The sequence below is a fragment of the Argiope bruennichi genome, chromosome 4, assembly GCF_947563725.1.
Source record: "Argiope bruennichi chromosome 4, qqArgBrue1.1, whole genome shotgun sequence".
In the NCBI taxonomy this organism is placed as follows: domain Eukaryota; kingdom Metazoa; phylum Arthropoda; class Arachnida; order Araneae; family Araneidae; genus Argiope; species Argiope bruennichi.
The window spans coordinates 120,250,768-120,322,856 of NC_079154.1; the positions used below are offsets into that span (position 1 = coordinate 120,250,768).

Sequence of the window (72,089 nt, forward strand, 5' to 3'; positions counted from 1 at the left end):
AAAATGTGGCGATATTAAACTAGAACAGAGTTTTTTATAAAACATCAAGAATTAGACGGAAATTTGTTTTATTATTTTTTTTAACATCTTATTTTTAAAAAAATCAGATTTATTTCACTTTTTGATAAAATGGTCCAGGTGATGCAATATATTTCCAAAAATGTGTTAAAAATATTGTTAACAAACAGTTTATTTAATTTTTTAAAAATAGCTTCAGATGAATTCTTTTTCTTAGCAATTATTTACATAGGTGCTCGCATTTATTTTAATCAGCGACATCTGTTGGTAAATACGCGAAGTATCTTTATAAATGATAATGGTTTTGGGTTTTACCAATTTACTATTACTTTATTGTTATCATTTTGAAAGTTTTTCATTTAGTATTATTGAGTTATTCAGTGTATAAAGACCCCAATCATGGAACGCTCCAAATTGCATTTTCGACATTCATTGATTTTTTTTGTTTGATATGAAGAAATCTGCTGTCGAAGCCAACAGAACTTTTAGAAATTTATGGCGGTGCTGCTCCGTCATATTCCGATTGTATATATATATATATATGTGCGTGTGTGCGTGTGTCATGATATTTTAATTCTAATTTCAATGTAATTAATTTCCAATATTTTATCTTAATTTAGCCCATAGTAACTTCATTCTAAAAGTATTCTCTTATTTCGTAATCCAATTCCACTTTCAGTTCAATTAATTCCTGTAAAAATAATGCGCCATCAGTACTACGTATCAAATGAAAGTAATACTTTTGTTGCCCTTATCAGAGGTCAAAGCATATATTTCATCGGCGCGTGGCCGGAAATCCTATGTTATCTAAGACTAGTGATCATTTGTTTCGCCTTTCTTTCGTACTTCTGCTTTTGTGCCGCACTGTGTCTGCTTGTAAATAAATTGCTTTCCCGAGACGGATATTAAAGAGAGAATAAAACACAGTTAAAAATACAACGTCTCGTCCATGTCTTCAAACCTGCACTCTGCTTCAACCAAAATAATGTTACACACACACACACACACACACACACACACACACACACACACACACACACACACACACACACACACACACACACACACACACACACACACGTACACATCATTGATCTGGATCTGAGACGAACTTGAAAGATGAAATGTCTTCTTTGGGTGTCTTCTTTCACACCAAATTTGCAGATCTATTAAATTTTAGAGTCTACCCAAATGTATATGAATGAATATGATAACTGGAAAAGAATATTACAATGACAGAATGGATAAAAACATTATGTGAGGGGATTTACAGTTCTATCATCAAAGTTGTACACGTGTATCAACCCACGGTTTGACCGTCTCTTGGTCTCTACGTTCAAGTGTTTGTGAAGGTTCCCCAATACTGAAAATCTACGTCTGACTGTTTGAAAAATCGTACATGTGAATGCGATAACCCAACACCACTCCATGCAAAGAACTAGACGAATGAAATGTTGCTGGTTCGATGGATGAAATGATAAAATGTACATTTAGTATGTCGTTTTTTTGCTAAAATTTTAGATCTTAACAAATTTTGAGTGAAACCGATAAGCGGAAAGATTGCCTGTCTTGCATTGACGAATTTCTCACAGATATTTGTCCGTGTGCATGAACGTGGGAATTCAACAATGCTGTTAGCTAGATATGATTCTTACATCAGTGTTGTAAATCTGCTTTAGATATTAGATCAAATTTATCAAAGTACAGACTCTGTCTTTCTGTTTATAAATATGTATGTGAACGTGACAATCAAAATCGCAGACAACTGGGTCAAAGAAATTTGTTATCTTTCTTTCAAATCTATGCCTCATTGGAGCCACATAAGATATGAAGATGAGAAGCTTCCGGTATGGTGGTTGGTTCTCGTCACCCAGGGTGCATAAATGGTGTAAGGTCGTTTAAAAACCTCCATGGAAGGTCATCACGACCACGGTCTAACCTCCCAAAGGAAGGGTTACATCGTGGCCGGTGATGGCCCTTAGAGCTCAATCTCAGTTCCCGCCAGTGCTGTCGCGGCGGTCCAATCATTCAGATTTATCCGTATGCCTCAAGAAGGATCGGAATAGTCGACAAATTTGTAGATCTGAACAAAATGTTTATTAATGGAAAAAAAAAAGGTTTTTTTTTTTCTTTTTCTTTACATGTTCACGATACGAAGAAACTGAGCATATATTACAAAGTATTCAAATAGTATAAAAGAGAGTACCTTGTTCATCCCGTGAGTGCGATTAAGAAATTCGAAAAATTATCTCTCGCAGCGCTGTTGTCGCCTTTATTATGTGTCATTGCGAAACTTATCACAAAGCCCTTTTCTTTCGGAACGGTATCTTAACAGAGTTAGTTCCAGAATGTTTGGCGCCCTGTACGAAATTACCGTGATGCCCACTGCATACATTGTATATTGGTGCATATGCTTCACTTTCAATAAGGTGAAAGTACGCATTAAATACTTTCATCAAGTATTTAACGCGTAAAATACTAGGTGACCCTAAAAATAACGGGAAAGTGAAAATACTTATACAACAAAATGGACTTTATTGGGACTATCCAACTTTTAATCTTTTTAGCAGTGGCGAGTTTCTGACAAGGCAGATTAAACAGTTTTTTAGGGTCTCTAGACTGAGAAGGAATTGTTAACAAATTAATAAATTTGTAAAAAAAAATATGAATTCAGTTATGTATTTGGATAAAATTAACACTTTATCAAACGCAAGTAAGTTCATATAGTAGGTTTTATTATGCTTTCTTTTATTGACTAACACTAAACATTTGCTTCAATAATATATTGGACAACTGTGGATGTCAAGGCAGTTTGGAGTCAAACATAAGTAAAAACAAATACTTTTTACAAAGTTATTAAAATAAGAAAAATCCCCCCCCCGAAAAAAATCATTAAAAGTGTTTGAAATATGTGGTTAGATTGACTATTTTATTAAAGGAGACGCTTCATAATATGTACTGACTAGGACCGCAAAATATTTAAATCCGTCACTGCTTTCAGCCTTCTTCTTCAATATTTAAATAGACCCGAATTGCAATTCATAAAATCTGGTCATTGTGCTTACAATACATATTGAAATTCTGTGCTGAAAAAAATTCCCTTGCGTTTCCTCAGTGTCAGCACCCACACTTTATCTGGTCTTGACGGAAGGAAAAAGGAAACGTGACGCCTTTCAGAATCCGAATTTCCTTTTATTTCGCTGAAAAGTTCCGTGACCTATGCTTGGAAGAAAAAAAAATGTCTATTTCTGAGTGGCGCCAGACGACCCAGGACCGAGAGCCCACACCCAATTATGCGCCCAGCAATGTGAACTGAACAAGAAGAAACGTTTGCAGAATAATTCTATTTTATATCTTGACAGCCTGCTTTTCATTTTCGAACGTGCTTTTTTCCCCTTCAGTGTTATTGCGTTCCGTTGAAGATGCCTGCACCATGTCTCCAAAGTATTTATGTTGTGGTACTTCGAAGTAATCCGGCCAGTGGCGGATTTTCGATTAAGCAATTGCCTAGCGTTGCAGGTCTAAGAGAGGCCCCAAGTAGTCTATTGAATAAAAATGTTTTTAGTCTACTTGTAAAATAAATAAATTAGTAAAAATTACCATTTTTTATGAATTAAAAAATAACGATTTGTCAAATCTAATTTCTCAGGTTTCTATCTGATATGACATTTATTACTTTTTTTTTTTATTTAGTGCAATATTTACAAACATTGAGCAACTACTTGAATAATATTATGTACAAACGTAGATGCTCCCCAGCCATAAATCCAAATAAAATAAATAAATCATATGATTTTTCACAAAGTTGCTTAAATAAAAATAATTAATTTAAAATAAATCAGTTAACAAGTTGATTCAGAATGTGAATTTTAATTGAATAGATTATTAAAAGAGACATCTTATAATGCGCATTGCCTATGCTCGTAAAATGCCTATATTTGATACCAAATCTCAAACAAATCCAACAAATATTCTCGAGGTTATTAGTAAAAAAATTGACCAAAAATAAATCAATAATTAATCGATTAAAATATGAATTTTAATTCACTAGATTATGTGTATATGTATTTTCATATCATGAAACATTCCTATTCAAAAAACGTTTGCATTGAACAGTAAATTGCCGTTATCGCATGGAAGAAAATTTATTTTCATTTCTCAGTAAATGAAACACATTACATTTTTTTCTAACTCGTAAAATAAAATGATGTATCATTTCATGTCTCTGTACGATAAGTAAGCATTGTTGATAGGAATAGTATGTATTGATAAAGAAATGCAAGAATTAAATCCAAAACATCAAAATAAATTAATTTGTTTCTCTCTTGATCAGTAAGATATTAATTTTAAAACTAATATTAATATGTCTTTTAAACAATGAAGATATATATTAAAATTTATTTCTTTTAAAATGTTTCATTTCATGCTTTCAGCATGATGGCGATTCAGGCCCAAACGAAATTTAAACAAAATATTCATTGTTTTTTTTTTGTTGGAATTTTCTTTGTGGAAAAGAATCAAATTTCTACTAGAAATTTTCACTATGAAGTTTTTGTCATGTATAAAGCACAAATCGAATTCAACATATGCATTGTAACTTCACTGATGCTTTCAAAATACCACAGATATCAAATAAAAAAAAAATACTATTATCGACGTCCAGATAGTATTTAAATATTATAAATATGGAAACAATCCTTAATAGAAAATGTCAGATATCCTGTGTTTAGTTATGTTAATTAAGCTAGATGTGCATGATAAATTAATCAAAATTCTTACTCTGTGTAATTTTGCCACGATAAATCTATTCATAATATCAAAAAGAGGTGTTACCATAGGAAATTCCATAGGAAAAAGTTTTATACAATTTTAAATAAGTAGACAATTTCCTAAAAACATTTTAGGGACAGCATTTTTTTAATATACATTATTAGCTTTAAGGTATTTTTATTTTTCATATACATTGACTGACAGCAATATAATTTTCATTAAAACAGCCGAAGATATTATAGCACACGAATGGATATTTAAAAAAAATTATCTTTTGAACGATAGCAGTTAAATTGCTATGTAATTTTTCGTTTATTTTCAATAATGTTTAAAAATAGTTTTATGTTTATTTTATAATATATTTCACTGTTATAAAGAAATTCAAATCTTTCTCATTGGTGCCATAAATATTTTAATCTGGATTTAAATTCTTTTAATCCAGGTTAAAAGAATTTAAAAAGTTTAAGCAAGAAAGTTATTTTTATTAGTTGAAGTTCAATCGCTTTCGTTTAGACAAAACACATAGCACAAAGAACAGAAGTATGTAAGATTTATAAAATATTATATGTTACAGGTCTATCCAGATTTAATGTTTAAAAATGCTTTCACGAAGAAGTTAATAAAACTATAAAAAAACAACGAAGATATTTCGATAAATTTAAAATGTTCTCCGAACTCATTTGACGACTCAGTGAAAATTATTCAACAGCAATCTATTATTTTTTACTTTTATTGTTGTAACAAGAATGACATCTGAATCGATTGACACCAATATTTATAATCATTTTCAAGAAAAATGAAATTTACTGTCAAACTTGCAATCGACATTTGTCTCTTTATTGAGCCTGGATTTATGATGTCTGTGTCAATAATGGCAATTCACTTTCTCTGTAAGCTCGTCGAAGGTCATCCTTTTCCCATGCGAGTTCAACAACTCATTGACATCACTGCAATGAATTTTAAATGTCACTTCCCAGAAATTTTGAAAACGTTTCCATCTACAAAAGCGACCTGATACATTTCTGGCTCATTTTTCAAAAAAGAACAAGTTTTCATTTTATAGCTTTAATTTTTATTTTTTTTTATTTCTAAATTTAGCTGTCATATCACATTCTTAAACAGGAAATATTCGAAGTAGGCGGGAGGGGGGGGGATAAGGAACCAGTTCATATGATTTTAATCTTTTACTGAAATAAGTTTAGTTAAATTTCTATACTGTACACTAGCAGTACCCGCACAGCGTTGCCCGTGGCATAACGCTCAAGAGGAAACTTAAGTCTAGCCTCCACTCGATATGACATGGGCATGTCACGCAACATCAAATAAACATAAAAATATATTTAGAAACCATCAAAAATAACTACAAAACAACTTTTTATAGCACACATTCATAAATATTTAGACTGTTAAAAAGGTAAAAATATGATATGTTCATAGACAAAAAAATTCACTAAAAATATTACCATAGAAAAGTTGTTTTAAAATATCTCCAATATCAGTTAATTTTTTGGGGCATAATGAGTTTTGAATCGCTGTTTAAAATCAGACGTGAACAATGAAATGTATCGCATATACATACCACAGCTCTTGCTGTTTGAGATTGCAGTTTGAGATTTTCGCACATACGTATAAGCACAGTGTAAAGCACATATACTGCTCTACATAAGTGTAAAGCACAGATATTTCTGTTTTACCCATGCGCAAATCGTAGTAGGAAAGTAATTAAAATCACAATTATAAAACTCCTTTTTTTATTTTGATATGACTTCAATATACTAAAACCTTCCCCATTTAATGCCATACAAAACAGCACAAATATCTCCAATATCAGTTAAGTATTTCTAGAGTTCTTTTATTTCAAACATACCGGCGTATTCAGGAGACTTCATTTTATACTGTGTATAGATTATATAATTAAAATAAAGATTTTTCTTTTCTACATTAACACCATTCAAGCAAAACTAATCTTTATTTTTCATTCGTCTTTTAGACAATTCGTTTTTTCTGTTTCGTTCTCCTCTCTGTGCCTTAAATAGTAATACAACAGATTGCATCGCCAACAGAAAATCTTAATAAGAATGAATTATTGACCAATACATTACAAAATTAAATACTTGCTGATATTTGCCTCCGCCGGTTTATTTGGCGATTTTCATATCATGCCACTTACTATTTTAACTACGAAGCCAAATTTTCCCCAAAATGGTTTGTATTAAGGTTTCATTTGTTGGCGATTTATCACGGGCAACTTCAGATGGCGATGTTTCTATTTTTTTTGGCGATTTGTATGTAATATCAAAAGTACCCCAAATCATTTTAATTAGCTGCCATTTCGAGATGTATAGCAGGAAAGAGAGCTGGAAATCTTAATTTTTAGAAGTCATGTGAACCACGTTTTCAATACATATTGAAGGTCATTTAAATTTTCTATCTAAAGCCACAGCTGGCTGTTACGCTGGTGCCTTTTGTTTTTCTAAATAGATAAAAATTATAAAGTTAGACAATTTCCCAGTGTATTGTTAAGAGATAAAACTCCTTTGCTCTTTCTTTAGATAGCATATTTATGTAAATATACTTGAATTACACATTTTTCTGGAAAAAAAAATCAATATTCTAATTACAGAAAAAGTAAGAAACTGTCTGAATTTTTTTAAAGGTATTACATTCGGCAAATTTAGGTCGGAAAATGTTCCGTAATATTTGAGGTTCCATAAAATTTCGGTAAACTTGCACTTCCTCACTTTCAAAAAAGTCAATAGATGGCACTAGGATCGATCAAACTAAAGAAATCACTTTTTTTAAAGGATTTAATATGAAAGAGGAAACGAATACGTCAAGTGGAAATAACCATATATATTGAATAAATAAATACAAAACTGGAGACTTTAGAGCTTTGATCTGAATCCAGAAAATTGAGGTAGGAAGAAATGGAGCACACAAGGGAAAAAAAAAACATTTCAAAATATTAAAAATTAATAAAATAAAACATCAGAAAGAATAGGAAAAAATTGTTATTTTTTTAAGAAACTATGAAAAACTATTTTTTCTCGAACAGGAAGATATAAAGAAAGACAATTGATTAAAAAATGAGAAAGTAGAACATATACACACAGGCGCCTGATTAATATTTGTTGTTTAGGCTTTTATTATTTCTTTCCTTTAGATTTTTCCACACGTTTGTGATATCAGACTAACTAAATTTGTTTGGAACGAAGAAATTGCATCATTTATTTGCTGTCTCCCATTTCTCTATAATCCGAAGAGAAGTTTCTAATCTCAAGCTGACAACTTTTCAATTCCCGATTTAGCTCACATGCTTAACAAAAATAAATTTTTGGAACTTTGTATTAATAACTTAAAAATATACTTACTTCTGTTTTCATATTTTGTTTATAAAAAAGTTGCTATTATTGTCATTATTACTTATATTAAATCAAAATTGTTTTCATGCATTCCAAGAATTTTTATATATATATATATATATATATATATATATATATATATATATATATAATTTTTTTGTACCAGCTGTAAATCGGTTTATAATGAGGTGACATTTTGTTCAGCTCGCAACGAAATGCATGCTACGCAAAACAAATAAACAAAATTGATGACAAATTTGATTTCAAAATTCTTGGTGTCACTTTAAGTGATATGAATGATGCATCAAATTTTATCACTGGTAGCTTTTTGATGCAGCTCTGTAATGAATGATATATACCTGTTGAAAATTGTTTGAAAATTTTGAATCACATATAGACTTCTTTGAAAAAGCACAGTGGTGATAATAGCCTATTTTCAGTTTAGTCACGGAAGTAAAATGTAATTGCCTTATAAATAAAATACAGGGTATTTAGGGTTAACACGATATAAGAAATGATGGCATAATTTCATTCTAAGAATTTAAATTAAATATGTAGTATTTTTTAAAAATTATAAACGTATCTGAATGAAAAACATTTAGATATTTTGTTTCATTTGGAATCATTTGAAGCATTTCAACGGCTGAATTTTTTGTGAAAGATGAAAAATTGAAACAAAACCAACAAACTAATTTAATAAGAAATAAAATTTTTATTTCTTCTTACATTATTCATATTTGCAAAGCAAAAGCACATATCACATAGCAAAAACTACAAAACTACAGCACTGAAAAATAAAGGCAAAAATGTTATATCCAAGATTTGCTCAAAAGTTTTATTTAACTACTTTTACTGGTAAGAGAGATAAGTTCATTTTTCTGCAATTTTTTTTTTTTTTTTGAGATTTTTAGAATACTTTTACATTGAAAAATGAAAACATAAATGATACAATAATCATTGAGAAATGAAAAAACATTAAATGCACAAGCCTGAAGAATTGTACTGAAATTTCGTCATTTCTGCAACTATATTTGAAGAATGATATTGAAGAACAATACAACATGAGATGCCAAAGTCTCTAAAACTATAGTATTCGGCATCGGAACTGGGATAATTCAAAGTTTATAAATATAATTCTTTTTTTTTTCCTTTTCAAAATTCCAAACTAAGAAAACTGAATCTATAAATAAACAAACCAGGATAAAATGAAAAATTTTAAGTTTAAAGGTGCACCAATATAGTTAAAAAATTTAACAATAATTAAAATAAGGATCTCAATAAATAAATATCTTTAATTAACAAACTTTATAGATATATCAATAGAGTAGTGTCTATTGAATCTATCTATAATAATCTAGTATTTGAAGATTTTAATTGTCCCAATTAGTTTTGCTTTTTTTTATTAAATACATTGTACAATAGTAAAAGAAATAAATGAAGAACTTTGGACTATTATTCTCTTAAAGATCACCTAGAAAAGAAGATACCGACATATTTAACTAAAAAAGAAATCAATTTTAAAACAAACTTATTTTAAAATCTTGATTACGAATTCATCTAAATGAATTAGATGTATAGGCGACATTTAATATAATTGAAAAGTGTGAAGTTTTCAGATTAAAAACATTAAACTAGCCTAATTCCTATATACTATATAATCGTTTTCACAGTGTGAATCTGAGTTGAAAAGCCTTAGTTTAAGAGTGATAAAACGATAAAATTCAGGCACTAATCAAAAGGTAATAAATTTCTCTCATCTTCAAAAATTTTTACAAAACATTTCATTCATTTTTTGTCAATATTTTGAATTTGTATGAATAATTTAGTGTTTTTACTTTTAACTGATATCTTCTGACCATCTGATGAATAACTATATTTCAAATTTGCAATCCGTTTTGGTCGACAGCGCAAGCTTACATTTCTGCTTTCAAAATGTCGATTATCATTAGACATTGGAATTACACCACTTGCTTGTGAAACTGTTGTTTCGCTTGTGTTTTGGTCCGTTGAATCATCAATGGATTGAGTTTCACTTGTAAAATCATCTTCAGAATTCAGATTTTGATTTACAGAAGATGCTTCACTCGTCACCATTTCGTTATTTTCACTGTTGTTGTGATCTTTACGAAACTGGTTCCCTAATTTCAATTTAAGTCGAGAGAGAGGCTGAAAGATATCGACATCCAAGTTATTGTAACGCAGACTACAAACAAGAGGTTGGTTTCGAATGTGATAGACATCTGGCTGCGCTAGAACTATTTCATTTTGCTCTGAAATTGCTGTACTTTCTTCGCATATAGCCTTTTCAGCCGCTTTCTCTCCCATATCACTGTCCCAACGTCCGTGTGTGGAGTTATTAGATTCTGAGGTATACTGTTTAATGCCCGAAGAACGACGGCCTGGCGTTTTCTGCTTTTTTCGGTATTTTTTGCGATGAGATTTGTTTATATTCCAAGATTCCAAAGAATATGCAGCATCTTCAGACCTAGTACTAGAATACTCATCATTCCTGTGGAGTTCTGCTGTGGATAATCCTGCAGACTCTGATACAGACAATTCTGTAGATTTTGATGCAGACACTTCCATTGATTGCGAAGCAAAAGATTCTGGGGGCAATTTTCCTAATTCTGATTGACATAATTTTGAAACTTCTGATGGAGATAATTGTGCAGATACTGATAAAGGTAATTCCTCAGGTTCTGATGCAGAAGATTTTACAAGTTCTGCTGGTTCTGTTGCAGATAATTTTGCAAATTTGGATTCAAGTAAATCTGCTGATTGTGATGGAGCTGATTTTACAAATTCTAATGAAGGTAACTCTTTAGGTTTTGATATAGGAAATTCTGTTGGCTCCGACGGAGGCAACTTTGAATATTTTGATGCAGGTAACTTTTTAGGCTCTGATGGATGCATTTCTGAAATTTGTTGTAGAATTGAATTTGTAGGCTCTGATGTTGGTAATGATGATGCAGACACTTCCACTGATTTTGAAACAAAACATTCTGGGGGCAATTTTGTTAATTCTGATGGAGATAATTGTGCAGATACTGATGAAGGAAATTCCTCTAATGGAGATGGTTCAACAAGTTCTGCTGCAGGTAATTTTGCAAATTTTGATTCAAGCAAATCGGCCGACTCTGATGGAAGTGATTTTACAGATTTTGATGGAGGTAGCTCTGTAGGTTTAGATGCAGAAAATTCTGCAGTTTTTGATGGAAGTGATTTTGCAAGTTCTAGCTTAAGTAATTCCTCTGATTCTGATTGTGATAATTCTGCAGGTTTTAATGGAGGAAACTTTGAGTTTTTTGACGTAGGTAATTTTGCAGCCTCTGATGGATGCATTTTTTCAATTTCTGGAGTAATTAAGTCTGTAGTTTTTGATATACGTAATTCGCCAGGTTCTGATGAAGGCAACTGTACATGCTCTGTTGGAAAATTTTTTGTAGCATCTGGTTCTAATAGAGGTAATTCTACAGATTCAGATGGAGATAATTCAACTGGTTCTGATGATTTAGAGTATTCAGCACCTTCATTACCCGCTTCAGAGAATTGATCAGCAGCTTCTTCGAAATTTGTGCAATGTTCGATATAGCATCTGTTTTCATTGGATGAGAAACCTTGCTTTAAGTCAGCATTTTTATTTACTTGTGAAATATTGTTGTCTGAAATATTGTCGCAGAATCCTGAATCGTCAAAGTTATTTGATTGCTCACAATCTTTTCTGCTTTGTATATCCGATTGATTTAAATTGTCAGGGTTTAGTGTGCCATAAGATGATTCTGAATGGTATGTCTGCATTTCCTGAAAATCAAGCAACAAAATTATTGTAATGCATTAATCGCCAGAACATTTCTTCTAATATACATGATATTTCATAAATTCGAAACAAATTTAAAACACAATAACTTGCAAGTGAATGAAGATAGATAGATACCACTTTTGTAAAAAGGATGAAAAATAAAAAATGATTAAAACCAAAACTTATTGGTTTTTGAGATTCCATGTTGCATTTACCGATTCTCCATAATTGATACAACGATGCTCTACATATGGTAAAAACTTGTCAGAGTAACTGTCTAGAATTTAATTTACCGTTTTTCAATCTGGAACTCAACTGTCAAAAAGGAATTACACGTTTTTATGTTATTATGCAATATTTCTTTTGCTCAGGTCATCAAATGCTACATTTCCGGTGTTAAATGTTGAGTAAAAGTTTCTTATTTTAGAAAAGACATCATCAAACCAATTGCAAGTTTATATGAAAATTATGTGACCATTAAATTTTGATTTATGGCAAAAAAAAAAAGAAAAAAGAAAGAAAGATTTGTTTTTTTATCTTTCCATTTTTTTTCTATTTTTATCATCCATAACTTGCTAGTTATTGAGTTTTAAAGTGGTTTAACAGTTATGAAACATTATTATTTCAACTATAATCAATAAATGCAGAAGTTGATATTGCAGAGAAAGCCATAACTAACCATAATAAAGCTAAATGGTATAACGAATGTCTGTACGCTTTTTATATTTAAGGTAGATGACTTCGTTGAAAAGTCGATTTCCTTTTGCAAATTTATAAAATTTAATATTTTTAATGTTTGAACAATTTTCTTTATGAAATTATTAGAATTTAGTTTCTAAGTCTGTTTTTTTGGGAAATACTGATTTTCATATTTCCCTTTACATAAGTTTTGATGCCATTTTACATATTTCGATGCTATTTTCTCAAATTCTAATATTTGATAGAATTTTCTTACGAAAAACCTCATAAATTAAAAATGTAATGCAGATTTTTTGTTCAAACTGATATAATAATTTCTTAATTTGTTCTGCAGTTCCTGAACTAGATAATAAGTAATCTATTCATTTAGAAATATTTTATACTTGTTTTCGTACTTCACAATGTGAAAAATATTGAAATTATTAGTTATTTATTTTAAATTATTATCAATTTATTTATTATTATTTAAGTTATTTATCAGTCGAAACAGAATATTTAAAGAATGTATAATAATATAATTTACTTTTTTAGTTCAGGAGCTAGGTAATATATATCTTAAGTTATCTGCAAAAGTTTAAGCAAATCATTTGAAAAATATCTAAATTAGAGGATTTTTGCTTCATTTTTCTTTTTAGATAAAGAAAAAAAAAACTTTTTTCCCCCGATTTTTAAAATATTTTTGCCACTCAAATAATTATATTAAAAAATATAACTATTTTCGAAAATTTCTAAAAAAAAAAAAATAATCCCGTAACGTAGTGAAAACAACAAAGTGAATCATTATAATTATAATAATAATGCATTTAAAACATTAAAGGAAAATTTGGTGAATTTATTTTAATATTGCCTTCATATATTAACACAAATTATAGAAATTGCATTCATTTTATGTGTCGGTTTCAAATAATCAACTTTATTTAAATGGATAATGGAGCCATACTGAAGTTTTCAGCAACTACTTTGAAAAGAAACAATTTTTAAGCATGATCAGATGTCGAAAATTACATAAGAGCTGTCATCTATTTCTTTAAGTTTCCATACTATATCACTATAAGCTTAAATGTTCTTCAGGTCAGTATTGAAGGTTATTATTAGAATGGAATCTTAAAATCACAATCTCCGATCAGACCAATTTCACAATAAATTAATTTCCATAAAATAAATTTTAAAAAATTAAACCAAGATATCACATTATAAGAAATTATCTATAATTAACTCTTTCTAGGGCCCTAGGGAAGTATGCTTCCCACCAAATTTATCAATCTTTGTATGAAATTTTGTAGGTTGGTATAAGTCCTGACAATTTTTTTTAGAAAGACAGAAATTTAGATGCTTCAGTTCTTTATCTCAATCAAAATTATGTGTCATGATTTGTTACTTAATTATTAATAAACCAAATTAATTAATTAATCAAATTAAATTGATCTAATAAGCTAAATGAACCCCTTTTCTTATTCTAATTTCAAGCCTTAAAATATTTTAACATAACATGACTAGAAAAAAATGGCCCTTTAAAGGGTTAAATAAATAAAGAGGTATAAAAAATTAGATTTTTTAAATAATTAAAAAAAATTGTTTTAAGATTACTTTTTTATGCTGATGACAAAGTGTTAAAGAAATGGCGTAACGTTAAAGAGCCAGTGTGACAGAGTTGTTTACAGTCCTTTGTCAGGTGGGAAAGCGATAACTACAGGAAATTTTTTCAGTAAAAGATGGAAGTCTCTGGAAACAAAATAGGGTTGCAGTGGCCTGGAGGTAAGGTCTCGGCTTCGGAACCGGAAGGTTTCCTGGTTCGAGAAGCAATTCCACCGCAAAACCTTCATGTACGCAGGTCTAGTGCACGTTAAATCAGTCGGAGCCAAACATCTTCCCGATAGTGTGGTGTGATATGGAAGTTTGGAGAGGGGGATACCAGCTGAAGTGTCGTCCTCGTCATCTGCCAGAAGCTTAAAATTACGACGTTCGTTTCAAAATAGCCCTAGTGTTGTTTTAAAACAGGAAGTTAATAAAACTGAAAAACAAACTGAAATTTGAAGCAATGTCGGGGGCATAGAGTTAAAAAGTTCCAAGAAAGACTTCTGAAGCTATTTCTTTAAAGGAATTTGCTGTATGGGCGTTGTCGTGAACACTAATATTGAACATTCTGTATTTATTGTTCCGAATAGCTCATCGCAATTTTTCGAGTAATGTATAGCTTTCACAATGTAACCTCACAGTTGAAGGGAAAGGGTCATGCGAATTGACCTAAAAGCAAGCGATCAGGAAGTTTTTCAAATGCTTCGAACGATAAAATGTCTTGTGCCTTCTTTTAGCGATGTGAGAAGCTTTCTTTCTTTCGTATGTCTAATATCATCTCAACCCTCGTGATTAAAAATCCAATTACTAAAATAATATTTAATTTAGTAATATTGACATCACTTTTTGAAATAACATAGGATATTTGTGGAATGAAGTTCGTAATTTTGACCCGCTAATGGATGACGAGAACCGCAACTGAGCTGGCACTCTTACCTTCAAATTTCCGTATCACTTCATGGGAATGAAAGCAACAAAGAATGTTGCTTTAAAATATGTTTAAAATGCAATGAAATTAAAAAAATAATTGATGGAAATAAAATTAGCATTACTGAAAGTTTATTTTTTAAATTTTAAAGTGATGTAAAAATTGCTTTTATGCTATAATCTGCTTCGGAGTTATTGAAGGAAAACATTAAGATTTCAATCAATTTTTTAACTAAAAACCTAATAAAATTCTGAAAAATCCTTTTTTAAGTAATGGAACATAAACAAGGATATTTATATTCCTGTTTATAATATAACAAGGATATTTATATTCCTGTTTATAATATAACAAGGATATTTATATTCCTGCTTCATTTACACATCTGGTAGGTTAATTCAGAATTATTGCAATTATTTTATTTGTATAAATCTAACAATGATGAAATTTACATTATAAAAGTTTCGCGGTTAAAGAATGCTATGATTGGTTGACATAGGGTAAGATAAAGGATATAAGATATCGATTTTCAGCTATTAAATTATGATATATAACTTCATATATTTACCTGTATTTTTTCATATTCTTCAATACATGTGAATCCTTTTTGTCGTGAGGCCATTCTGTCATCGTTTGATAAAAGTTCAGAATCTGAAAATGCAGCTGTTCCATTTTCGAATTTGGATGTTGTGGTTTCTTTAATTCCATTCATCTCATCAAGAAAATTGCATGGAGAGTTATTTGTTATTTCTGTTTCTGATTGAGTTGTTTCATTGGTCTTAAATTTATTCGGTTCTTTTTCAAAGTTACAACCATCGAATTTATCTGCAAGTGCATTTTGATTATTTATATAACTTGAGTTAATATTTGATGTTGTTTCTGAGGACAGTGTTTTATTTTTCTCAGAAAGAAAAGGTTTATATTTTTCATGACTGAGATTTGGATCTTTTTGGACAGTATCGCAAGACTTACTAAATTCAATATCACAAGTTTCACTTTCTTGAGCATCATAGAATTCAATTTCTTCATCGCTGCACCGTCTATTTTCTTGAACATTGCAAAGGCCATTTCCTGGTTCATTTTCTTCAGAAACGTAAGGCACATTTCCTTCAGAGATATAAATTTCATTTTCTTTATCTTGACCAGTGCAGAGACTATTTTCTTCAATGTTGAAGGGTCCATTTTGCTTATAATCGGAAGATGAGTTATTTTCCTGTATGCAAGGTTTATTCTCTTCTGCACTGAAATTTTTAATTTGTTTGTCACTGAAATTTCTATTTAATTGACTAGGCCAAAATGTATTTTCTTTACTAGAAGAAGATTCATTTTCTTTAGAGTTAAACGTTCCAGTTGGCTTACTATCAAGAGGAAACTTGTCATTCTCATTAGACAGATTATTTAGTTTATCACCAGATATTTCATTGTTACTAGAAGTTTGATTTCCTTGTTCACAGCAAAATATATTTTCTTCATCTTTGAAAGATTCATCATTTTCATCTGCAGAAGTTTCTTTTTGTTTATTATCGGGAGATGCCTTTTCATCTTCATCATTAGGATTATATAGTACATTATTGCAAATTTCATTGTTAAAGGAAATTGGATTTCCCTGATCATTGCAAGGTATCTGCTCTTTACCATCACAGGAATCATGAACTTCAACATTAAAAGTTTCATTTTGTTTATTATCGGAAGATACCTTATGATTCTCATTATTAAAATTATTTAGTTCATAACTGCAAATTTCACTGTTATTGGAAATTTGATTTATCTGATCATTGCAAAGTATATATTCTTCATCTTTAAAAGATTCATCATTTTCATCTACAGAAGTTTCATTTTGTTTATTATCGGAAGATATCTTTTCATCCTCATCATTACGATTATATAGTTCATTATTACATATTTCACTGTTATTGGAAATTTGATTTCTCTGATCATTGCAAAGTATATTTTCTTCATCTTTAAAAGATTCATCATTTTTATCTGCAGAAGTTTCATTTTCTTTATTATCGGGACATACCTCCTCATTTTCATCATTAGGATTATTTAGCTCATTATTGCAAATTCTATTGTTACTGGAAATTTGATTTCCTTTTTCATTGCAAGGTACATTCTCTTTATCATCAGAAGAATCATGATGTTCAACATCAAAAGTTTCATTTTCTTTATTATCGGGACATCCCCTCTCATTTTCATCATTATTATTATTTAGCTCATTATTGCAAATTCCATTGTTACTGGAAATTTGATTTCCCTGTTCATTGCAAGGTACATTTTCTTTATCATCAGAAGAATCATGATGTTCAATAGTTTCAAAAGTTTTAATTTGTTTAATATCGGGAGACATCATCTCATTCTCACTATCAGGATTCTTTTCATCATCAATACAAATTTCATTGTTATTAAAAATTTTATTTCCTTGATCACAGTAAGGTATAATTTCTTTAGCGTCGCAAAATTCAGCCTCTTTATAATTAATAGTTTCATTTCTATTGTCATTAGGAAGTAATTTTTCTTTTCCACCGTGAAGATTATTTAGATCAGCATTGCAAGTTTCATTGCTACTGGAAATTAAATTTTCTTGATCACGGCAAGGTACATTTTCTTCATCATCATAAAATTCCTGATCTTCAATAGCAAATGTTTCATTTTGTTTATTATCGGTAGATTTCTTCTCATTCTCGTCATCAAGATTATTTAGATCATGATTGTAAGTTTCATTGCTACTAGAAATTTTATATTCCTGATCACTGCAAGGTACATTTTCAACATCACCATAAGATTCCTGATCTTCAATAGCAGAGGTTTCATTTTGTTTATTATCGGAAGATGTCTTCTCATTCTCATCATCAAGATTATTCACATCATCATTGTAAGTTTCATTGCTACTAGAAATTTTATATTCCTGATCACTGCAAGGTAAATTTTCTTCATCATCATAAGATTCCTGATCTTCAATAGCAGAGGTTTCATTTTGTTTATTATCGGAAGATGTCTTCTCATTCTCATCATCAAGATTATTTACATCATCATTGTAAGTTTCATTGCTACTAGACATTTTATATTCCTGATCACTGCAAGGTACATTTTCTTCATCATCATAAGATTCCTGATCTTCAATAGCAGAGGTTTCATTTTGTTTATTATCGGAAGATGTCTTCTCATTCTCATCATCAAGATTATTTACATCATCATTGTAAGTTTCATTGCTACTAGACATTTTATATTCCTGATCACTGCAAGGTACATTTTCACCATCACCATAAGATTTCTGATCTTCGATAGTAAAGGCTTCATTTTGTTTATTATCAGAAGATACCTTCTCATTTTCATCATTAGGATTTAAAGGATCATTGCAAATTTCAATGTTACTGGAAATTTGATTTCCTTGATGACTGCTGGATAAATTTTCTTCATCACAGCAAGTTCCATAGTCTTCAACAGCGCAATATTCATTTTGTTTTTCATCTTGGGATACTTTCCCTTTTACACTGCAAGGTTGATTTCCTTTAGAATTATAAAATTCATGTTCTGTATTGTTGAAGACTCTATTTTCTTGATGGTTGGAATAAATATTTTCGTTTTGACCGGAAATATTATTTTCATGACTAATTGGAAATCGATCTTGCTTATCAACGGTTGATTCATTTTCTTTTTTCCTACAACGCTCTTTTTCATCATCCTTGATTTGCTTCCTTTCATTACTTCTGCACAGTTTATCTTCTTTAACAGGCCAAAATTGATTTTCAACTTGAATAGAAGATTTATTATCTATTAAGATATATTTATCTTGTTGAGAATCACAAGATTCTTTAGCTATACCATCGGCGAGTTTATCTTTTTCAAGTTTGGAAGCCTTATATCCTGTGTAGAAGTTTTTCTGATTTTGGGCTGCCTGATTTTCAGATACTGTCTCAGAGGTGAATAATATTGCTTGTGAGACTGACCTAGGCTCAATTATCTGTAAAAAGAAGGAGATTTTTATTTTGAAACATTATTTCAAAATATGAGTTCTTAAACTTTTCGCTTTCGCTACACTTTTAGAATAGTAAACATTTTTTAAGATTCTATTTGCTATGTCTTCAAATTGGCAAAAATAAATTAACATTTCTGCTTTAATAAATATGATTGACAAAAGAATATTTAAGTTTAAATAAAAATTCTACAACTCTTATTAAAATGTTTTATTCAACCCGATTTAAACATAAAAATTGATGATTTGTATTAAAAAGTCAAAAAGATATAAGGAATAAAGATAAGGTAAATATATAAAAATAAGATGGATATAAATTATTTCTGATTCCAAACTAGCGCTCTACATTTCTGCTTGAGAACATCTATTGAATTTAACACTTTCAACGCTACCGACGAGATATCTCGTCTCTCAGATACTTCCAATTACAGGTTTCTGTGGGCTAAAATTTGTATCTTATGCCAGGTTAGATAGGTTGAACTTTCTTATATATATCTGAAGAATAGCTTTACTTTTTTCTTTTTTTTGTATAAAAACGTCAACAGCCGGTAGAATTGATATTGGAATTAATAACTTGTCTGTAACGTTGAAAGTGTTAAGAAGTTATAGGTTAGAGATAAAATAAGTTTTTATTCCGAGACCCCCCCCCCCCCCTCCCAAGAAAAAAAAAAGAAATTTGAGTTTTACTATGTTTGAACTAAATGTTAGATAAATTTAAAGTTAATGACTAAACGCCCAATATATTTCAATTGCGGAAGAAAAAAATCATTAATGAAATTCGACATGCAGCATCAAATCAAGCTATAAGTAATTGTCCTAAAATATCTCATATTGTTTATTTTTAACGAATTTCAATTGAAAATATTTTGCAACGAAATAGAAAATTATTTTTCAAAAACGTAAATAAAATCTTTACCTTTTAATTATATACATTTTTTGGCTTTGAATCATTTTAAAGTATTTAGATATTTACTTGCTTTGTACATTCACTTACAATATTAAAAAATGTAGAGAAATACTTTTCTAAAGGTAAAATTAAGTAATTTATCATACTAAACGGAGTGGAATTATGACAATAGAAATATAATAAGAAATGCATAAAATATTGTAAGATGAAATTATTAATAAAAGAAATAATAAATTTTAATGAAAAAAGTTTTTCTTCTCTTCATAATTATTTCTTAAAGGACTAAAGAATATCTAACAAAATGATTTTAATGAAAAAAAAATAGCATTTTTGAGTACGAGACCTGTTATGTTTTACATGCTCTTTTCTGTTAAGTAGATTTTAAAGATGCATGAGCTTCAAAGGGAATTGCTAATACTTTTCAGCATGGGTGAGAATTTCGCAATTTTTTTTTTTCATAAGCTTTTAAATTTTGACAATCTAAATTTTGAATAAAATTAAATTATTAATAAGCATTAATTAAATTATTAATAAGCATTAATTTTAAGCATTGAATACTTGAGTTTTGCATGATTTTTAAAACTTGTACATGATTATGCAATTAAATGGTGTTTATTCATGATTATCTGCTACACATGAAATGCGCTGTGTCAGCCCAGTTTAAATTTATTAAAAATTATGGGCAGTTATTTTTGACATTTGATTATGCCATCACCTTGAATGACCTTCAATAAAATAATTAAATTCCTCTAAAGGGAAATTATAGGCCCAATTCTGATAAGAATAAATTTCTTGGATTTTTGGATAAGAAAATTTCCTAGATAATTTGAAGAAGAATATTTTTTTAAATGTATAGATGTTAGTATCGATTAGGTAGTGATCACATTAGTTATTTTAATCCAGGTATAAGATTTGGTTTTTTGGGGAGGGGCAAATTGGACAATATAGCTTGCTTCTCCTATTTTTATAAAATTACTTCTCAGATTTTGCTTATCACATGTATTTCAGTATTTTAGAAATTATCCTGCTGACATGATAATTAAATTTATTTTTATAAACCAAAAGTTTTATCCTATATAAGCATTAAAATTTATTACTTATAGTATTCAAAAATTCCGGTACTAAATATAAAAATTCAAACTTACTGTTTCGTTACAACATGTGCTGTTTTCTGCTTTTTTTGACAATGACTTATTCTGATAAAATCTAAGTGTTTTATCTCTACTTGTCTGTTCTTTCTTTTTATTTTTTCCTAAAATTCCACTTTCTTCTTTAGAGTTCGTATTTATGAAAGTTTTATTATCAGAATTATGTGAGATTTCAGAAGAGTCATGATTTGCTTCCTTTTTCACTTCTTTGCTCACTTCAATTCTTTCTTCTTCTAATTTCGATTTTTGAATGCTGAAGTTTTCATCAGAAACTTTTTCTTTTTTTGAATCCTTTGTTGATAGTTTCATGGGTTCACATTTAAAAATATTGGATTTATTGTTCGAGAGGTTTTCATTTTCTTTACCATTTTGTCCTATGATCTGTTTGCTTAGATCTTTTATATGAAATTCTTGGCAATCACTATAACCAGCTTCTTTGATTCTATCATCACTCTGTAAACGACTTCCTTCGAAATTCTTATTTGAGGGATTTTCTTTTTCAGAATCAACTTTAAGCAAATCTGTAGAACCTAATGAGAAAATATTAGAATTATTATTTATATTATTTCCTTCCTTGACTATTGTAAAATTATTTTGATTATTTGATGCATCATTTTCTTGTTTCTGTGATTCAATGGATAAACGTCGCATCATCGAAAGCAAGGATGAACAAATATATTGGTCGTAATCTATAGATTTATGATCTTCAGTTGATACTTCTACTGAATTTGACATTTTATTTGAAGCAGCAGCAAATTTAACATCAGTGGAATCAATATTATCTTTTGAATCAGAAATAGGCATTGTCAGGGGTTCCAATTCATCATTATTCTCTGAAATTGTCTTCCGTTTTCTTTGTTTGTGTCTTGACCCTACTACAGTTTCACTTATTTCTTCTGAAGGCTTCCCACTATCTTCTAATGACTGTTGATAAACATTCTTTTGGGTAATATATTTTGTATCGTAATCATTACAGTTTAAAGAATCATTCTGAACTTTAAAACATTCAGTCATACCCAGAGATTCTACTTTCTTATCATGTTCATTCAACACTGTACCTTCATTGTTTACTTCAGGTTCAGAACCGAGATTAGAACTCTCCCTCGTAATTAACACAGATGATGATGGGCCATCAAGAGAAGTCGACAGTGTGTCTTTTTCGGGGTCAAAGTTCTTACCTTTGGTAACCTTAGAAGTAGTTTCTATTATACTTTGGCGTTTTTCTTTTTCTTTCATATGTCTTTCTCTATCAGAAGTTTCACCAAGCCTAATTTCTTTATTTCTAATTGAAACCTGTTTCACATATTCAGAAGCATTCTTTGATAATGGTATCTTTGAAATCCTCTTTGGATTTTTCAAATACTTTTTTGAAGATTTTTCTTCAACAGGTGGTGTTTTTTTAAGATTCAAAACCTTCGGTACGATTGGTAAGCTTTTATTTCCTTCAGTAGTTTCAGCCGTTATACTGGATGCTAAATTGGATTCTTTCAATACAGTCCCAACCTGAAGCATGCAATTGGCTAAATCATTCTTAGTTTGAAGAAGTGAAGGAATATCAAGATTTTTATCAGAAATCAATTGTACTTTTGTATTTGAATCCGCATTTGGATCATTAAAAAGTAAGAATTGGAGGATGTTTTGAAAATTTTCGGAATTAATACTGTCTGCTAAGCCATTGGATGTTTTTATTACGACGATGGCAAACAAGATGGAAGATTGAGATGATGTAACTTTTTTAATGTCATTTTCACAGCTAAAAATATTAAATACAGATTCTTTTATAAATTCGTACTGTTCGAGCAATTCATCCAACTTAGAATTGTCACGGAACCAAGTGAGAAATTTCTCCGTTTCGGCAGCAAGACAATAACTTTGATAATGCATTTCTTTTTGAACTTTTCTGATTTTTATATCTTGAATAATGGCATTGATGAATAACATGATCAAAGAAAAACTTTTCAAAACTTCATCCAGTTCTTCCATAAAAGAGAGAACTTTTAGAATCACGCACACTTGGACAGCAAATACTGTACCGTAAATGTTGAACCAAGACAGAAAGTTAAAAAATAGCAGTTGAAAAAAGAAACTCCACCGAGAAAGTCTAAGATAAGTTGTGTCTCTTGAAATCGTATACAATATATCAGGAGTAGCATTAATTTTAAATTCTCTTCTAGTTCTATTAAGTCTATGACTGATATCTTTCGACACCAAATTGATGATGGATACAAAATTGAAAATGGATTTTATGGATTTATTTGGCGTTGCAGAGAGAAGCCCTATGATAGTCGTCGATAAACTCATCACTGCAAGAAGGGAGCAAAAGAATATACCAGTTAAAAGACAATCTTTATTTTTGCTTCTTATGGACTCGAGGAAGCAGATTGCTACATAGGCTGTAACAAGAAATCGTTGAACAGCTGATGGTGACACTTGATTTGAAAAGAATTGATGACTTCCATTTAAAAAAGTAATATTCGACTGAATTTTCTGGCACCAATTATTGTATTCAGCAATAAAACAGCTTCGGAAAGTAGCATTGCTTCCGACAACTTTTACAACTTCCGAGAAAGTATTTCTGAGTCGTACTTCTTCTTTATTTTTACTTTCGATTTTCGCCTTTATCAGCAAACGAGCCATCTTTTTCAAAAATACCTAAAAAGTATGAAAGAATCAAGAATTTATGAACATTTTATTAATATTCGTCTTAAATTCTTATTATAACCTAAACAATTTTTCTTTATGTTAAGAGAAAGTCAATGTGCTCTTGCGATAAGGTTAGTCTTCAAAGAAAATTATATTTGACGAACTTCTTGTTGTGAAATATATTTGTAAATACACAGGGAGAAAACACGCATCTAAAGTAACAATATTATTATTTTCAATTAAAAGTTATACTTTCTATGAGAATAGGAAACACTGAGATTCATTCTTCACATGCGCTTCTTAATTACATTCACATTTCTAGAAAGAGAATCGCAAGACGCGAGGCATTTGGTGTGTCCCGGGGAAAGAAAAAAAAAAGATAAAAAGAAGGGCTGGGTTGGAACATACTTGAGATCAGTTATTGATGCGTTTTTCGATATGATAATTTGAACTATATTCAATACCTTTACTTCTATCTCAGTTACAGTATTTTAATATCTTTATAGATGTGAGATATCTAATAATTAGATGTAAAAAATTTAAAAAGAAACTGAAAACATCAAAAAGATTGAGAATTTTATTGGAACTCATGGCGGGAAGCGTCATGGAATGAAAGTTCAAGAAATGAAAGAACCTACGACGGAAATTACTGAAAACATGTATTACGCATAAATATTGCAGAAGCTTTAGTAATCTATAAGATTCAGAACGCTACAGATATCCGAAGTTTCAATTTTTGCACATGATGCACATGAGAAACCGACGGGGCATGGATTTGTGGATACAGCAGGAAACATTTTGATTTTCAGACACTGTATGCGTTTCATACATATTAACTTTAAATGCACCTCCCCCCCCCCAAAGAATGATGTCCACGCTACTTAAAATCGGTTAAAGTGGCCAGGCAACCTATTCACCATGCTTAATCATCATTTATCAAATGACATACTCAAAAGTACCCGAATACATCTTCTTTGGAGTGGAGCCGTCGCGTCATATTGGGGCAACATGCACAACCCCCGATAGAGGGGGTTGTGAAACATTTCGCGTCTCACATTTTGTGGCACGTAGTGAAGTAAGCTACTGTTTGTCCGCTAGGAGAATTCTTGTAACGAAGTATCTAGATGTATGGCTGTCTCTATATGAGCAAGTTTTGATAGATCCATTTTGAATAGAAGAAATCTATCGGAAGCCTGCTGGCGAGTTTATTCGTGATGCCGATTTGATTTGAGGCATCATCTTCTCGAAGTTGCTGCAATTGCACGTCTTTAGATTTGCATAGCTTGCCTACATTAATAAATTTTATTAACCTATTTTGATTTAAATTAATTGAATTTCATTATATGTTAATTTTTTTGTGCTTTTTTTATGGCGTTATTTTTAAAGGCTTTTTCAAGTTAAGAAAAAAAAAAAAAAGAGAGACTTTAAAATCATAATCACGCAATATTGCTCTTAATTTTGTAGAGTTTTGCTTCGATAATTACTGATATTAATTGAGAAAAAAAAACATCAAATTTTCCAATCTACTTTATGAAATGGCAATTCGTTAGAGAATGTTTTCTTTGTAATAATTGGGTTACTTTGTCAAGCTGGAGAAAGGAATACCTAATCATCTGAATTATTAACTGAAGTAAACTTTTACATCTTTTTCGGTAGAAATAATTTAGTGATATTTAAATGAAATAAGAAAAATCCAATTTTATTTCAATTTCTCTTTAAATCCGGAGTTTATGTAATGTCTAAACATGCAATTAATTTATTAAAAAAATCTGAACATTTTTATATATGAATTTTATGAAGTTCATCATGTTTTAGAAGGTGTTTTTGTAGTCAAATTAAGATGCAAGTAAAATTTAGGTATAACATTTTTTTAGGTATTCTTTTTTTTAAGTATAGTAGTGACTAGTTTTATATTTTAGAAAATACATCTTTCAGAGAAAGCAAATAGATGTAAATTTCGAAAAGGTTTCATGCATTTTACTTGATATTAAGATATAAAGAAACTTTAACAAAAATTCTGAAATAATTGCGATTAATTATATAATTGCTTGGTGTTCAACTAGATTAATTTCCCCTCGTTAGTATAAATGAAAAGAAAGTGATGAATTTTCTTTTGGCATGAACCCTTCCTAATGTATATTACGTTTCATATTTATTTATTTATTTATTTTTGCTTTATTGTTTAATCGTTAGAAATACAAATAATTCTTTAGTTTTTTTATATACGTAGGACAGGGAAATTTGATATTTTCAAGATTCCAGGTTCTCTAATAATTCGTTTTCAAAAATGAAATGCATTAATATCATATGGAGCTCATTTAATCCTAAGCATGCCAATAGAAGAAACTTCTACCATTACAAAATGGCATTCTCATATGCTAACTTGTTCTTTTAGCGACCGCCATAAATGAAGATATTTCGAGGTTAGAGTTCTCATGGTGGACATACAGTAGTTAGAGTTCCTAACTCCTACAGTAATTCCAAGTTCTATGTTATTATATTGTTGCAGACTGTTGCTTGGGGCTAAGGTCTCGGTTTCGAAACCATAGGTCTTCAAGTTCGAGACCCGATTCTACCGAAGAACCGTTGTGAAAACGGGTCTAGTGCATGTTAAATCTGTCGGGGTCAAACGTCCTCTCTCTGATATGGTGTGGCAGTTTGGAGAGGTTGTGTTAGTTTAGGTGTTGTTTTCATCATTTGCCCGAGGTTAAAAATTACTGGGTCCGTCCCAAAATAGTCATAGTATTGCTTTAAAACCTTTCGTTTATTTTAATATAATTAAAATAAACGAATATTTTAAAGTTGCATGCTTTTCCGACAGCGATTACTGCTGGAATGAAGGAAAATCAGAAATCTCCTCTTAGCTCTCTCCTGAACAGTGAAGTCAAAAAACTTTCTGGTCATCGATTCCTTTGGAATTCTCATTCTTTTGTTGTTTTCTAATTCTTTTTGAGCTTTTATACCTCTATTTATGAAACACCCTGTATTATGTAAATGCTGTAGTTTAGAGAAAAAAATGGTTCTTATTTTGAGCAACCAAAAATGGCTTTTCAACTTCTTCAAAAGGCAAACTGAACTCGCATTTTGACAGGAATATCGATCATTATGATTACTTAATTGCATATTAAATCAATAACTAGTTAGAATATATTACGGTTACATACATGTTTAAGTTTGTAGCAGGAGCCTAATTCAATGGCCTTTCTGACAGAAAAAAAATATTGTTAGACATTTTAATATATATTATCGTATGCATTTAAAAGTGTCCAATTCAGAAGAAAAGTAAAGTCAGCTGATATATTCTTTAATTTTGGAATGTCAGTTTTATAACAAAACACACAAACACAGTCATTTGAAGAGATAACTAATTAATCACATTAACCGTAGTAAATTAGACACACACACACAGTTATTCGAAGAGATAACTAATTAATCACATTAACCGTAGTAAATTAGCGACACACACACAGTTATTCCAACAGATAACTATTTAATCACATTAACCGTAGTAAATTAGACACACACACACGCGCGCGCGAGCATACACACACTTACACACACAGACACACACACACAGTTATTCTAAGAGATAACTAATTAATCACATTAACCGTAGTAAATTAGAGAGAGAGAGAGAGAGGAATATTTTTTAACAAAAAGATTCCGTTTTCGATGTATAAAATATTCCACATACTTTTAAGTATTGAATTAAATTAAATAATTGTTGCATCTTTAATCAATAAAAATCTCAGTGCTTTAAATTATCTTATACAAACATTAGAATTCTAAGCAAATTGGTATTTAAATTTTTGAGGAATATTTACGAATTTTCTTCCTTATTATATTCATTATGGCTTAATTTCTTATTTTCTATGTTTCTCGCTTTCACAAATCTGCTTTTACCTCCAGATATTTGTTTTTATAAAAAAAACAAATTGGTTTTTAAAAATTTGTTTTTTTAAATAAATTACATTCAATTTTATATTTAGTATTTAATATATATTTCATAATTCTTTACTATCGTTATTATTAAATATTATAATTTGTTTTTAAAAATTTTAGATAGCGACTTTCGTACTGTAGGAGAACTAGACGAAAGCAATAATTTAATTTATAATTACATTCTTGATTGGTGAACTGTCATCCTTCACCAGCACACAGTTATTAATTTATTTACAAAACTTTATTTTTTTAAATATGGGAACTTACAAGCATACAAAAAAAATTAAATCTCAGTGCTTTAAATTATCTTCTACTAAATTATCTTATACAAACTCTTCGGAAAACTTTCTCTTATCAATCCGAGCCTGCAATCCTCCAGCGTCGAAGCCAATATCTTACTACAAGTCGACCGTAGTCTTATTTTCTGAGGCAAAGAAATATTATTTAATACAAATGAGTTCGTTTGTATGAAATATTCATCGAATGAGGCACTCATTTATATAGAATTATTGTAAAGATACTAATTGATTTGGTATTTGATTTTATTGCTTTTTGATTAAAAATATTGAACCGCAGTAAAGTCCTCATCTGATTAAGTGGTTAAAAATTCAGAAAAAACAATGCATTCTTTTACATTTTTTAATGAATTTAAATTAATCAAAATTAATGCGAATTATAGACATTAATTTTAATATTCTGCTAATAACAAATTCAATGGAGCACAGAAAAAAAACACATCATGGTTCAGTTATATTAACGCTCCGTTTTAAAGCAACACTAGGGATATTTTGGGACGGACCTCGTAATTTTGAACCTCTGTCAGATGACGAGAACATATGAGCTAGCACCCATCTCTTAACATGCAGTAGTCCTGCATACAGGACGTTTCTCCGGCGGGGTCAGATCTCGAACCTGAAACCCTCCGGTTCCAAAGCCGAGACCTAACCACCACGTCACAGTGCCCCTTAATATATTACGATGTATTTCAAACACACACCAGTTCTCTAAGTTTCGGGAAAATTTATATTCAGATCAGAAATAAATGTAAGTAACCTTGCCTTTATCTCTCATGTCTATCGCTCGTTACAGATATACATTGACACACTCCAAGTTTTTGCATTCAAACAAAAGTTTCTTTCTTTCTTTAGATAAAAACAGAGAGAGAGAGAGAGAGAGAGAGAGAGAGAGAGAGAGAGAGAGAGAGAGAGATTTCACTCTCATGATCACAGTGTTATCACTTCAATAGAATTAAATTCATTTCTCTTGAACAATTCATTTTTTGATGTCTTTGAATGAGAGATAATGCTTGAAATCTTCTCTTATAATAAAAGAAAAGAGAAATCTGGAAATTATCTTATTAATTATCTGTTAGATTTGAATTTCTTAAAATGTCGGTGCCCTGAACCTCACACATAGCCACATGCTTAGTATCTCCGAATGTACAGGTAGTTAACACTTACAAGCGGCTGTATCTGGTAATAAGTTAATTTAGTTTAGGCATATCAAAGTCTTACTTTGAATCTGTACAAGGTCTATTTCGGGACGGTCTTTGCATTTGTGAATCAAGATCACAAAATGAGAGAAACACCTCATCCAATCTTTCCCAGTTCCTCAGCCACAGAACGTTTGATTCTCCATGTCAAATGTATTATGTATCATGTTCACATAAACGGCAGACCAGCTGTTTAATTAAGTTTCGAACTTGAAATCCTGAGGCCTCGAGACGGGCCACGGTGGTCAAGCGTAAAGCTGAATCCGGAAGGTTTAGGGTTCGAGACATGATTCTACTGTTGAATCGTTGTGTAAGCAGGGCTGGTGTATGCTAAATTTGTCGGGGCCAAACACCTTCCCTCTGGCGTGGTGTGGAAGTTCAGAGAGAGCAGCTCAAGTGAGTCGTCCTCGATATCTGACCGTGGCTCAAAATTACGAGGTCCGTTTTAAAATCAAAACATCAATATAACTAAACTAAACTAAACTATACCAAATCAGAAACCTCAAGCCACTCTTTCCCCTTTCGCATTCATCATGCGTCCACTCCAAATAGCACTCTAGATAAAAAGTTAAGTAATTTAGAAGGATGGGAAATTCAGCTTTCCACTCCTCGCCATGCCGATTTTGACATTTTTAAACATTGGTGATATATTTTGCAATGACATAATTCCAATGATGTGAAATGATTCATGTATCCCGAGCTTAAACCGCACACGCAACATCCATTTGAATTTTTCCTTTTTTTCAAAAAGAATTTCAATTACTTAATAAGAAGGAAGTATTAACATTAGAATGGTGAACTGAACCCGAGCATCCTGACACTACCTTAAAAAGTTCTCACTGATATTTGCGCAGGTTACACAATCGAAACAATGTATTACGCTGAGCATTTAGATGAAATTATTATATATATATATATATATATATATATACACACACACACACACACACACACTATTTTATATATATAAATGACGCTAAAAGGAATGCTAGCACAGAATCTATGGACACAGGGAGTATTAGATGCATTTCTTTTTTTTCTTCTGGATATAATATAACACTATGGCATTGAATGATATCTTAACAAAATAAATTTTCACTTATAAAATTGTCACTCATAAAATGTTTCACTCATAAAAATGTCATTGGCATTTCAATATCATAAGAGAGGTAACATGTTGAATACCGTGCAATTTAATACATAATTTTAACTATTATTTTTTGTACATTTGTCCTCTACAGATAATAGTCGTTCTAGACATTGATGTATAATGGATTAAAATATTAAGAACTTTCAGTTTTTAAACATTTGTTTTTTAAATAATTTTTATGACTGTTTTAATATGTCAATTTTGGGCTTCGATTTTTAAAAATTCCAAGTACTATAGTTCCCAGAAAAAAGGATGAAATGAGATCTGATTTAGAAATAAAAATATAAATTGTTTACAAATGCAAAGCATTATACATTTATATCATATATTTTATATGCTTTTTATAAAATTCTAAAATTGATTACATAATTTACACATTCAACAATTAAAATAAATAATTCTTTATCAAATACGAATTTTTTTTAAATTACAGATTAAATTTGAAATCTTCACATACAAAATAAATAAATAAAATTAATTTTTGAAATCTAGAAAATAAAACATATTTGTCTCAAGCCATTTGATGAAAATTTACACGCGTAACTAACTTCACGAGCAATCAAAACTATTAATTAGTACCATATTTGTTTCGCATGTTACTATTTATGTTTCAAAATTCAGATGCCTTTTATCATATTTTAATTTATACATAAAAAGTGATAAATTATTATATTCCAATATGAAAAACATCGCTATTAAACTAACCTGTTTATTAGAGGTGCACAAAGAAAAAAAAATTAAATAACTTAATTCAAATAATTTTTTTCTTCCATAACCTTTTTCCTGAAATAAAATATGTTTAAATTGCAGTTGCCAAAGGAGGTAATATATTCTCATATAGTGTACCAATTTTGTATTGGAATACAATGCACATTTTTTAGAAAAAAAAAAAAAAACATGGCGTCACGAAAAGCTATATAAAATAGATAGCAATGAAGTCACGTGAAAAAAGTAAATTACATTTTATTTTTATAAAATTTAATATTTATAAATTTTAATGAAAATGGCATAAAATTCGTTTTTAATCGAATTCAAGAATATTTTAAAGAAATAAGTTTATTAAATTAAAGTGATTAGCCGTTTTAGGTTAACTGAAGTAATTCAGGATTTTATCTTTTCTTCCATGTTTAAAAATATTTTTTCTTCACAGAAATTTTATTAATGATTAATTTTACTAATGAATTTTGTTAATAATCACTGAAATTTTTTTAGTGCTTATTTGAGATTTAATAAAATCTGAAGCATATTTAATTAAAAATATTTGTGAAAAATACTTCAATTCTAATTATTTTATGCAATTAATTTAAATTAATTAAACCGCAGGAAAAATAACAAAAAATATTGTTTATATTTGTATATTTCTATGTCTTCTTTTTAAAAGTTTTTAATAATTTAGGATCTTTTCTTACTTTTGATAGAAAACAATTTTCATTAAAAATTTTCAGAGGGACAAACCTGCAATTATTTTGCAACCAAAAACTTGCCTTGGGTTGAAATTTACAAAATCTGGTCACTTTAATTTAATGTGTAAAAAATATCGTTCTCCTATAAATATACAAAATCTGGTCACTTTAATTTAATGTGTAAAAATATCGTTCTCCTATAAATAAAAGCAGATAATAATTAAATTTTTTTAAAAATGGCACACAAATTGAGCTTACCTTTTTTTCTTACGATATCAAACTTAGCATCTAATGCAGACGTGTAACATTTTATATAAAACAAACGGAGGCCTCTATGCATTTGTTGTAATAAGAAGAAATTTCAGTTTTGGATTTCTCTTACTCAATTAGATACCCGGGGAACTCCCTCTTTTAAAAACAGGTTGAGAGCTGTCTGTTTTACGATAACATTATCTACTTTCGCTTTGCTGCGCATGGGTAGAAAACTTAAAAAAATTATAACACGCGCATGTTTATGCAAGAGATTAACTTTCGTTTCTTCGAAAAACCTCCTAAACTAAACTTTTTATTTCCCTAGTCATTTCAGAGAGACCATTTTCGACCGGAGATACATTTATTGTCTGGCATTGCTTTTTTAAATGATAGGTAAATTGATTTATAAACTATTTTATCGTCCGGATTAATGAACAATCCAAATTGGATTTTGTTTCGCTTTATCCTAATAGTCTGGATTTATCTATTGTTCATGACTTTGAATAAAATATGGTGAATTAAATTTATATTTAACTAAAATACACGGCATTATATAGGATGCAAACATTTTTATTTTTAAATATATACATATAATAAATATTCTTAATGAAAAAGTATATTTATTTAATATAAAACATAAATCACCCGCTATTTTGCAGTTACATAAACTCTTATTAAAACTATTTTAAATGTCATAACTTTTAAAAAAGTTGGAATGACAGTAAAACTCGATTTAAAAAAATAGCCGAGATAATTTTTTAATATATTAGTAAGTTTTAAAGAATTTTAAATTCAATTTTCGAGAAGGCAATCTGAAAGTTAATAAATACGATAACATATAATAAAATTAATATTGTTATTAATTGTAATTTAAAATTAGAAATTTAAAAGAAAAAAATCCATTTGTGAAATTAACATTTTTTAGAAATTCATATTGTAACTTTTCTATCTCCCCCTCTTTCACTCTAGGTCATAGCATGAAATGAATTAGTTCCTCTCTTACTGCATCTAGTTAATTCATGCGGTTCGCCTTAAAAATGAAAAGGTACATTAATATTTTGAGAGTCGTCTTTGTATGTTTACAGTGCTTTTCTTTTGCATACATTGCATTAAAAAAAAGTAGTAAAAAATAGAAATCAATCAGATGGAGAAATATTTTAAACGTTTTTTTTATCGAAGGAAAAAAAATTTTTTAATTTATCCTTGAAATAATTGTTTCAAACAATCGAAATAACAATTTTGATTTTATTATAACATGTAAAGTAAAAAAAAAAAAGAAATAACTAGTTTGCCATTACTTAAAAATGTAATTTTTTAAGATTTTACAGAATTGAATGCAGAATATTTTGGTTTAGAAATTTAAATGCCATATCATTCATGTTATTTTGTCCATGAAAAATAAATGTTATAGCATTATCATCAACGAATGTGCTAAATATATTTTAAAATTTATATTTTTTAATGATTTTAATTAAGTGTGTGGCAGATGTGGAAGAGCAGACTGTGGACTGAGTAAGTGTTTTCTTAAGCTTCGACTTTTGTACTCTTATCTGATCGAAATGAATGCTAAGTGAAATTTCCGCTTCAATTTTTAGTCATCGATTTATTTATCTTAAGTAATTGAGTAATTTATTTATCTTAAGTAGAGATTAAATTTGATATAATTTCGAAATAGGAAATTTGGAAATGACGTTTCCTTCCTGGTTATTTTAGAATAAACCGGAACTGTATTCTGACACAGTTGAGACATTTCAGAATTTTTTTTATCAAAGAAAAATCAATAGTTTGTAACTAAAAATCGTGCGTAAATTCTTTCTGAATATGAGAGCAATTTACAGTAATGTCATAATTGTAGACGGCGAGTTTAACTTAATTTTATTATACCAATGTTCCATTTCGAAGTAACATTAAGGCTGTTTTGAGTAGAGCTTCGTAATTTCTCATCATAAGAGCCTGATTAGGAGCCTTGAGCAGATGACGAGGAAGACACCCGAGTTCATTGAGTTTCAAATCAGTTGGTTAACAATATAATTTTTATGTATTAAAAATTCTACCGGCATTCGCGATATAGTGTGTTTGACTAATGTTTTTGGATAATTCTAACGAATATTTAAAATACGTGCAGGAGTGGAGTTCCTAAGTGATATTGATCCACAAAATTGTTCTTGTGCTTTTTATTTGATGCAGCAAAAAACTCTTGCAGTTGTTTTATTGAGACAGTTTCGATGATTTTCTCATAATCCAAATTTGGCAATGTGAATACCTAATAGAGAAGGTTTTCATGATCTGTAATACAAATTGGATTAAATAATTTGAATACTCGGTCTCGTGATCTTTCCTATTGCCAATGTGAAACTTCGGATAGTTTCTCTTTTATGCCAACTTGGCAGTATGAATTATACCTTTATAGTCATGACGCAGTGATTTGAAGATCTCAGTTTGTTAATGAAAGCTGTTTTGTATATTGGATTCAAACAGCAATTGGCAACAATTTTTTTAAAGGAGGAGTTTCGAGTCTGGTAAAATTTTATTGCAGCAATCGGAATGATAAATATATCTATTACAATTATTCTAATGTGTGTTACAGAAAATCTATTTCTGAGAATGTATCACTCATTATTAAATACAAGACATTTTCGAATTGTCCCATTTATATATTTGTATTTTAGAAACACACAAGATATTTTTAACGCTGATGTATTAAAAATGTACTTTTTGTTATATTTTACAAATGAAATGCAAATCTGGGATATGTAATTCGTTAATAATTAATTTCTGATAAGTGTGAGATTCTCCGCTATACTTTACTTGTTACTAGTAACACTGCCATTTTCATGACTCGGAATTCGTTTATTAGATTTCAGTTGCAGAATTCGGAATTCGTCAGTTGTAGAATTTATAGAAACCTTTTTTTTTTTGACAGTAGAATCTAAAACTGTTTTGAAGCAAGATAACATTTCTTATCTGATAAAATCATCAGCAATCATTCTGAAAGTTGATATTTTTATCCTGGTAAACAAAGAAAAAGCAAAACTTCCAGGACTGAAGGACTCGGTTGTAGAACTTTGAACATATATTTTGAACATGAATTTTTTGAATATCTTAACCAAAGAGAAAGTTCTCCTCTCTCTCTCTCTCTTTCTCTCTCTCTCTATATATATACACACACATTTTTGATTATACCAATGTCACAGTTTGAAAACAGACCAGGATTATTTGAAAACTGATATGAGATACATAGGAAAGCAGTTGGAGAACTGGAACGGCACCATGCTCTGTGTATCATTACATACGTTTTGTTTTCTACTGGTGTTCTAAAATTACAGATAATAAAACTTTTACCTAAGCAATTGCTGAAAGTTTACTTGAAACAGTAGAAATTCAGTAAATAGAAAAAAAATCTATCAAAAAATTTTAACTAAAGCATTTTAAAAGTATTGAAACATAGGAAATAAATTGAACATGGCTTAACTGATACTATAAATATAAATTGCAATTACAGTTAAGTGTTCCTTCGTAGCTGAAGAATCACCAACCGTCACTGTGGAGCAGCATAAGATTGTTGGAGCCTGAACTGAGATAGCATTTATTAATGTTAGGATGCATAGCTTTTCCAATAATCCCTAACTGACAACTCTGACCTGTCCGTACGCAGATGAATAAAACTAAATGACCGGTCCACCGTGACAGAAGCACAAGCGGGAACTGTGATTGAGTCCTATGGCCCATCACCCGCACGGTACAATCTTTACCTAAGATGTACTCCCCGTCATGGATGGCAGATAGATAACCACCACCTCTTTTTGTAGCCATCAGGGGGGTGAGAACCAATCACCATACCGGAAGCTTCTCATCCTCCTCATTTTTAAGGTCCACCTGTGGGAGTTTCCAACTTATAAATTTATTGTAATTATCGACGTGATTAAAAAGAAGTTTAATTCAGATTTGCAAACCAGAGTTAAAAGAAAAAGTCGGAATTTGGGACACTCAGTTTGCAATGGTTCAATAGCAGTTATAGGCACTTAACTATTTGCTAGTCTTTTAATGAAACAACGATTAAATTTGGGTATAATTTGCAAATCTTGTAGAACATGTCCAGTTTGTTCATATTGTTAGATTTAGTTGGAACTATCTAAGAACAAGTATTTTGTCATTAATTTTGCAATCCTTTCCTTAAAGATGCACTTAATAAAGATTTCATGAAACTTTTGAACAGAACTCGTGATAATTTTCGATATAAAACGACAATTTGACTCAACTATTCTATTGTAGAGAAAATTTACGAATTCTGATGAAGAGAAAGGTGACAACTATTCGCATAAAAATTGAGTCAAATTTTTTAAAAAATGAAAATTTTGTACAAGCAATAATTTATATTAGTTATCTATTATCATTGTAATGTCTCATTGAGAAATTCGATGCATTTTTAAAAGCTTTTCTTAAACTGACATGCTGCACGATTATAATCCAGAGATTAATTTTATTTATTCATTCTGTCGGATTCTGCGAATTCTACTTTAGTAATTTCCATTTTTTTTTAGCATTTTCCAAATTTTTCCAATTTTTTTTAGTTCTTTTGAGAGCAAAACATCGATAAAATTTATCTCAATCGTTACTATGAAACAATCTACGTTTCTGTTTGCTTAAATTTAGTTTTTGCTAAAAGTTAGGAAACCAGATAAGAATGCTAAATAAAAGTGTATGAGAGCTGCTCATTGATTCTGACTGGTAGTAATGTCTGACTGGTAGTAGTAATATTTTTCAAGTTTCTTTAAAGATATGTTAAATTGAGAAGATATGTTAAAATTGTAGAAGAAATATTGTGAAGGGAACATCAAAAACTCTCATGAAAAGAGAAAAAAGCGTGGAAGGCATTCAAATCTTTTTTTTTTCTTTTATGAAAAATGGTTTTAAAATTTCAAAATAGCACATTTGCAACTTGAACGGCTGAATTACCAGTTTTTATGAGCAATATTAATGGGAAAGACAATGGGAGGAGATTATTAAATTAACATGTGTAGTTCATAATTATTGAAACTGAAAACTTATTTTAATGGGTTAAATAAAAAATTATTTTGAATCTGAATGCAAAATTCCTTAGATAGAACTATAACATTTTTTACATGCATTTAGATAAAAATAAGCTTTGATAGTTTCATTATTGCCAAGTTTCATCCTGTTCAAGAAGTGACATTTCATGTTATTTATTATTATTGTACAATTGATCAATCGACCCAGAGGGATTGATATAGGACAAAAATATTGAATAAATTTATTTCAAAACACTGGAAACTATTACTGTCTAAATTTTTATGAGTCACTAGGCCTGTATAATTGTTTTTTCTGAAGGCGAAATATGTAAAACATTTCACATCATTGTAATCATTAGAACGACATTTGAAAGAAAATTAAGCAAATCCCAATATACCTAAACTACACTGAGACCAACCAAAATTTAAAATTACATTTGTAAATTACCCATAACCTGCTCTTCTCTATTCATAGTTTTTCATCACCATTTCGATACTTTAATTTATCCTCAATAAATCTTGTTTATGCCGTATTAAGAGAAACTAAAAGTTAAAGCACTTACTTTGGGAATAGTAACTGATTCTCTATAGATGATATTTACATCGTTTAGAATCCTATGACAAAAAAGAGAGCTAAGACGTTGAATGCACGAGGCTGATTCGTGGCAAATTTTGAAGGAGTGAAACTGATACGTAGGTGAGAAATTAATCAAAGTGTTGAAGTGAAACAAATAATGAATGCGAAAAAAAGGAGGGGATTGCAACATTATCATAGAGACTATATTGGATAATTGAATCTCTAGAAGAAGCATAAGCAAAATGCACGATAGTTTACAGAACTACTAAAATAAGCTTAAGCAAAAGGTATAAAACACTGTTTGAGGTAAGAAATTACATTCTTTTAAATAATCTTCTAAGATTTAATCAAAAACAAAGTACTAGGTAAGCTTGTAATTATGAATATCTTTACAACGATTCTAATTTTCCTACCAGTAAGAAAAACTAAACAGAGAAAGAAATTCTAACAGAAAAGCCATCCGAAAAGTTAAGAGTTATTAGATGTTGAATTCTATCAAAGACTGTATAAGCTTTGATTATTCAAGTGATATCTTTTGACAATTGTTTTGTGGTTTCGTTATAATAAGAAACTAAATGCAGATGTCTACATTATTTATTGAAATGTATGTTTTGAATTTATCGCTATAAAATATGGTTAAAGTTTTTGTCAGTTCTTTTTTTCTTTGCAAAAATTATTTTTTAAAAAAATATTGGATAAATAATTTAATTAAATGAGCAAAAATTAGAGTATACTAAAAATCGTTTGGTCGAACAAACGGCTTATCACTTTAAAATTACTGTTACTAAAACGACTTTAGATTAGTTGTTCCGTTAGTGAAATTTAATTAGTTCTTTTATATTTAACGGTACAACAGGAACATCATCATTTTTTTTAAAAAAATAAACCAAAAGGGTTGAAGGGGTTTAAAACAGCTCTTTTCGCAAAAATAGAATTATGAATTTTCTACTAGAATTTCCTAAGTAAATCCTATATGAAGCATTAAAGGTTAATTTATTTCTAATATTATTTTCTCTTTTTCTGCTCTTTATTCCAAATTACTTGGCATTCCTACCGGCCAAAAAATGTACTCTCTAACATAAAAAAATACAGAAAAAGATTTCTACAGTTATCTGCAAAATTGATGGAAATATATGCGATCAGAAGTCGGAACGTTTTAAGATTTGAAAAAGGGTTCATCCAAAAATTGAAAAATATATTCTCTGATATCCCCCCCCCCCCGCGCCCCGGAATGCGTTTTTCAGATTTTGTTTATTAATATTTTTATTTACGTTTTTCGGCGCTGAAATTTCACTTCACCCTTGCTTAACTCGGGAAACAAGCACAATAATGCCGGAGAATACATTCTCAATTTTTAGGAAGAACCATTTTTCATGTCACGGTAAACTCATAATTTCAATTGCAAATATCTCCACCAATTTTATGATACTGTGTTTTTATTATGGTATAGAGTTCCTTTTTCCTAATTAGACGTTTCGATCGATTTCCTTTATTTCTTGAGTTTTTTCTTTTGTAATTTCCCCATTTCGCTGCTAGGGGCGCTGTAACCTATCTCAACAGGTTCAATATAGTCACTTTGCTTTGCTACTTCCCTCTCTATAGGGGACGTCAATTTGAATTTAAAGGACTTTACCAATCACTCGATATATTTAAATATTGAATGAGGACCAATAAAATTCTCTGACTGCCGAGTTTCAATTATTATATTTTTGTGTTTTTTATAGTAATAGTTATAGAAGGGCAAAATCATCCGTGCCTAATAATTTAACTACGACACCAAAAAATTTATATTCTGCTACTAATAACGGAAAGGTATAAGATAGTTTCCAAAAACTCCAAAATTATACAATTTAGATATTTTGGGTTATATTCATGAGGCTAAAGGCTGCTAAAACTTTCTTTTTCTCTCTATCAGTAAAAAGGATTTTTTTTCTAATACTAGAATTTAACCGTTGTGGAAGTGAGACGCCACAAAATTCAACAAATTTGAGCTTTTATGTAAAGTTGAATTTTCTTTCATAGATACTTTTGAATCTATTATTGTTATATCACTAAAGTATACAATTACGTGATATAACAATAAAATGACTGCCAAATAGGATTCCGAAATTAACAAATTACTTATATATACAAAAGCTTTGAAATTCGGATTAAAAACAGGACCATACTATAAATGCAGATACTAAGAAAAAAATTGCAATAGAGTTTTCACTAACAATAACTTATTGAGATTACAGCTATGAAATTTTCTATCAAAATAAAAATCTTCTAACCTCTAGCTTCTAAATTCTTTTGTTTAAAATATGAAATATTTGAAGAAAGCTAATATTATTCGAAAGTTGGACAGGAAGATTTTATTTCAAATTATTTATAACATTGCAATGTGCTCTTAATCGTGCCAAATGTTGGCCAGAAAAACAGCCAACATTCGTCTATAAACGCGTCTTCATCATAATGGTTGGTATTACAAATGTTAGCATTAATTTTATTGCAAATATATTATAACAAAACAAGACAAGAGAATTTTTAGACAACATTTAAAGTACGGTTTTTTTTTTTTTTTGCTTAATGTAGAACAGGAAACAATCAATTTCATTCAATGATGAGGATGACAAAATAACTTTTGCATCAGCATATTTTAACGATATGTAAAAACGTTTCCACACTGATAGCAAAACCGTTCCCAGAAGTATGTTTTCATCATGGAATAACTTAACAAATAACAAGTTAAGTTTCGGAAGTATTCTGATAACAAGAACAAAATAATTTCGCATTTAATCTTATTTTTAAAATCCTCTTCTGTCCAGGCGCTGCAAAACGAAAATTGATAATGTTATCTAAATTTGAGCAATACACAATACATTTTTAACAAAAAAGATAAAATTTCAGAGACAGAATTTCAGCAGTTATAACCGAAACTCTTAATTTCCATCGAATCATAGTTTGCAAGAAATGTTAATAACAGATGCGTGGTTTCTCGGCATAAAGATTTGACATCATAAGAAAAAAAAAAGGTAAGCTCAGACTTAATTTGCCATTACGATTTTATTTGTCAGCCTTTTACAGGTCATACAAAACTGACCTGATTTTTTTTACTAAATCATTGCAATTTAGGTATTGGAAATGGAAAGGAATTGGGTATATAAAAGTTGATGTTCCTAGATTATTTTTTTTTTAAAAAGTTTATTTTTTTTTGTTAAAAATAATAAAAAAGGTAAATTATTAAATTTTTTAAAAAATAGTGTAAAAAGCTAATATATTTCATCGATTTTAAAACCGGATTGATTTTTTCATATTTACTGCATAGTTGAAAAATTGTGATGAAATGCTTTTTGTAGATATTAATTTTTAATATTAATATGATTCATCTCGAATAAAATTTTTGAGAAAGAGTTTTTTAAATTTCAGTGAAAATGGGTACTTAGAGAGTCCAAGAATTTTCGGGCACTTTTATTCAAAAATATCAATCAGAATACTGAATCCGATAAGAAATGAATTTCGCATGCATTCCTATTAAAATTCTCAAATATGAACATTTATTGACAGTATAGTTGAGTCCATCCACATGATGTTAGAATTATAATTAGTAAGTTCCTATAATTAGTAAGTTCCTAATTATAATTAATAAGTTCATTAGTAAATTCCTATATTATCTAATGTTTAATCTGTTAACCAGGCAATAAAAAAGTTGGTTAAACTTATTTCGCAATGGGTTATCTTTTATAATATAATAATAATATATACACAACAAGTTATATACGGATAAAGTAACAACTAAAAATCGTTTTTCATTTGTTGATAATTAATTTTGAAAAATAATTTATGGCATATTTAGAAATTATATAAATCAACTGGTTCCTATAACAAAGAATTAATTAATCAAATTAACTGATTTACGCAATAATTTTTTGAAACAACGAGATACACAAAAATCAATACTACAATCGGGACATCAAAGTCCCGATTCTTTCCTCAAATCTTTTGAATATCAGAATTTGCACCCCCTGTTTACGTTTGCTCTTGAAAAATTAGGCTTCGTTTAATTTAGTTATATTAACGTCCCGTTTTAAAGTAACACTAGGGCTATTTTTGGGATGGACCTCATAATTTTAAACAGCGGTCAGATGACGAGGACAAAATCCGAACGGACACCCCCTCTTCTCCAAACTTCAGCTCCACACCGAAGGGAAGGCACTTGGCCACGACGACAGATTGAAGCTCGCATATACGATGAATATTCCCGGAATCGGAACCCGCTAGCACCTACACTATACCTCTTGCACCTGACACCTGGGCTGGACCCCCTTTCTCCAAACTTGTCGCACCATACCAGAGGGAGGATGTTTGGTCCCGACGGATTTAACGTGTACCAGACCCGCTCACGACAGTTCTTCGGGGTAATCGGGTGTCGAATCTGAAACCCTCCGGTTCCGAAGCCGATACCTTATCACCATCTACCTTAACCCTCTTGAAGAATTAATCGGGAAAATATTTTTCAATTAGATTAGATGGTTTTGGCTTTAAAGATGGACATCTTGTGGAAGCAAGAAAACTGAGGTCCATCTCCTTGCTTTTTGTAAATATTTTCTTCCTAAAAAAAAATGTTAACAATATTCTGAAAGCACGCAATATACAAATTATGGTATTGCTAAAATTTGAAATACTTAATTGCATACAATAGAATATACAACGCCTAATTTATGTAAAAAAATGTATAGTGGTGTTTGAAATTAAACTTAACAAATTTGTAGTATTTCCATTTATCCCCGCTAGGTTTCTCCCACCGGAGTGCACCTCAGATATAAGGATGAAAAGCTTCCGGCATGGTGGTTGGTTCTTGCCATCTGGGTGGATACAGAAATGGTAGGGGTCGGCGAGTTCCTATCGATGATGGGGGGGGGCTGCTCCTACGGGAAGGGTTGTACCATGGCCGGTGATAGCTTTTAGGATTCAACCTTAGTTCCCGCCAATGCTTTTCAGCTTCCCTGTCAGTCAGATTAATTAGTGTGCCTTAGTAGCGGATCAGAATGATCAGATTACAGTTATGACTATTATTAATGTTAATAATTAATAATTGTAATTATGGTTATAATTTAATGGGCTTGAATGATGTAAAATATAATGAAATCCACATATCATTTAAAAAAAATTTCTTTGACGCAAAAAATGACCATATCAATTGCATTAATCTTCCTGTTATGATGAGGTATATAGTCATACCAGTTTAAATATAGCTTGTCTTAAGACGTGAAGAAACGTCATCTCGTTTTAGTTAAGTTATAAAAGTCATAATTTACAATAAATTATAAGTTAATTACATGATAAGTTACGAAAATTATTGAAGAATATCTATGCAACTTTCATTAAATAGAGATGCTTTTAACATTTTGCAGGTTCATATGCTAATATGTCTCATCTGCTGATAAAGGAGACAGTCGAAAGTAAAAATCCAGAAGAAAGCCTTTTCATAAAAGGTTTCTCTGAAGCTGTAAAAGAAGTAAGAAGCATACATACTTCCCGCAACCTTTTTATTTTCGAATACAATAAATGGTGCCAGAAAATTCAATCGAATATTACATTTTTAAATGGAGGTCCCCAGTTCTTTTTAACTCAAGTTTCACCATCTGCCCTTCAACGATTTCTTGTTACGGCATTTGTAGCAATCTGCTTTTTCGAGTCTGTAAGAAGCAAAAATGCAGACTGTTTTTTAACTGGAGTGCTATTTTGTTCCCTTCTTGCTGTGATGAGTTTAATAACGGCTCTCATCGGGGTTTTTACTACAATGCCAAATAAATCCATAAAATCCATTTTAAACTGGATATCCATCATGAATTTGGTTTCGAAAGAGATCAGTCATAGACTTAATAAAACTGGAAGAGTGTTTCAGATTATTGATGCTCCTGGTATGCTGTATGAGATTGCAAGTGACACAAACTATCTTAAAATTTCGAGATGGAATTCCTTTATTCGGCTGTTATTTTTGAACTTCCTATCTTGGTTTAGTATTTGCTATCCAAGCGTGTGTAATTCTAAAAGTTTTTTCTTTTATGGAACTGGAGGGAGTTTTGAAAAGTTTATCTTTAGTTTTAATACTTATCAATGCCTTTATTCAAGATGCAGAAATCAGAAAAATACGAAAAGAAATGCTGAATCAAATTTGTCACCTTGATACCGAAACTAAGAAATTTCTTTGTTGGTATCATGACTGTTCTAATTTGGGCTTATTGCTCGAACAGTACGAATATTTGAAAGAATCTGTATTTAATATTCTTAAATGTGGAAGTTACATGAGCAAAATTACATAATCTGAATCATGCATTTTGTTTGCTACAGTTGTGATAAAAGTGACAAATAGTTTGCAGGATAATGTTTATTCCAAAGATTTACAAAACATTCTGCATTTCTTATTTTTTAGTGATACAAATGCTTATTCAAGAGTGGAATTAATTTATAACAAAAAACTTATTTTGTCTGAGATATCATCTGGGAACAAAAATTTAGTAAGCTACAATCACTTTGCTTACTCGACATTAATTTCAAAGATACGAAATTTGTCCATTGGTTCACAAATGCTGAAACCATCAAATATCCAAAATATATATTCCATAGATTTTTTTAAAAAATTCACTCCAAAATTTTTTCATTTCGGTTCTAAAGGGGGCTCTGAAAAGCCTTCCAATAACGCCTTCGAGGGAAATCATTTGCAAACTCCTGCTATTGTTAACGAAACTCTTAAAGAAACTGATTTCCAAGAATTTCCTTTAGAAGGTTTCGACAAGTGGTGTGAAGAACAAATGAATAAAAGAGAAGAAAAGATTTCAAACAATAAGTCTAATATTTTCGTATTTGGATCTGAAAGTGCTGAATATTTCTCGGAATCTAAATCATCAGAATCTGGCATTATCAATGAAGATGCAAGCAAAAGATTGGCGAAAATGCATAAAGCAAAATGCCACAGATTAAGATTCAAGACAACATCTGGATTATGTAAACAATACACTCGTTCAAAAAAGTTTCCGAATACTTCTTTATATTCGCAATCTATAAAAACAACAACAACAAAAAAGCACGCAAAAGCTTTCATTTGAATTAATTTTTTAAATAATTTTTCTAATTTAATATTTAACAATCACACTTTATCAAAATCTAACGGAGATATTTACTTCATTCATAGATATGCTATTTTAATTTATTTGTTTTTATTAAATTAGATTTTTGAACTGTATTCCTTTGAACTTCATTCAATCACTTTTAAAAAAATTCCTTTTTTTAAAAAAGTTGTATAGATAGAAAAAAATTGCAGAACTTTCACAAGCCGAATTAGTTTAAGTGAAAGCGCTTTTGTTCGAAACGCTAGGAATAGAATCTGCTTGCTGAGTATATTGTTCGATTCTTCTCTGCTGATAAATTATAATTAATTTGAAAACAAAATTTCTATATTAATGACTATTTATAAGTTTAAAGAAAAAAATCATACATTTCATTTACTGTTTCATATGAGAGTTTTATACACTGCTAATCCATTTCTTAAATTTTGATGATTTTCCGATAATAATGAAAATGAGAGTATTCGGAGTATTTTAAGAACTCTCTGTATCTCCCGGGACCTTGTAAATTCCGGGATTGAGTGGTCAAAAATGCCGAAATTGAGTCGTGTCCAGTTTCAAAAATTAGAAACCTGGTCTGTTCGGTTTCGACTTTCTCTCTGAACTCTTATGCTTTAAGAGCGATGTTTTATATTTTCCCCTGCCACATATTTAAAACGTCTAGTTTAAGTATACAATTGTTATCAAGTCTTCAAAACAGGTGGTTTAGCAGTTGCTACCACAAATGAACATGGACAGTTCTTAACCCCATCGGTATAACAAGTATTTTAGTTTTCAGAGTGCTGGTCAACGACTTTTCTCCTGCTACCCCCAGTAACTGTATACTGTATCTGATGTCCCATTATTGGCAAAATGATCATTTTTGAAAATTGCCTACAAAATAGTGATACATTTGCAACACTGATTCTGTGTACAAAATATAAGTTGTCTATGTGTCTGGCACGACGGCTAATCGGTACTCATGTCTTGATGGTATAGAGTTACTGTTTGAAAAAGATCCAGTTTCTATAAATTTTAATATGAAGACGATCGCTTGCAAAAAAAAAAAAAAAAAAAAATTGCATGCACATTTAAAGACCATTCTTCTAAGATGACAGAAAATATTGGTTTTAATATGCTGTATATTTTCTTGATGAACTATACACAGTGTTACTATTAGAAAAAAAAATTGTGTTATTATGTATTTTAATATGAAGACAACCTTATGTTATTTCATATTAAAATTCATTATATAAGTTATTTCATTCGTTATATTATTTTTTTTCATTATATAAGTTGTTTCTTATCATTAATATAAGCTGCCCCTGTATCTGACACGACGGATAATCGGTACTCATGTCTTGATGGTATAGAGTTACTATTTGAAGAGGAATCACTTTTTTTTAAAATTTTAATATAAAGACAATCTCTTGCACAAAAAAAATACAAACACATTTAGAGACCATTATTCTAAAATTATGGAAAATATTGGTTTTAATAAGCTGTAACTTGTTCGGATACTTTATTGATTTACTGCATGCAGTGTTACTATTAGAAAAATATCGAGTTACTGTGAGTTTCAATATGAAGACAATTTCTTGCACAAGGTAAAAAAATTACATGCACAATTAGAGACCATTCAGCTAAGAAAACAAAAAATATTAGATCTAATATACTATAATCAATTCCAGAATAAAGTAGAGAATTCAGATACTTTCTTTATAGACTGTAATAGTATAACTATTAGAAAAAATAAACTTACTATTAATTTTAAAATGAAGACGACCTCTTTCAAAAAAATGCATGCACATTTAAAGACCATTCTAATAATATGGTAGAAAATGTGATTTTAATATGCTATCATCAATTCCTGAATAAAGTGAAGTATCCGGATACTTTGAAATATTCGGATACTTTTTTTAATGCACTATACATGTTTAAAAGTTACTCAAGTCGGTTACATTACTCAAACACTTGAAATGATTGTACATGAAGCCAACTCAAAAAAGTTCAATGAAAACGATAAAATATATCTAAACACCAATAAAATATTGAGGAAGCTGATGATCAGCATTTCTTTTGCTCAGTCTTCATTTAGGCTTAATTGATTTACATTCAGTATGAAATACAAGTTTATATGCAAAAATATCAAGTTTATATTTATATCATATTTCCTTTTATAACTAATATTCATTTCATAAATTAATTTTCATTCTTTCTGTCAAGCATTTTTTTTTGTGTATGTTACATCTGTACTGCCAGTTTATATACAAATGAATGCAAACTTGTGTTTTATAGTATTTTTTTTAAATTGATTGATGAATTAGCTACAACTTTTAATTGCCAAATGTTTCTAGTGTCATTGGTGTATTGTTTGTTTTGTTTAGAACTCGCTACTATTGTTCAGTTACGGTTAAAAAATTTACTCGTATAAATTGGTTTTATTGGTATTCAATAGTTATAAATAGTTGATAAATATAATAGTTATAATAGTTGATAAATAAGTCATATTGGTATTGTTGAATTATGATTATGTATTATCACGATTATCATGATTATGATTATGCATTATCATTTTGATTATCTGTTATCACGAGATATTGAGAAATACTATTCAATGAGTTCTAAAAGTAAAATTGTGCTCTAATTCAAAAAGTACTGCTTAGATTTCTACAAAGTTACACCGTCCTGACAGCTATTTTAGATCCATATTAATTTTTAAAGCATCCATTGTTTAAAATATTAGGAAGCTTTATAGGAAGTTAAAGGGAATAAGTTGTGGATTTTCAGTTTAATATTTTAATAGCACTAATTGTAATTGTATTAACAGCATTTTGATAAAGTATTCGAAATGAAATTTTATTTATTTTCTTAAATGAAATGTTCTGATGTTACAATTGTAATGTAAATAGTCTTGAAGGGATATAATTAGATGACAAAAATTTCTCGTTATTTGAAAATTATTGCTTAATGTTGGGTACGGTATTTGAATAATATTTTGTAAAGAATTTATTGCAAAATGTAAAGTATATTATTGATTTGTATATCAGTATATGTTGTTGTAAAACACTAGATCACTTTCAGTGTAAAGATACAGATACTTTGAAATTGTTTAGTATCTCTTGCTCTTGTGATTTGCTTTATAATACTTCAGTTATTTCCTTTGATTTAGCAAGGTATCAGTTTACTCTGTGAAGAATGAAAAGAACATAAATTTTGATGTGATTACATTTTTACTGTATTATTGTGTGATAACTCATTAATTAACCTAATTCGAATTTTTTTGAAGTGTTATTGGTGATGTATTGGGGAATTAGCTAAATGTTTAATTACGTAATAAAGATGTGATTTATGTTTCATTGATATAATGACAATCATGTAATTCTTTCGTTTTAGCGTTTAATAAAATATTGTTGCATATATGGAAATTGTCTCATTCTTTTTGTTTTGGAAGTACTTATTTATTTAGTTTATTGTGATTTAGTTTTAACAAACCGTTTTATACTTTGGTAGAAAAATAGCCTATTTTTTATCTATGGATTTTAAAATTTCCCCATTTTATTCTCAAATAATGAGTTTAATTGCAAATAAAACAAAAAGGTGGGTTTATTTGAGATTGATATTAGCGCATTTTTATAACCTGTTATGATTTGAATATTTAAAAGCATTAAGTCAAACGATTTTTTCTTTTTCTTCCAATAGCGGAATAATACCCACACCTCAGTTTTAATTTATTGCTTTTAAAGAGCATAATGAAGATAAAGGGTAAAATTTTATAAGAAAAAGAGTAACTTTTTGTAAAAACTATAAAATATTAATAAAATATAGTATAAGCACACTGAATTTTCATTTGTTATTATGCACCTTTGTAGCTCACAATGTTCTATAGATTATAGCGCATTAGTTAATCTGCCTCGGATAAGAGATGTTATTAGACTGATTTGTGTTGCGTAAAGAAAATTTAGTTCTTTTGCTCTATTATTATTAACATTCAATCTATCTATCTCTATTATTATTAACATTCAATCTATCTATCTCTATTATTATTAACATTCAATCTATCTATCTCTATTATTATTAACATTCAATCTATCTATCTCTATTATTATTAACATTCAATATTAAACATTCAATTTCTTGTAAGCGATGTACAGTTTTTAATCTGACATTGATAGCTTTAAAATATTGTTCTTAATCATTGAATCATTTTAACTCCTCCCATTTGAATCACTTTTAGAAGAAGGGGCGAGAGTGGACAGGTTTGAAAAAAAAGGAAAGCCCTTCTTCCTACATACAATGCTACATTCCTACATACAATGCTACATTCCTACATACAATGCTACATTCCTACATACAATGCTACATTCCTACATACAATGCTACATACAGAGACAGTCGAGGATTAGACATCGTTCGTATGCTATATGTCATCTTTAGTCTAAATTCTAGCAGATGAAATTGACTTCTCTGAACAATCGAGAAGTTCGGGTGTAGTCAAATTATGTTCTTGCTTTTTTCCTGCACTCTCTTGGACACTTGCTTCTATTTCAGTATACATATTTGAGATTATTAATGATGCATTTTGTTAACAAATTGGCATAATGTATATTATGAAGCTTTATTCTTTCTCAGAGAAAATGTCGAAAAGGAAAATATTAGTTCTTTGTAACCAGAAGGATTTGCATCCTACAGCCGAACAGGAAAATAGTTTAATGATTGACAGGATAACAACTAAATCCTAAGAAGGATTTTACTTTTTTTTTTAGCTATTTGTTGCCGCCAATAAGAATTCAATGTATAAATGTTTTATATATCTTAATTTATGCTTGTGATTCTTTTTTCTTAAGCCAGTATTTTTTTAAGCAAAATTTTAACTTATTAACTTAAAAAAAATAAATAAAAGGACTTTTAAAAAAATAAATAAATTATAGAAACTCGCTCATTTGTTTCATGCCAAATTTTCTTATAATTTAATTTTGTTGCCTAATTTAATGATAGTATTATTGCGTTTATATATACCTACCATGCCATTAAATCGTGTTTTACTGCTTTATCTAGTGTTATTTTCTTTAAGGTTTGTGAAGGTTATTTCAAGCAAAAAAAGCTGCAAAAAAATATTTGATTTTATATCATTTCATAAGTTCTGTTTTAAGTCATGTTTATTGTGGACTTGTGTCTTTTTTAATCATATTTCGATTTTGTGTTGAACATATTGCGTATGGTTGTTTTTCTTGTAAAAAAGGTCGCGAGTTCGTCTTTATTATGTTTTTATTTACCATTTTATGTAAAAAAAATATAGCATTATTTTATTATTTATATTATTTAAAATTTATTAACATGCATATTTATGGGCAATCTAATTCATACACAAAAACTTGATACAAGATTTGTCTGAATTATAAAAAGTTAAAACATTAATTAAAATGGCCTAACATTAATGAAGGAATCAAAATGATTCTTTGTTTCATGTTATTCACGTTCCAGTTTGCGATCCATTCCATATTGGTTTCAAAAATAAATTAAAGTTTAATCCTCTGTGGAAAGAGTAATTGGCTTTTAATATGTCATTAATTATTCATTATCTTAAATATCTGCTATTTATCAAGTATGTATTTTACTTTAGAATAAAATAAAATGCATACTTGTTACGACACATTTTTTTCCCCAAAATATTAGAATGTTTTTACCCTCAAATCTATGGGATAGTAAACCAAAAATTAAGATAGATGTTGACTTTTAATTGAACCAAGTTCCAACCAAAAAAATCTAGGTTGAATTATCTCGATGTTTATAACAGCAAATGTCCTTCATTTTTTGGTAATAAGGGAAGTTTTAAAAAATATAATAAGCCTGTCTTAATAAATATGTGTAGCAAATTTCGTTCGAATTCGTGAAGATTTATAATTTATCTATCCCTTCCCCCCCTCAAAAAAAGTTTGGATTTTGCACATATAGTTTGTACCTTTATCCTGGATCTGATTCTTGCGTTACAAAATGCATCCTAGTGATTTCCTTGCACCAAATATAAGAAATATCAACCGGAAATGAAGAAAATATAGGTTAATGGCTGGTTATGCTACTGTATTACTTAAAGGTAAAATATCTTGGTCGAGTTATTTCGACGTTGTATGCTAACTAATTGCATTCTCATTTTCGGAAATCGGAGAACTTTTTAAAGCCATATATAATTCTATGTCTTAATAAATATGTGCTTAGTTCGAATTCGTAAAGAGTTATAATTTATCAATTTCTAACAAAACAGAATGTGATTTGTGTAGTAATATTTATAATGAGCTATGATTCCAGCTACATATTTATCTGCTTTTGTGTATCTAAGTAAGTATATCTGGCAACAGCCAGTCAAGTGTGCATTTAATAAAACAGATTTAGTTCCTGATTGATGCATATCTTGCTTACCTTGTATTTAATAACCTACGAAGTTATTACAGTGCTGAATTTACATGCACATATTTGAGTTTTTTTTTTTTTTTTATAATATGGCTTTGGCGTCACAAAACACATCCAAACAATTTCCCAGCACCAAGTATAAGAAATGCCAACAGAAACAGTAGAAAATACAAGTTAACGACTATCATGCCGTTGTATTACTTACAGGCAAAATAGCTTGCACGAGTTATTTCGGAACTGTATGCCAGCTGATTGCTTTCTTCCATGTTTGTAAATAAGAGAACTTTTTAAAGTCATATAAAGCCTTTTTAAAGCCTAGGTATAATTTATAATGAATGCCTATCATATATCAACATGAGTCTGTAAACTATAGGCATCGTCGAGGCTGTGTGTGACGTAACTGACGCTCTGTCCATCATCCGTGTATTAACACGCACTATAAAGCTATTCTCTCCTTTTTCTCAGAGCGCTTGCACACTCGCCTCGGTGGAGCTTGTAGTAAAAATCAATTTTTTAATTTCTTAAGTTTAAAAGTAAATAAAATTACTTTTCTTACAAGTCCCAATAAGCGGAGTCAATCACAACTACATGCAACCTGAATTTCGACAAATTCAAGTACATTTTATACAAAATATGTTCTCACTTTAATAAATTAATATAATAGATAAATTCAGCAAAGAGACCTAAGATCGAAAAAGCCAGATGTATATTCCAGCTTCGTCATATTGTGACTAAGTTAGATGATGTTTTCTATTAGTAGATCATTCATTAACACTCTCATTGTAATTATAATTTTTTTTTAACTTTCTTTAAACTATCTAAATTTTAAAAAAAATATTGATTTATGTATATATTTTTATTATCATGGTTAACTTTACTTCATATACTTCAAAAGCAGCATATAAACGAATTCAATAATTTATAGATTATTTTTTAGATGAAATGCAGTAAAATCCTTGCTATTTTCAATATTTGCTGAATGCTTTAAATATATTGCATCACAACAGTCCATTGTCAGAATGGTTCTAAACAATAATAAGACACGAAGTTTACGAGTAGGTCGAAATACTTTTGCAATGTAGCGAATTTCTGTGATGATGTATAATTATGATGTATATTATAATTATATGAGGATGTATAATTATGGTGTATATTATAGAGATGATGTATATTATAATTCTATGGTGATGTATAATTATGATGTATATTATAGAGATGATGTATATTATAATTCTATGGTGATGTATAATTATGATGTATATTATAGAGATGATGTATAATTATGATGTATATTATAGAGATGATGTATAATTATGATGTATATTATAGAGATGATGTATAATTATGATGTATATTATAGAGATGATGTATATTATAATTCTATGGTGATGTATAATTATGATGTATATTATAGAAATGATGTATATTATAATTCTATGATGATGTATAATTATGATGTATATTATAGAGATGATGTATATTATATTTCTATGATGATATAATTCATCTAAATAATTTTATAACATAGATTACAGACTTTTTGGAATAATTGCAAAGGGCTTTTATAGTGTTAGTAGCAAAAATTTAAGAAATATTACAAGTTGCATATTAGATAAAGCAATTTTATATTGATTCATGCGTAATTTATAAATTTTATATTATATTAAATTCGCTTACGAAGTGTTAGGAGTATCCTTCTTCACGCAAAAAGTTTGAATTGGATAGCTCCATTTGTCAGATCGATTGTTTGGTGTAAATTTTGCTGTGCATCTGCAACGATGACATAGTTACAGAAAATTATACAAACGTTGGGCGTCATTCTTGAATTCATTTATGAAGGCAAATTATTAGAACAAAAGTTCCCTTTTGAAAATGAAAAGAATAGCAAAAGAGGGAGGAAGGAAAAATACTCTTTATTCCCTATGTACCATTTATACCATATGAAGAATAAAAGGAGAATATGAGAAAAATGGCAAGAGAGAAAAAAAAAGGGACTTACTTTTTTCATCGTTATACCATTTATACTATACCAAGAATGAATGGGGAATATGAGAAAAATGGCCAGAGAAAAAAAAAGGGACTTACTTTTGTCCTCGGTGTACTATTTATACCTTATGAAGAATAAATGGAGAATATAAGAAAAATGGTAAGAGAAAAAAAAAGGGACTTACTTTTGTCCTCGGTACACCATTTATACTATATCAAGAATAAATGGAGAATATGAGAAAAATGGTAAGAGAAAAAAAAAAAAGAAAAGAAAGGGACCTTACTTTTGTTCTCCGTATACCATTTATACCTTATGAAGAATAAATGGAGAATATGAGAAAAATGGCAAGAGAAAAAAAAAAGGGACTTAATTTTGTTCTCGGTATACCATTTATACTATATCAAGAATAAATGGAGAATATGAGAAAAATGGTAAGAGAGGAAAAAAATGGGGATTTGCTTTTTATCCTCGGTAAACCATTTATGCCATATCAAGAATAAATGGAAAATATGGTAAAGATTTTCGTAAGCAATTATATTCCCTTAAGGGTTATTAAAGAGTTTAGTTGAACGTACGCTTATATACTAATAATATTTGATAGTTTATAAATAGTAATAATATGCTTCTGAATATATATAGTAAAATATGCTTATACGTTTGTCAATGGATGAACGTAAAACGGCGTATAAATGAGAGAAAGTATGATCGAAAATTTTAACAAACAACTTTGATTATTATGAAGTGAATACAACTATTGCAAATTCTTTTTAAAAAATAATCTAAAATGTTTTAAGGTAATATAATATATTAATGAATAAAAATAATTAAATTATAGAATTAAACATTTATATAGTAAAAATAAGAAAAAAATAATATCTCTATGGTTTGTCTGGAATACAAATTATATATTTCGTAATTGCCGTAAATTCAAAGAAACCTTTCAATTGTCATATAACGTTATGAATCAACTTAAGTTCATTGAATCTTTTTTTTTTTTTTTCAGTGATGTTTAGACAAACAAAATATGTTCGAATTTTTGCAATGGAATGGAATGTGTTCTTAAAGGAAGATAGAATAATTATTTGCCATTCTTCTTTAACATTACATAATTTGTATGCTATTGATTTAACAATTGTAAATAATTCTTAAGTCATGATATCTGTTCATATCACGACATATTGACTTTGATCATCTCTTTCGCCGATATCATTTTCATTGTTAATATCGCATTTATCTGCTTTTGAATATGAAAATCCTCTTTTAATGAAACAATTTATTATTGTTTCAGAGCTGATATGATTCCATGATTGTATGATAATGTTTATCGCTTTAAGCATGTTTATCTTTGCATTGATATTTCCATTTACGGTGATTTGAATTGCAAACAAAATATTTCTTTAGTTCAGCTTGAAACTTTTTATAATTTCTAAAAATAGTTATAGGTAGTCCATATAATTCGGTAGAAAGAAAATATTTTGACGGATTTTTTTTTTCCTTAACACATTAGCTTTCTTGATTTCCCTGTGATTAGACCCGTCTTAACATTCCCATAGCAACGACAGAAAACGAAAGAAGGAGACGATCTTCAGAAATTTTCACATTATAGCAATTATTACTTTAAAATGTGAAAATGGATGGAAAATGTCTTGAAAGCTTTGTAAACGTTCTGTAGTTAATTTAATCCATTTTGCTTAGCGATCATTTAAAACATCCATCGGATTTTTTTTATCTTGTTAAGACACCATCTATCCAGTTTAATAGTGGATATTGACAATTTGCTACCCTAGGCAGTGCATTTCACAGTGCCACTTTTTTTTTTTCTTTAAAAACTAGATCATTAGTTTTCACATTTCAGCATATTTTAAACTTATTTAATATCCAATAAGTTGTTTGAAGTTTTATTTTTATTTTTGTAATTTTATGTAGACATACTGGTTTTTATTTTATTTTTCTATCATGGCTCATGACAAAAAAAAAAAATGCAAAATGATGTTGCAAAACGCGCAACATACACGTTTTGTACTTAATATTATCTAAACAGACGCTCAGTGTTTATAAATGCTGCTACAACTAATCGCATTCGGTGAAAAGTATTGGAGCCCGATTTATTAATACTTGAGCCGAGTATTAATAAAATATTAGGATCCAATGATTTTGCCTTTGTTTTGTTGGCATTGGAAAAGAAAAGCAGAGTATTTTTAATAGCTGTTTAAAAATAGTGTGCCAGTTAAAAAACGATTAAGCCCACAATTATTTTCTCTTTCTCTCTCTTTTTTTTAAATAAAAAAGAAAAGGGGGGGGGGGGGGGAGAATGGAAACTAGAATTGCATTCCTGAGTGAGACAGAAGCAAAGATATAAATTGCGGCATGGCGCCATCTATATGTTATTATAAGAAATAGATTATAATAAAAATTGTTGGTGGTAAAAATAGAGGATAGTATTTTTTTTTCAACATTGACAAATCATCGATGTCTCTGTGGAAACTGCACTTGTTTAAACGCTTTTAAAAATATTTTATAAAAATTATTCTTCCACTCTTTTTAAATTGTTGAAATCACTACAAAGTCTCATACTATCCGATATTCTAAACTTTTGATAATAGAATTTATTGACGAAGTTTCTTAATTGCCATATCGCTTTCGAGTCCTCGGTAGTATAGTGGTCAGTATCCCCGCCTGTCACGCGGGAGACCGGGGTTCGATTCCCCGCCGGGGAGGAAATTATTTTTCTGTATTCTCTTTCAAGTAATTAATTTCAAGATAATTAAAATAAAAATATTTTGAATTAAGCAAAGCATATTCGTCAGCATACTATTATTGGAACTATTATTATTTTTGAGTCTGAAAAATTTTTATTTTATGAACACAGGATACAAAATGTTGATGGAAATATTTACTGAAAAGTACTCAGAACTAAAAATTGACACCTTTCAATAGCATAGTAAATGGCCTGATTAAAGGAAATAAATTACTTAGGTTATCAATCTTTCAAAGCGTTTTGAAGAAAAACATTGATAACACTTACAGAGCGAAAAATAATAGTTTTGGTATATGCCCAAAATGCTATTTACTCGTTTGCAATGCAACTTTAAATAATTTTGAATAAGATTCTATTTCCAAAATTCTACCATCTATATTTGAACTTTATGTACAATGAATAATTCAAAATGAAATGTAAATCAAAAATTAATATGTAATTTCAGTATAAATTATTTCTGAACTGAGAATATATTTGCTTGTTGCATTGTAAGACTTTCTTTTGAAAAAGTCTGGTTTTATTTATTATTTTATCTCAAAACATTAAAAATTATATCTATTATATCTTTAATTTAGAGTAGGAGTTATGGCTTAGTAAATAAAGCATTAATAAATAAATAAAATTGCAAATTAAAGCTTAAAAAATTGCTGTAGTTACCTTATTTGTAACATCTCACCCATGATTTAGTAATCATGATTTCAGGTAAGTGAAACCAGAGTAAAATGCCGTAGATTTCTTAGAATTTTGGTCTCTGAGAGATGGATTAGAAAATCTAAAGTTTGGCTTAATGAGGACAAGCTGACTTAACACACAGCAGCTATGCCACCATCTTGCCACAATCTAGACTTCTGTTACTGCAGGAGAACGAGCTGTAAGAGTTAAAAAAAAAAAAAAAAAAAAAAAAAAAATGTTTTCAATTTTCCTTTGCTCAGAAATGCAAGGGAAAAACAGTAATTATATTATAATAAATTTGACAAAAGTAGTTTTGAAAATACACATCATTAATGTTTTAAAATGTAGCAAATTTTTATTTCAATTATCGTCTGCTTTTTAGTTTCCACTTCATTATTTTTAAACTGATAAGGAATCATAATCGATTGCTTGATAATTAAATTATGGAAATGTTGAAATAGTACATTGTCTTCGAGAATAGGAATACATACAATATTTTAAAAGTCTAAAGCATCTAAAAATGAGTTAAAATTTGATTAAAAAAATTCCATCTTTACAAATTAGATAAGATTGAAAAAGTATACAAAAACAAGCACAAAGAAACGGTCTTTTTATTATGATATTTGAGATATTAATTTTAAGTAATTAGATTGTTATACGAAGTATGAGATTAAAAAGCAATGAATCTTCATGAAGGATGGAATACATTTTTCAGCGTATTATCTCTTCTTTAAAGCAAGGATCTTTTGAAATCATATTTTGTCCTTAATTGAATCTTCTTAAGTGCACCAAAAATTAATTTAAATATTATTCTTCGGTTTATACAAAAGTTTCATCGAATGTTTTTTCAAATTTTTTTCTCATATTTTAATTAAATAGCGTTTCTTCTATTTGTTATTAAATTGTAGAAGACCAGTAACATTACAATATTGGTTAATGACAATCGGACGATAATTATGTTACATTAATGCTTAACAAATACGAGATTAATATATTAAAAAATTCTCATGTTAAAAATATTTAGAAGCGTATTTTCAATTTTAAGATGACAATCATTTAATTCGATGGATATTTTCTTAAAGCGTACAGTTTAATAGATTTTAACTTTTATGATAAGAATAAACTTACTTAATATATTTCCATAACATACTGGTATCAAACGACCTGAAATGGTTAAAAATATTAATAACTTAAATGAGATAAATTGTTAAAATAGACCATTCTTTAGAATATTGTTAATAAATTACCTATTTTGGATTAATATAATATATTTAAGAGCTTTGGACAAGTAGATATAAGTTAAATTTGACTTGATTCAAAAAGTGTTATTTCGACTTTAATCACAATAGACGAGGAAGAGAACAGTTATACATTTTAAAACGTTAAACGTTTAAATATTTTATTTTAAGCAGGAATCATTTTTAAAATGCTTCTTTTAAAGTGAATATTTGTTTATATAAGTTACATACACTCATTATATCTGCTATTGCATATATTTGTTAAGAAATAACGTTTTTGCATGTTTATAAAACATTAAAAGTTTAAATACTTTTTGAAGTAAAAAAGTTTAAATACTTTAAGCAGCAATCATTTTTAAAATGCTTTTTTTAAAGTGAATATTTGTTTATATAAGTTACATACGTTCATTATATCTGCTATTGCATATATTTGTTAAGAAATAAAGGTGCGCTTAAATTCGAAAAAATATTCAACAAGATACTTATTAGAAGTAATTATTAAAGCTATGCTTTGGCGATTGCCCCAATTTTGAAAATGAAAATTGGTGATTCTAAATTTGATTTTATCAAAGAACTACCATGTATGTTGCCCGATTTTTTATTGTTACTATATGACTTACCATATGTTAAATTACAGTACATTTATACAGTACGCAGTACATTTATAAAATAATAATATTCTTAAAACCCCCCATTAAACCTATATTGTTCTATAGCCAAATTTTTCAATGATCGAAATATATTTCAAAGTAAAAGAAGAGAAATCGAGGAATCTTACCATAAGGCGTTCAGAACTCTATTCAAAATCATCATTAGAAACAGTTTCGTCGTCTGTCGCAGTTCCCTGCCCCATTGATGCAATTGGTTATTACAACTAGACCTATAAAATACTAGTCTCAATTTCGAAAAAACTGATTTGGTCGATTTTCCTCATACGACAGTTGTGTATACATACCTGAAAAATATCCTTTGTTGAGTTTCTTTCAACAATGGTGGCCGTTTCTACCATTCTTGCAAAGACCAGCAAAACAAACTGGACAGAAGAGATGGATTCATGTCGCGTTGCTGTATATAGGCGGAAGTTAGTTTAGACTAAAATAATATAACAGTTGAGCGAGGATGTAAATATTATTGATTTAAAAGTATCACGAAATGTTTCACGACAACAAAAGCTTTTGTTGTGACACTTTATCCAGCTGTGTGTTTTTTTTTTCCCTTCACATTTGCTGTTGTGGGAAGTTAGCAAGTATCCAGAATATTCAGATTCATCGAGGAAAAACGGGTTTTGTTTAAGTTTCTCGAAATAAAGTGGAAAACTAATATGTTTTTCCGAAACTGAATGAATTTGAAGCAAGTAACTGATAATTTATTTTAAATCACTAATTAAATCTGATTGGTGAGTAGGGCTGGGCGACGACGAAAATTAGTCCTCGCAATATATCGATGATTAATTTTCCAACACATATCGATATAACGTGATATTATCATTTATTTATAGCTATTATAAGTTATAAATAGTATCTCTTAACATATTGAATGATCAGAACGACTCCAAATAAAAGGAGGTTTCAAATTATATAATAAAAATATTCGTTTTCTTTTGAATAAAAATACTTCAGAAAATAATTTTGTTAAAACTCCTTTAATAAAGTGTGTCAATGCCAAAGAAATGTCTGCATGTTACAATTTAAAGCATTATATTTCAAACAAGTATTTTTTATATATTAGAATATGACAATATTTATAGAAATATTAACAAAAATTTTGAGTGAAGGTCAATAAGAATGAAGGGCAATAAAAATAAACCCCATTCGGTAACCAAAACGAAATCGAAAACGCAAATTAATTGTACATCGATATATTGTACCGCGATTTATCGTAAATTATTATTCAATGTCACAATTTTGATAAACCGATATTTAATCGATAAATCGATAACTGACATCGGAGAACCAATTTTTTAAAAATATCGATTTTTTTCGATAAATCGAAAATTGGCAGAGCCTTACTGGTGAGACGTAATCAAAGTGAAGACGTGAACAATGGAGAAAAATGGTATTATAGTCTCTTTGCCACTTACACGAAGCATGCCACCCTTTAATATTATTAAAATTGTATAAATAACATCAAAAATATTTGATATTTAAGATTCAGTTAATATCAGGAAGTAGAAAGAAGATATCATTTCTATATGCCAAATAACTACTTCTAATGCTTTCAAAGTTTGATCTAAATTTAATTTCCTACCATGCTTATTTAGGTATCTATTTTATCTGCCTTTATTATTCATTTTTCTATATGATATACTTCTTTTCTTTGTTTATTCCTTTTTAATATCAAAACTATTTTTCCTTTTAACGAAAGCAAATTGTTTATCTTGTACCAGATTGTGATGCGCGAGGATAGAACATGGGGCCTTGTGGTTCGCAGTCCAGTAACATGACCACGATTCAAAAGCAATTGCTCGGATAGCTGTTAACTGGCTTATAAGCTTTCATCACAATCTTAACATGTGATGAATCGTTAAAAATTAAATTTTGTTTCAGCTTCGTGGCTATTCTTGGGAATGAACAGACACAGTGCCACTTGAAAAACCTTTCGATGACATATAATATCTGTGTTAAGTAAGCAAGTTCTGCTTTTCCAAGCGTCATATCTTACCTACATGTTTATTTTGTGATACTACTTTTATCATCACTTTTAAGTTCTGAGAACCTTCATTTGTTCAGACCTGAATTGTTAAAATCATATAACAATTTTTACTTTCTTTTATGCAAAGTATCTAAAGAAAAAATTATTACAACTATTAAAAAATTCGATAATAAAATTTTGAAGAATCTGCTTGAGACAAAAATAAAAGTCTGTCTGTAGTAAATAATCGGAAGGTTATAGTTGCAGGGGCATGAAGTGGTGTTATGTCTGTCTGTAGACATAACGAAACACTTTCCCCACTCACAATATCAATAATACTAAACTATCTAACTAGTTGGATAACGACTAGATGAAAGGAAAAGGACGGAGAGAAAGAGAGTGAGTAGAAACAAATGAATTTCTTTCCATAGAGAATCTCATCGAAACTCAAAAACTGAACAGTGCTGGATGTATGAAATTTTGCACATTGTTCCGTCATGAGTCAGAAGTAGCCAATCGCGCACTATTTCTGCACCCAACAGGGCGGCGAGATCCAATTACCATACAGAAAGCTTCTGTCCCTTTATTTGAGATGCCCCCTAGAGGATAAGAAGTCCAGAATGAATACTCTTTTCTCTCTAACACGCTATGAATCTTATAAAAAGTTCAGCAAAATGCATTCAGAGATAAACACGACTGTTATGAAAAGGGCCTATTAATTAAATCAAATATTTTTAAAAAAATCAAAATTTTGATATCTTTTTTTAAACATCGCGTTTAAACATCCGTATATCCGTTACATTTTGTTTATAGATGCTTCATATTTTTCGAAATTCAAGAATGTTGTATTTAATCCAAATGTATAAAATAAGTTTTCATTTTTTTTACTTACATGAATATTTCACATAAGAAATCACAAATGACCTATGTGCTTCTTATTAACCCCCTAGATCAAGTGGTGGTTTTTCCATATGGAAACGAGAAACATTCTCCAAAATTTACTTCAAAATTTTCCTTTTGTCTTCCTTTAAGAGAAAACTTTTTCATTGAATAACATAACATTTTCTGTATTTTCATTTTATCAAATGAACCAATGTTGATGACTATTAAAAAAATAAGTTCAATGAAAAATAAAAGAGAGCTAGATATAGTAATTTAAATTATCTAATAAACGAAACATTGGGTTTTTATTTTCTATCAAACAGATACAGAAATGCTTCATATCAACATTTACATGATATATATATATAATTTTCATGTTCATTTTTAAATAAATCTCAGAGATTACTCTATCTCATTATATGTTAACATATGGAAGATGGTTTATAAATGCTTATTGACATTTTTTTTTCCCTCTATGGAAAAGAACAATCGTAAGCAGACGAACTGATTTAGAAAAAAAAAAAAAAAATGAGATAAGGAAAGAGAGATAATATGCAGTAAACTTGTAGACATATAAATATTAAAGTCAAGGTTAAAAAAAATAAAGAAAACGGATGGGGCAGAGATACTGTAAGATTGAAAGATTGATAATTTCATGACTTAATTCAGGAATTGGCTGCTTAAATCTACATCATAGCAATACTATTTTCTTTTATTTATACGTCGTTTCAAAAAGCGATATTTTTCATTTTTTAAAAACATTTTTGAGCTGCAGCGAAAAACAGCTGTAATTGCGCTTTCGGCTTCAGTAGAGTTTTTGCAGAAAGTTTGCAGTTTTCATAAAAAGTTTTAGAATTAAGGATGAGATTTAAAAAAAAAAGGAATTTTTGGCTCTGATGTTTTAAAATTCATGTTAGTACTTCTTACGGTCATCAAATTATTTTTCTTTAAATATTTAAATTAAAACTAAACAATTGCGTGATACTATCCAAGAATTACGCATAATTTACAAACATCTCATTGATGTGTAATTCTGCAACATTACTGGACGAGCCACCAGTAGCTAGAGTATAAAAAAATAATTTAAATCGTCTTTTTTTAATGTATTATTTTTCTGAAACCAAAATATCAAAATGAAGGTTCATACAATTTTGTATTCATCTAGTGCAAGAATTTATGAAAGAAATAAAAATTTCAAAGTTTAAGATAAATTTTTAAAAGATTGCAGACGCCAGATCTTCGAAAACATGTTTAATTAGTCATAACATTTTGATAAATATGAAATATGGCTTAAAAATGAATATTCAAAATAATTCTTTAAAGACACCGTGTTTAAACAGTTTTTAAGTGCAACTAAAATGTTCAGGTATTGTATATGCTTTGAAATAATGTAAGATATCTATCAAAAATTGTGATATAAGAAAGTAAAGGTTTACTTTTACACATGCTACAAGCAAGTCCGTATAAATTTAAGCAAGTCATTCATATCAAGTCAGCTATCATTTTAGTAGTAAACCAATTTGTAATACATTGCTTTCAATTAAGATGCTGGAAATTGTGAGACATTTTCTTCTTAACAGATTTATAATATTTAAGAAAAATGATAGTTCAAAAAATTAACTCATCTAAAAATTGTTCCCAAACATTTATTGAATAAAAAAAAAAACAAATAAAAAATAATTAAAATTAAATGCATTTGAGATTAATTCTGTCAATTTCAAAATGATCTGCGAAAGCTTTAAGTATGAATGATATTTTGGGAATGATTTAAATCACACATATTCTTAACAATTAATTATCATGAAACATAAAGCTTTTCAAGGAAAAAAATAAATAAATTTCAGATAATATTTCAATAATTATCCAGATTAAAAAATACTTTCCTTTATTACCGATAGATGGCTGCATGAGCGATATGCATTTTTATTTTTATGTCTAACAAAAATATTCTTTTTCATCGTGTTTTGTGTTTTTGACTTTAATAATAATTATCTTAATTTTTTTAAAAAGAAGTTTTATGTTAATTATTTTATTTTTATTGGATTAAACCAAGAACACTTTTGTTGACTGCAAATGCTTCTTATTTTAAATCATTTTCTTAATTTAAAATATATTTAAGAATAAAATCATGCTTTCTTCAATAGATGGCAGCACAGTGTTGCATCTTTTTAAGATAGTTCTTGGTCATGTTTTACCTTATACGGAAATTATTTTGCGATTATGATGATAATATAAACATGATAGAATATCTATTCACAATAATATCTTCTGAAATTTATTTAGCTAATAATAAAATTTCCTTTATTCATTTTTAAAAATTTAGTATTTACAGGATTGTAATAGATTTATACGTCTCACAGAACATGCCACAACAATGCAATTGTTTAAAATAATTGTTTGTATAACACAAAAGCAGATGGAGGAAAAAATATTAATTAGTAAGTAAAAATTTATTTTGAAAAAAAATATATTTTTACTAGTATTATTAATTATTAATTTTAATAATCAATTTTAATGTTTTTTATATTTTTTAAAAAGAATTTTACACGATAATCAATCTTACAGCATAGTGTTGCATCAAAATATATTCTTTAAGTATTTTACGAACGAGAAAATCCTTATTCAAATTTAACAGAATGAAAAAACCGCTTTTTCAGAATTAATCTTTCTCGCAAGCATAGAAATAGTTCGTAGCGACTACTTCTTTGCATTTTATTTTGGTTAGTAATTCATGATAGATTGATTACCTTTTTACAATCTCAATTGAAAAAAAAGTAATAAATAAATAACTGCAGTCGTTAAAGAATTTGAATTCAAGATTTTGGCTAATCTCCTGGTTTTAAATCTCTTTGAGCTCGAAAAAGACATTTTCGGTCTTATGTTTGATTCTGATCATGGTAATTTCAAAACGCTTAGTTAAGCGGATGAAATTTGATATGTGGTTTTAACAACAAGTTTGTACATTTTTAAAATCAAATTTTGAATGAGATTTATTTATAGGATGTTTGTTTGTTTATTCGAGTACAACTGTAAACGACAGTTACAAAACACATTACTTGATTAATAAAATTTGGTACACAGTTTAATATCTAATGTATAGATTTTAAACTATATATATAACTCATAGGTTGACCATAGATATTAAACTATATATATATAACTCATATGTTGACCAATTATCAGTCTGTGCATTTGCATGCGTGCAAAGATGATTATTTAAAAACCTAGAGACTCAGATAAATAAAATTCGGTATGCAATTTTGTTACCAAATTGGGGTTTTGTGTCAAATTTTTATTTCAGTCATTGAAAAAATAATAAAAGCAATAACAAAATAACCAAAATATATATATTTGTTCTCTTCGTAGTACTACGAAGCAGAAAACGCTCATGTTTGGGATTCGGAAAATAAAAATCTTTGTACTCAAGACAAACGGGGCCTTTCTTAATAGGTTTATACTACTGAAAGGGGGATGTTGTTGTTGTTTCTTATGGCACTTGCCATGGACAAGCCCGCTGTTACGTAGACAGCGATTTAAGCCGGTGGGAGACAGCCTCTTGTTTTTATAGTAGCGCTAACTAGGGCCAAGAGTACGACTTAGCTACTCACGCATCTGTCACTCGCTTGCACAACCCCTTTTTACAGGCGGACACATTCACACACAAAACAACGGAAGAACAACCACGCAGAAACCGGGGCTAGAACCCAGGAAGCCCAGATCACGGAGAAGACGCTCTACCCCTATGCCAGGACGCCGGCAGAAAGAGGGACAATGTCCTTATTATAGTTTATGTAAAAAAAAAAAAAAAAAAAAAAACACTTTTGCTGGTTAAGTTAAATTTTAATGACGTGTGCTGCTTGGAAATACCAAGTTTTGTCAGCAATCTTTTAAACTACTTTTGCTGGCGGTAAACTGCTTTTGCTACTTTGGATTTACCATAAGAAATTTTTTTTTCTTCTGGCACACAAACAAATTTACTTGCCCATCATTGCAAAGTTTTGAATAAAATAATAGAATAAAAGTTGCCATAGGCAATCTCATAAGTTAAACGCATTGTGAAAATAGTAGCTTAAATATCGAAAGGTGTTAACTATATAAATTTTTAGATTGTGAAATTCTTTGATATTTTGAGTATCTCAAGGTCAAAGTGAAGGTTAAGGTCAAATGTCATTAACCGGATAGATTTCAGTATTATTAAATAGGCATTTCTATAGAAATCAAAAGGTTAAACCACTCAACTTTAAAATGTTGCAAAATTTTATATATAAAGTAATAGACTGAAGTATTCTTGAAACGTAGCAATGTTTAAATTTATAATTTCTTTACGAGCAGATTTCCTATGCTTAAAAGTAAATTTTTTTTTTCTTCTGACTCTCAAAAAATTTACCAAAATCAATTAACGTTATTCCCTATTACAAAAATAACAAAATATATTCGATATTACTTAAAACTTTTATACCAAAGATTTCACATTCTACAAATGAATTACTGCAGCAAGAGAAACTAAATTTTTTCCCATCTGAGTTTAAAAATAACATATGAAATTCAGCTTTCAGGTTTACAGTAATAATAATAGGTTTATAGTGATAATAATAGGACATATTTATAGTAAAAAAAAATAAGTATAAGGCCCCTACAATTTTTATAATTTGTACCTACAATCCTAATGTCTGCCCAAATTCTTAATTTTCGATTATTTTTTCTAAGGAGGCCATACAAACCAAATTATGCATAAATGTTCTCATTCCCCCTCCCTCGCCAATACTTTTAGTGAGTCAACTGGTCGTTAAAGGCAACTATTTGTAAATAATTCATAAAACATACGCATGAAAATAATTAGAGAATTATTTTTTCTCTCTTTTGTACATCAGTTTTCATCATGGGATGAAAACTGATACAATTAATAAGTACAATTCCCATTGTTGTATTATCTCAAGTTAATACTCTATTGCGCTACCAAGCGCATCTATGACTGCGTTTACTGAGCGGAGAATAGCTCTAAAAAACCCCGAAGACTCTAAAATATAGCGGAAAGTTCAAGAGGAAATAAGCAGGCGCTTTCTTGCATCCATTGCGTTTATTTTTCTGAACACAAAACCGAAGCTGAAACTCAAAACACGTTTCAACCGTTGCAGTTAACAACAGTTATTAGGTTACAGTTAAAAAAATTAATACTAAATAAAAGATAAGTAGACATGACACCTATATTTGAATGAATATAAATCAGATATACATATTGATTTTTATTGTTGCTTTATTTTTTTGACATTTCTTTTTATTGCACTGAGTGAAATATATTTCAAATAAATTTATTTACGCATTATTTTAATTTTTAACACGTGCTATTCTGGATTAAATTTGACATAGACGAAATAATAGTAAATCATGCAGCTTAATTGACGATGCTATAGCTATATTCAAAGGCATTATTGAGTTACAAATTGAAATAAGAAAAGCATTCTGAACAATGCTTGCTTGTATAAATTGCTTAGACCATATAATAAAGATTTTAAATTAAAAAAAATGGCAAACATTAAAAAATTTTACAGTATAGTTTTCTTTTACTAAAATTATCTTTTATCTATTTTAAATTTATAATTCATTATGTTAGATATTATGGAAGCTTGACAACAAGTTTTTCAAATTCACGATCAGGAGATGGCATTGGTATATATCAAAATTTCGATTAAAGTTCGTCAAACTGAGCGTTAATTAAGTTCTAAAACCAAATTTCAGAACCCAAGTAAGGGCAAAGGAAGTAACGCGACAGGAAGTTTATAAGAGCCAATTCTAATAAAATAAAAGCTGTAATAAAAATGAAAATAATGAATTAATACAAAAAAAAAGTAAGACAAGATATATAGTTTTTATTTTTTGAATGTAACTTATTCTTAATAAAGGAATTTAACATGAAAAATGAGAAATTTATTTACATTACAGTTTTCCGAAAAAATATTAAGGAAAAAAAAAGAAAAAGAGACCCCTTTTCTTTAGATTTAAAGAAAAGATTTTTTTAATGTTTGCATTTCAGAGCCTTTAAATTGATACTAATTAAGAGTGACGCAGAGGCAGTCAATATTTCCCTGTATGTCCTCCTAAAAATAAATACAACGGAATGTACTTAAGTAGAAAATTCGTTTACTTTCATGCTAAGAAAAAGATTTATTTCAACACTGCATTTTTATTGATTCCAACAAACTTCACTTTACCTTATTGCTGTTTTCGTAGCTACATTCTTGTCTTTTCAAACTAGATGACAGTTCAATTTAAAGCATTTTGCATTCTCCCCTAAAACTGATTTTAAAAATAATCATGATTATTATTTTCCATCGTAATTTATTACTTTCAACTAACATTTTATACAAACAAAGCATCACGTAATAAAAGAGAGAGTAGAATTTATCTTTTGCGAAGTTAAAAGCTCCAATGAAATTCGATAAGACAAAAAGAAAGAGAACTAACAAAATAACTACAATGGCTGCAGCTAAATAATATATCAAATGGCTTAGAGAATTCGGGACGATAAAAGGATGCTAAATCTTCTTGACTTTCGTAGATTCTACGATGTATTCTAATCGTCGAATTTAACTTCTTGCCATGTTAAATGAAGTGAAGTAATCGTTTTCCCACTAGAGATTGCTCGCCTGTGTATCTGATTGTCTAGCATTTGCAGCGAGTTTCCTCTTTCTTTCGAATTTGTTTTAATTTTCCTTTATCGGATTATACAATTTTTCTTTTTGTTTCACAGAATAGCGACTTTTAAAGTTTAATGAATCCAAAAAAATCTCAATACTAAATAAAAGTTGTCCGAAAATTACCGCATGATTTGAATTTGGTACCATTCGTGAAGTAAAGTGTTGGCAACCCTATTAAAAACATTTGACAGCAGATAGTTTAGGGTTAGCAAAAATGGAGCGTTACACGATAGAACATGTGTTAACGCGAAATTTAATTTAAAAAAATGCCTTTAAATTGTTATATTTTTATTGAATCATAAAAATCGTAAAATGCACAGGATAGGGTTATGTGTGGAATAACACATAGGGCAAATTGATTCTATGGCTTTGCTTGTACATATCCACTCTTTTGTCGAAATTTTCCATGACCATTTTGCATAAATGTGGCTGAATTTCGTTGATGCAGCGATGAATTTCCACCTTCAATGTACGCTTACTTGTGAGGGCTTGATGGCATAGATATTTAATTTCAAATAATCCCATAAAAAGCAAGCCAATGGTGTTAAATCAAACGATCTAGGTGGGCAATTTTCAAATTTTCGAACTGTGCCATCAGACTTTCATTACACTTTACAGCACGAATGAGGACAAATTCAGTTCTTGGTTAATTTTGGAACGCATTTACAACAAAGGCTATCATTTTAGCTGAATACACAGTATCTGATGTTAAAGATGTAATGTATCGGAATTCAATTAATTCGAAGTGACGCGATCACAAATTAAAACCAATAGAGCTAAACATTCGAATAAACTGGCTTTATAAATCAGTACAGCAAGAGAAAAAAATCCATGAATGCGATTGAATTAATAATTAGATTTGAAACTATTTTTGGTCAATAAGCACTTTAATTAAATGGACAATAATAAATTAATCTTAAAATAATTTTGATTATTTAAAAACAAATTAACTGAATTTCAAAATAAAATTAATAAATGAGACAAATTAACTAAACTTATTATCAAAAATTTCAATTACGTGATAAACGTATATGTATAAAAAGAACACCATATATTACGGTGGGAAGTCAACCATCTGACTCTTCGACCCGCCACGGATTAATAAGGCACACGGATTTAAACCATAAGACTGAATGACCGGACTCCCGAAACAGCAACACGGACGGGAACTGAGGTTGAGTCCTAAGGGCCATCACCGGTCACGGTACAACCCTCCCCGAAGGAAATACGTCCCGTCATTGATAGGAGGGTCAGATCCCCCACCTATTTGTGTATCCTCCAGGGTGGCGAGATCCAACCACTAAGATGGAAGCATCTCATTCTCATTTCGAGGTGCCCCCCGGAGGTTTCACTCTGGTGGGAAGTTGTGAAATGTAAAAAATTGGTCTGATCGATGATAACACAAAATTAACATTTGCATAAACTCCAAAATTAAAAAAAAATTATTGCAATTAGCAAATAATGTAAATATTTATTCTTTATGTAGATTGTGTTTTGCGATTGCATACAATTTTAATGAATTTGTAGGAAGAACTACTTAGCACTATATAAATAATTTTAATAAATAATTCAGGATTTGGTTAATAGAAATTCAAAATAAACATTTAAATTCGCAGTTTTATATTCACAGACTTTTAAAAAATGTGCAAGAATTTTTCATTGCAAATAATTTGTTTACCGTAGCTGAGATTATAAGATGTGGATATATTTGACTAAAAAAAAAACTAACTCGGAAATTTCAATATTTTCAGAAATAGGGCATAAATGTGAAAAAGCAATTATCCACCGTAGTTGGAAAGTTAAAATGAAAATTCCAATGCCTAGATGACTTACATATGTAATAGATTTCATTTATTTAATATTAAGGAATGAAACTGTTACATTTTTTTTAGTGTAAGTAAAAGTTACGATAAAAAAAATATTGAGAAACAAACATTTGTTTGCCTTTCTAGGAAAAAAAAAAGCTTTTTTTTTTTCTTTTTGAGAATCAGAATCTAGATAATAAATAAAGGAGGAATATAAGGATAAAGTCAATTTTTTTTTCATTTTAATTTTTTAATTAATTAAATTTATTTTTCTGTTCCTGTGTTAATTTTTTTTCAGCCTTGGTTTTCAACGTTAATGATAGTCTTCATCAGAAAATCTATTTACTCTTATGTAAAAATGAATAAATAATAAAAACGCTATTTCTAAACTAAATTTTTGTTGATTTCGAACACTTTACACTATTGTCATTTTCGAAGATTTAAATTGTCTTTTAAAACCAAATGACAGCAGAATTTAAACACTATCTATATCTCTTCTTAAAGCATTCTGAGAAGGCATATTATAACACAATAAGCTTATTATCATGTTTATACAAACAATGCATTGCAATAGAATACAGGGTAATGTTTATTTTTACAGTGCTAAAATTTTACATAAAAATTAACCATTATAAAGAGTTTATTGAAATAGGTCAAAATATATGCTAATCCCATCACGACAATATTTACAATTCCTCCCGTCGATTTTAATTGCATTATTTGGACATTGTGTTCAACATTTCTATCCTTTTCAAAAAACAACAAGATTCTATATTTGTATAAAGTATTTTAAAACTTGGATATTTGGTATTTATTTCGCATCAATGTTAATTTAAAGTGAACTAATATTTTTAGAATAAAATAGATGCAATTTGCATTTCCGCAAATTCGTGAGATTTCCTTTATTGTGGATACAAACGCAGTTATTTGTTAAATTATACGCAAGCAGATTTCAGAATCATATTTCGATAAAATTCAGCTGGTGTCATTTAGTGAACACAATGCTACAAAAAAATTAGCAATTCTGTCATTTTTGTATAGAGAATAACACAATTCTACGAAATTCGCAATCTCATTTATCATCTTCTAGAAACTTATTAATAAACCGAGACAACAAGTACTACATTACGTTTCAAAAATAGCAGATATCTGTTTTCTTTATTCTGTGATTTATAAGCACAGTAACAGATACTATATTATATTTCATAAGAATAACAGTTGTGTCATTTTCTCTGAGAATCTCTGTTATCAAATAAAGCAACCTAATTTTGATACAAAGGAAAATATTTACTTCGTTTTAGATAAAACGAAACCCACCACATTTTAAGATCAAAATTGTGCTTTTAATAATGGCTTATTTAAAGATTCTTCTGAATTCAATATAATTTGGAAATTTGCCATTGTGTATGCATGAAACTTAGCTTTATTAAAAAAAATATACTACAACAAAATTAAATGAACGAGAAACGCAAATTTCATGCAAAAAGATCAAATTTACAGGTGGCAATACTCGATAGGAAAACAACTGATTTACCTACTTTAATACGGATAGAATTCCATTATTGCAGTTTTTCATAATCTAGGAAGATCACGGGGATTTATTGTTTCTTTATTTCCCCAGATTTTTCCACCTCATTCAAAAGCCATTTGACTCATTGTCCAGTTCTAATTAATGAAATGCTTTTGACGTCTCCCTCAGCAAAATATTTTTAAATTTTAAATTTGATGAACACGGATTAGATTAAAAATCTTACAACTTTCCTTTCATTGGCTAATTGTTTCTTTAATTTTCAATTATCTCACCTAAATTTTGAGCTATAATTTCAACGAAGAAACTGTTTAAACTTCAACTAATGTAATTTTTTTTTCTTGTAAGTGAACATTTTTATTTTAAATATAAGGACTAAAATTAATAACGTTTTCTATTGTAGTTTTATATGTATTACGAATATTTTTCATAGCTTCTATGATAACTCCACTCAATTGTAACTTGAAGGATTATTCAATAAAAGTTCACTGATTCATCAAAAAAAAAAAAAAAAAAAAAAAAAAATCAAAGCTCTTCAGTAAGAATGCAGTGCTCAAGAGATAGAAATAATATATTTTGATGCAACCTATTATATCATACTAAAGCGTAAGTGTCTAAAAACAGAAGTACTTAAAAAATTTATAATTGCTGAATGAAGAATTAAATTTTAATTACAACAGGTTTCAAAAAGTATATTAGGTGCATATTTTAAATAGAAACTTATTGTAAAAAGAG

At 29.2% G+C, this 72,089-nt stretch overlaps 1 protein-coding gene across 1 annotated transcript; it reads right to left on the minus strand.

Moving 5' to 3' along the window:
* Positions 1-8,848: 8,848 nt before the first annotated feature.
* Positions 8,849-32,200, minus strand: LOC129965539 (putative uncharacterized protein DDB_G0282133). Its single transcript, XM_056079514.1, has 4 exons — positions 32,065-32,200; positions 21,174-23,828; positions 15,717-19,109; positions 8,849-11,951 (listed from the first exon to the last, which is right to left on the minus strand). Exons 2-4 carry the CDS (start codon positions 23,811-23,813, stop codon positions 9,936-9,938), a joined length of 8,049 nt encoding a protein of 2,682 aa, XP_055935489.1. The 5' UTR covers positions 23,814-23,828; positions 32,065-32,200; the 3' UTR covers positions 8,849-9,935.
* Positions 32,201-72,089: the final 39,889 nt, after the last annotated feature.

Coding starts and splice junctions, on each gene's coding strand:
- LOC129965539 (XM_056079514.1), bottom strand. CDS start 23,813: ATGGCTCGTTTGCTGATAAAGGCGAAAATCGAAAGTAAAAATAAAGAA. Junction 19,110..21,173: donor GCACATGTTGTAACGAAACA/GTAAGTTTGAAT, acceptor TTCTTTTTACAG/ATAATTGAGCCTAGGTCAGT. Junction 11,952..15,716: donor AAGAATATGAAAAAATACAG/GTAAATATATGA, acceptor CTTGATTTTCAG/GAAATGCAGACATACCATTC.